This window comes from Marmota marmota, unplaced genomic scaffold, assembly GCF_001458135.2.
Source record: "Marmota marmota marmota unplaced genomic scaffold, marMar, whole genome shotgun sequence".
Classification (NCBI taxonomy): Eukaryota; Metazoa; Chordata; class Mammalia; order Rodentia; family Sciuridae; genus Marmota; species Marmota marmota.
The window spans coordinates 6,403,168-6,475,256 of NW_026000294.1; the positions used below are offsets into that span (position 1 = coordinate 6,403,168).

A 72,089-nucleotide genomic window follows, 5' to 3' on the forward strand; every position below is an offset into this window, starting at 1 on the left:
ATTATCTACAACTCGGAATTCATAGCTAAGTGCCTTTAGGTGGGGCTTCAGTTGAGTCACAAGGGTCCATATGTTATGCCCAGTAAAGGTCTCTGAAGGATTGCACTTTTCCCAGAGTCCAGTGCTCCCATCCCATGGCAATCATAAATTTATTAAATTGATCATCTGGGCAAGAATTGGTTGCAGAGGATGCTGGGTAAATACTTTCTCCCCTTTTTTCTCTGCTATACCCAGAGGCTCCCATTTGGAGGTATCTGCCAAGAAATAGAAGCTTCTGTGAGGGACTGCATTCCTTCTGCTGCTGCTGCCGCCACCACCAACAGAGGAAGAGGGACCCAGGAGGACAAAGGTTTGTTGCTGGGTTTTACTGTGGACATACAAATCCAGGAGTCATGTGGGTAACATTTTTAAGCTAGCAACTATTCAGTTTGTGTGAAGTACTCTATCTGTGTAAATTATGGACATTATGAGTTTGGTCCCCAAATACACTCTTTAGCCATTAATATCCAAACCATTCATACTTTGCCTCATGCACTTGTTCATTGTGTCTTCTCAGCTGTCACTAGAGCAGAACACAGCATACCTCCTGTGTTCCAGGTATCTTTCTCCATTGAACTTCATGAGTTAAAGTGAGGGGCATTTGTGGTGGGGGTGGGGTACAGGGAAATAAAAGACCTTCCTCCCTCCCAAGGAAAATATACCCAGCATAAATTAGGGCCCACACAGTGTTCCTAACTAGAGAAAAAACTTAATATTTGGTCTTCATTCTCCAAATATTTTATATATATATATATATATATATAAGCATTGAGGTCAATACTCAAAGGGAGCTACATTGTCCTCTGCATTTTACAGATGGAAACCTAAAGCCCAGAAAGAAGAGATTTTTTTTCAAAGTCTCAACACTACAATGGCAGAGTAGGGTGTAAATCTCATATTATCATTTTCTTCTTATTTGCACCACCATTCCCACCCATCCCCACACACAACTCTGAGGTAGCTCTAGTGTCGGACCCACTCATTCACACTGAAATATTAGCCTCCTAGTGTGTAACCCCTGAAGGTATATTTCCCCTTAAAAGAAGATCCCAGGATAGGATTATCCTAACCAAAGGAAAGAAACTACCAGATATTTAGGGGATCAATGATAGAGTGAGAGAAATTAGAGTGGAAAGAGTACAGTAAGAGGGCAGGATAGGAAAGGGCCTCAAGGGGAGGAAACATGGGTGATGTTTTCATGAGAATTTAGGTTTACAAAGCTTACCCAGCATAAGTATGACCCTCTATCCATATAGACCATTAGTTCTGCTTCTCCTGCAAAATCCTCCTCCTGAAGCCTGTCGTTAGAGCGGTACTCAGACAGGAGAGAAAAGATAAAAGGTCATGGTAATCACTCACCATTCGATAACCCCAGACCACCCTTGGTGATCCAAAGATTTTATTACAGAAGGTAGGGTGTTTTCTTTTTTTCTCAGTACTGGGGATTGAACCCGAGGGTGCTCTACCACTAAGCTACATCCCCAGACCTTTTTATATTATTTTATTTTTATTTTGAGACAGGGTGTTGCTAAGTTTCTGAGGCTGACCTCCAAATTGTGATCCTCCTGCCTCAGCCTCCTGAGTCACTGGGATTACAGGTGTGTAACACTGTGCCTGGCTAAGGTAGGGTTTTTAAGGAACCCCAATTCTGTTACTTCCCTTGACCTCTTGACTGCATTTTTCTCCATTAGTTCCTTTTCCTCTTGGGTAATTATACTGTGGACTAGCTACATATTCTTCTTCCCCATCCAGGTTTAGGAGCTGGACAAAGAAATAAGCAATAAAGCTTTGAACTTTCTAAGGTTTTTGTAGGGGGAGGGGGATGTTAGGGAGAGAATCTATTTTTAGGTACTGTTTTTTCAGAATCCCCTTCAGGCACTGAGTTCTGGCTTATTGTACATGTCATCTTGCCAATTCTCTACCTTGGGAAAAGGAATAGGAAGACAAATACTTTTCTTGCTGTAGTGTAACTTCTCTATAGGTTATGTATGTGAATGAGTGCAATCTGTGTTCGTGAATGTATCTGAGTATGATCAATTGCACAGGTCAGTCATACAGGTTTGTGTATACATATTTCAGTTAAAACAAGAAGAATTAACATTGCTGGTTAACTTTGGCATTAATAAAAGCAAACTTTTGAGGACAAAAGTGATAGAGACAACATACATGTGCATGCATATCTATCTTGGCAGACATACTCATGTACACACACACACACACACACACACACACGCATCATTAGTGGAGAGGATTTTTTTTTTTAGATAGCCTGTTGCCCAGGCTGACCTCGAACTCCTGCTCAAGCAATCCTCCTCTCTCAGTCTCCCAAGTAGCTGGGAGTAAACTATACACCACCATGCCCAGCAAGAGAATGTTTTTATAGGGACACTACAAGTGTTTAATTGACATTAGTGCCTCTTAGAGTAAAATGAATTTTCAGTTTCAAGATGAGGTCTTTGAAAATGCCTGGACCAACTCAGAGACTGGAGAGTTGATTTCTTCTCTTGGCTCTTATATCAATTTGCTGTGTAAGCTTGGGAAGTTCTCAATTTTCCAAGATCTGTTTTTGCTATCTGCAAACTTGAGCTGATTATACACTTTTCTTAGTTTTGGAAATTGGGGAGGCAAAGCATAAAACACAGTGCCAGACACAGTAGGGGCTCAATATATGGCTGCTGCTTTTTGTTGTTGTTGTTGTTATTGTTGTTTGTTTGTTTGTTTTGTTTTGTTTTATAAAATGCAGGCCCTATACCCTACTTGCATCCATGCCCCCTGATCAGCTTTCTACTTGGGAGAGCCAACTCTTTGGCTCCAGGAAATCTCTTATCAAAGTGACCAGGGTGGATGATAGGTAGGTAGTCTCTAAATGAGTTCAGAAACCACCAAGTCCAAAGCAGGAAGTATTGGCATCAACCCATTTGCGCTTGGACCTCTGGCCAAGTGCAGATGGAGTGGTGTTATTCCTTTCTGTTTGCTTCCTATGGTGAGAGCCCATTCCATGACTATATCCCCAGAGTTTCTGATCCCCCCAACTTCCCTCAACTATATCCATTCACCTGCTTGCAGATTTTTTTTTTTTTTGGTACCAAGGATTGAACCCACAGGTTTTTAACTGCTGAGCCACATCCTCAGCCCTTTTATTTTTATTTTATTTTTTAAATTTTGAGACAGGGTCTTACTAAGTTGCTTAGGGCCTCACTAAGTAGCCGAGGCTGGCTTTCAATTTGCAATCCTCCTGTCTCTGCCTCCTGAATTGCTGGGATTACAGGTGTGCATTACTGTGCCTAGTTCTTTTATTGGCTATATCAAAAGGCCAATGGCCAGGCCAATCCTTCATGTGGAAAAGGTCAGTGACTCTTTGCAGTTTCAGAGGTGCTAAGTGAGGTCCTGAGGCCTAAAAATTTATCCTCCTCGATATTCCATCTTAACTTTTTGAATTCTCATAACATCAGTGAGAATGAACTTATTAGGTGTGGTTTTAGCAGTACTGGGTACCTGAAAAAGGAGAACACTTAGCAATGACCTTAAGCAAAGTACTTCTGTTCAATTTCTTCATCGGCAAAATGGAGCTAATCATTTCTGTCTTGATTGCTTTACAAGGTCTCAGGAGGATCAAATGAAAATTCATGGTCTTTGTGAACCAAAAAAAAAAAAAGTCAAATATTCATTCTCAAATACAAGAAATAAAAATCAAAACAAATGAGGAATGGGGTTAAGGACAAGGACATAATTCACATATGAAATCCAGGAAAAGTACTATTTCTGTCGTCACCGAGAATGATAAAGGGAGGTCCAACTGAGGGATGAAAGTATGGACATCAGTAGAAGGTGTCTAACTTTCCTCCCTTAGTTTGATCATCACTGAAATTCAGCCAGATGCCCTGTTCTCCTGCATATTTTGATTTTTCATTTTTGTTTTTCTTTTCAGGTGATTTCAGCGTGGGAGAGATGGGGACTGGGGGAGTGGGGTGGGAGGTGGTGACAGCAAGGGCAAGGTCTTGACTGACAGTGGGCAGGTCTTTTTTCCCCAGGCCCAGTGTAGGAATGTGCTCTTTGTGTTTTTGGAAAAGACTTCTCTTGTGGTAAAAATGGTTTGGGGTCCTGCAACTTTGCCAGCCCAAAGCCATCCTGGCCTCCAACCTTGTGACCATGGACAAGAGACTCCAAAATCACGCTCTTTGTCCAGTCCACAAAGCTGGGAGCTGGCCACACAGGCTGCCTGGCTGCTGTCTGTTTTGGCAGAAGCCTTCCTACCTCGACCAAGAAGTTCTTAAGGCCAGGTGACTCCCAGGGACCAGTAGGCATTTGAAAGTGGCAGTGAAGGTATAAGTGGGAAAGATCATGCTTCTTTCTAGGTACAGAAGAACAATTGGGAAAGGGATTTGAACCAGTTTGCCTCTAAGCCTATCTATTTTTCCCCATCCCTTTTGAGAGAAGCATTGCCTTCTCCTTAGGGGTACGTCTGGGAGCTGATGAGACTGAATGGAGCCAGAAGGTACAGGCCCAGTCCTCTCTGATGCTGTTCTCAAGCCAAGTGACCTGAGTCCAGGGTCCCCAGCTGAGCTCTTGGCCCCTTCAACCTACCTCACAGGGTTGTTGTGAGGATGCCACAAGATAATGTGCCCAACACAGAGGAGGGCTCAATAAATATCTTTTGAATAGATCCATCCATGTGACAGTGCTTTACATACTATAAAGCTCCATAAGAAATGATAGGCACAATCAGGCCACTCTGTTATGTAGCCACACAAAGGAAGCCACCCTCCCCTACCCCGATCTGAAAGCTGAGGAATGGGAGGGAAGTGGAAAGAAGAAGAGAAGTTTAAAACAGTAAATAAAAGAGTAAGAGACCAAGGACTGGATGACTTTGCAAGGGCCTATAATAGGTATTTGAGAGGACACAAGAGAGGCTCAGACTCTAGGGACAGAAGAGCAGAGTTCTAAAAGATCTTAGATATTTATTTCAATAACTCAGTTCCTATTTGTATACCTCCAGTGAATCATTGAGGTAGTCTATTATAATCATAACCAACTTCAACAATTAGAAAATACTTCCTTTTATTCAGCTGATAATTTGTTTTCTTTGAGCTTCCAGTTCTACCCCTTGGTGCCACATAGAAAAAAAAAAAAGCTAATGCAGGTAGGCACAGGAACACATGCCTGTAATCCCAGTGTTTGAGGCCAGCTTGGAAACTTGGTTAGACCCTATGTCAATATAAAAATCAAAAGTGTTGGGGATATAGCTCAGTGGCAAATCACCCCTGGGTTCATTCCCCAGTACCAAAAAGAAAAAGAAAAACCTAATGCCTTGACACCAAGTGAGCAATAAGTGTTTATTGAGTGATATTCACTGATTTTAGAGAGAAATATCTAATTTCAGGAGCCAGTCAACACAACCTTGGATGTACAAAAGTTATAAAAGTATGTACTAGTACGTATTAGGGATTGAACTCAGAGGTGCACTGAGCCACATCCCAGATATATATATTTAACTGGGACAGGGTCTCACTAAGTTACTTAGGGCCTTCCTAAATTGGTGAAGCTGGCCTCGAACTTGGCAATTCTCCTGCATCAGTCTCCCAATCAGCTGGGATTATAGGTGTGTGCCACTTCCCTGGGCTTAGATCATAATTTTATAGCTGGAAGAAAATCCATTGATCCACCTTCATTCTTTTCCACATGCCCAGACTAATTAGAAAGGAAAATGCAATAGGAACTGACAGTCTAAAGTAAAAGACAACATTTAAATCCAATGTGTGACAAACACTCAGAGGATGTTATGAGAGTACAGAGGGAGGGGTGCTTTTGTCCCTCTGGCCAGGACAGGCTAGAGAACAGTATTCTAAAGCAGAATCTTGAAAGGTAAAGGAGCTTCATATGTATGAAAGTGAGGTGGGAGGAGTAGGTGGAAAGGGGATAGGCAATCTAAACAGAGGCCCTACATGAAGTCCTGAGAAATGACAGAAGATTGCAAAATGGCCAAGGCTTCCTACATAGGGTCCAGAAATAAGCAGGAACAGACTCCCAGTACTAATTCAGTTTAATTCTGGAGGTGACTAAGAATTTGGCAAGAAGTTGGACCATGATTAAGTAATCATCATAGCTCCTCTGATCGGCACCATTTATCTCCACCACTTTCATCTCACCTGTCACCATCACAATTGCTGCTGGCATCATCACCGCTGTCAGGACCGTCATCGCTGCTACCTGAGGTGTCACTCTAATTGCCACCATTCCAGTGTACCATCATCCCCACCATTATTTCACCCATCCACTTCAGCACTGACATCCACCATCCCTACTGCCACCGTCTAAGCCAGCGTATCTCAAATATTCCTGGAAAAAAATGTTCTATCCCTCTGGGGGTTTTGGACATGAAACACAAAGCAGCTATTAAGAGGTCAAAACTTATTTGAAAATTATATGTTTTGTATGAAATATTCATGGAAGTTTGTTTTCTTTTATACAGCCATACTTGTTTGAAGATAAAACAATGCTATTTTGAATTGCTTATTTTTTGTTTTAATTAACACATAATAACTATACATAATTATGGGGGATAGTGTGATGCTTTGATACATATATAACTTGTATGATGATCAAATAGAGATATTTAGGAAATTCATCACCACAAACATTTATCATTTGTAGTGAAAACATTCCAAATCTTTTCTAGTTATTTTGAAATATGTTACAGTATTAACTATAGTTACCCTATTGTACAATAGAACACCAGAAATTATACCACTTTTTTTCTGGTACTAGTGATTGAATCCAGGGGCACTTTATTATCAGTGAGCTATATCCCCAACCCTTTTTATTTTTTATTTTGAGACAGGGTCTGACTAAATTGCTGAGGGCCTTGCTAAGTTTATTCGCCTCTCCCCTCCCTACCAGGGATTGTACCCAGAGGTGCTTATCCCCTGAGTCACATCTGCATCCCTCATCCCTTTTTATTTTTTTATTTTTTATTTCAAGACAAGGCCTCATTAAGTTGCTTAGGAGCTCACAAAGTTGCTGAGGCTGGCTTTGAACTCACTATGCTCCTGCCTCAGTCTACCGAGTCACTGGGATTATAGTCATGTGCCCCCACACCTGGCCAACTCTTATCTAACTATGCTTGTAATATTTTTCTTAAGGAAGGGAGGATTATGTCAGATTATCATAAAGACTTGAAAGGATCTATAGAGTAATGGAGACCTGAGGTCTCATTAACTAATTATCTAACTAATTTTGTACCCATTGACCTGTCTCTCAGCATTTTCCCTCCCTCTCCCCTCTCCAGCCTCTGGTAACTAGTATTCTACTCTGTACTTCTGTAAGATAGACTTTCATAGATTCCATAAATATGTGAGAATATGCAGTATTTGTCTTCCTATGCCTGACTTATATTGTTTAACATAATATCCTCCAGGCTCATACGTATTTCCATAAATGACAGGATTCCATTACTTTTATGATTGAAAAGTGTGTGTGTGTGTGTATGATATATATATATATATATATAATATTATATACACACAATATATATGATATATGTAATTTATTTTCACTTCTTCAAATCTATAAGTAAAATTGATGCTTCATGAAAGTGTTTTATATTTATCCTGCACTTTGTATATCTTTTAGCATTTGACCATTTTCTCTACCACCCCCCCTAAATGTACACACTCCAATTTCCCTATTATTTATGGACAACAGGGCATAACAGTTATGAGGGTGTGTCCTGGCATCAAATAGTCCGAGTTTGAATCTTACTATAATGTGGTGTGACCCTGAGAAAATTTCTTAACTTCTTTCATCCTGCTTTCTCATCTATAAAATAGAACTAATAATAGTATCACATAGGATTGTTGTAAGAAACTGATAAGTCAATGCATGTAAAGACTTAACACAATGCCTAGCACATATTATGTGCTCAATAAATTATTTAGACCATGGCTGAGCCAACTCAGTCTTTACAGAGCACTAATTGTATGCTATACGCTGATAGCATAGAATTGATTCAGACAGGGAACTAATTTTTAAATTGTTCACACCCAGTAGGGGAGGAGCTCATTGCACATAAAACAAAATATAATTAATTAACTTTCATAGGAAAAGAATCAGCTGGACTTTATGATGTACTCCTATAATCCCAGTTACTCAGGAGCCTGAGAGAGGATTGAGAATCATAAGTTCAAGGTCTGCTTCAGTGATTATAGTGAGGCACTATCTCAATAAAGGACTGGGGATGTAGCTCAGTGGTACAACATCTTTGGGTTCAATTCCCAGTACCACCCCCCCACACACACACACAATAAGAAAAATGAAAAAAATAAAAATGCATAATGGTGATGTTGGCACTTGATAATGATTTTGAAAGGCAGGAAAATGCTAGGCACACAGCAGATTTAAGGAATCCCATGATCAAAAGTGGGGAAACCCAAGGCACACTGAAGAAATGAATGTTGTTGTTTGACTGGACATAAGATTTTTGGAATGGGGTGAGAAAAGATTAATTGTCCAACAAAGACCTATGTGTAGAAAGGAAATACAGACAAGGGAGTTCAGCAGAATATTAACAATTATTGTATTTCAGCATTGTGACTCTTAAGTGTTTTTTTTTTATTTTTTAGAATGAGCATATATCATCTTTATAGCAAGGAAATTATGCATGTAATATTTTTCTTAAGGAAGGGAGGATTATATCAGATTATCATAAAGACTTGAAAGGATCTATAGAGTAATGGAGACCTGAGGTCTCATTACCACCAGCCCTGCAATTCTGCAACTGTGTACACTTTTGTAAACCTATGCTTTAGTTGCCACATGTATGAAATTCATTCAAGAAATATTTATATTGAACATGTACTATGGGCCAGGTACTTGGAGGTCTCCAAGTACAGTGGCAGGGATATAGCAGTCAACAAAACAAAAATCCTGCCCTGCTCGTATTGTAATTTTTCTCATTTTTACCATATGATTCTTCAAGAAGAGCCCTCACTTTTCCCCATTCCATTAGACCTGTTCAGGTGCTTTATTCTTCATAGACTCTAATGAGGAACCTATGTGTAGGCCCCTATGTTTGTGTGCTCACTCCTAAAAATTCCTGTTAACACTTCCTCAGTTGCTCACACTTTCCATGATACATACCGTCTTCCTTCCCTCTGATGATCCCTTTGTAAACCAACCAACAAACACACTTTCCTTTCTCCAACTGTTCCCATGAGCTCAGACCATGAGGGAGGGGATCTAAGATCTACCTGCATCTATTCATTGCCCTTGGCACCCTGTCCCAAATGTAGCTTGGTACTATTCTGCAAACTTAGCTGAGCACACACACACATGGTGTTAAAATGCCTGGTAAAACCACTGCAAAGAGCTAGTCAGGGAAGGGCAGCTCTGCCCTTACTGTGGGCCCCCAAATTTTTGAGAAACAAGTTAACAGCAATGCCTGTCTCTCAATTAATATATAGCCTCTGAAAGAAATTTCTGGATCTGAGTTTTAATTCTTTCACTGTTTCCTTACTCAGGGTTCTGACAGCTGTAGACAAGGGAAGAAGTGAGAAATAGTGATGAGAACCAATATGGTTGTCAAGGGGCCACTTCCTGGGAATCTCTCATATATAAAGGCTGAAATTACCAGAAAATATACATGAGCACTCCCAGGCTGTTGTCTCAAAAACTAAGAGCAGAGTTTGGTATCCTTAAAACTATGGATAACCTCAGACACAGCCTCAACGTGATGATTGGAAATGGGATGGGGATCAGAGAAAGGAGAACTTCATGTTCAGCTGGACTGAATGATCCCCTGCTACTACGGAGGGTGGTGCGCCAAGCCTAATGGGTGAACCTCACCCTCAGACCTCTAGCTCCAAAAAAGTTAATAATCAAATAATCATTTAAATATTAAGCAAAGGCTTTCTTTCTTTCTTCCTTTTTTTTTTTTTTTTTTTTTTTTTTTTTTTTGGTACTAGAGATGGAACCCAGGGGTGCTTTACCACTGAACTACATCCCCAGACCGTTTTTACTTTTTTTTTCTTTTTCTTTTCTTTCTTTCTTTTTTTTTTTTTTGGCACTAGGGATTAAACCCAGGGGCACTTAACCACTGAGCGACATCCTCAGCCTATTTTTGTTTTATTAGAAACAGGGTCTTGCTGATTTCCTCAGGGCCTTGCTAAATTGCTGAGGCTGGGTTTGAACTCCAATCCTCCTGCCTCAGCCTCCCCAGTTGCTGGGATTATAGGTGTGCACCACTAGGACCAGCTCATTTTACTTATTTTTATTTTTTCAATTTTGAGGCAGGGACTCACTGAGTTGCTGGGATTAGCCTTGAACATGCAATCCTCCTGTCTCAGTCTGCTGGGTAGCTGGGATTACAGGCATACAACACCATACACAGCAGAAATGATGTTTTTAAAGCACCTACAATATGCTTGGTGGTCAATGTGGTTATGACTATTAATGGTCTCATTTTACAGAGGAAGAAATGGAGATTCTGAGGTAATGTTGATGTATCCAACAGCACACAATGACAAGTACCACAGCTGGTATTGATATCCACAGCTATCCGATTTTTCAGCGTCGAAAGGCAGTGATCAATATAGAAACTGGCATCATCACCAGTGGTCCATCTGACCACTAACTACATGTAACTGCATGTGTGACTTTGGTCAAGTCACTTCCCATCTTAGCTTCAGCTTCTTCTGTGTACTAGGGGTTCATTGGGGGAAAGGGGAAGGAAAGGTGTTGGACTGCATGATATAAAAAAATCTCCTGGAGCCCTGACATTTTCTAAATCTCAGGTTTTATGAATGTATTTGCTTTGTTCAGGTCCTTTGGGATGGTTGGTGTTGAAAGAGGTAGGTAATAATAAAGGTCATCTGCCAGGAAGACGGATGTTTTCTTTTCCCACAGATATCCAGGCTGAGAGCAGGGTATCAGTTAGATCAGAGAGTGAATATGGGGCTCTAGGCTAGGTGTCGGGTGTGGAGCTGCACAATAAGGGACATCTATCATGGAGCAGACAAGCTGTATGCATTTTCTCTCACAAATTGTCTTCCTTCTGGCAATGTTTTCAAAACTTGTCCAATTCTTGCAATCACTTGGAGTGAGAATTATTTAAATTATAGATTGGCAGGGATCTCCCTTGAATATTCCAAATCAGTGGATTTGGGGTGAGTTTGATCACCCCAACTCTATATGTTCTCCTATGTGCAACCCCACAGGGTATTCAGCTGGGACTCACATTCACCAAAAGGGATATTAATAAATCCCTAAAGAATAATAAAGAAATTAGCACAGAAACCACAAACAGGACAAAAATAGCAAAATTTCTTAAGTGTAGATTTGTGAACTTACAAATCTTTTTTTTTTTTTCCTTTTGGTACTAGGAATTGAAGCCAGGGGCATTTTACCTCTGAGCTACATCTCCAGCTCTTTTTATTATGAGACAAGATCTCACTAAATCACTTAGGGCCTTGCTAAATTGCTCAGGCTGGCCTTAAACTTGTGATCCTTCCTCAGCCTCATGAGTCACTTGGATTACAGGTGTGCCCCAAGGTGCCCAGCATCACAACCTCCTTTTATTTTTTTTATTTTGAGATAGGGTCTCCCTAAGTTGCTGAGGCTGACCTCAAACTTGTAATCCTTCCACCTCAGCCTACTGAGTCTCTGGGATCACAGGTGCGCACCACCACACCTAGCAAATACTAGTGTTTTTATGAAGTATTAGTTTATTCCTTGACTTATGATAGATTTGGGTTTCTCAGGCCTACAATCTTATTTTTTTCACTTCTCTTTTTATTTAACTCATAATGTACATACTTACAGAATACAGCATAATATTTCAAAACATGCATATAATATGTACTGATCATACCAGGTAACTGGCATTTTCATCTCTTTATCATTTTTTATGGTTGGAAACTTTGAGCTCCTCTTTCAGTTCTTCATAAAATATACAATAGGTTATCATGAACTATAGTCAACCTACTGTGCTGTACAATGCTAGAATTTATTCCTCTTATCTAAATGTGCTTAGGTATCCATCATCCAACCTTCCTCTAATCCCTCCTATCCTTTCCTTTCCTAGCCCTTAGTAATTACTCTTCTAATCTCTTCTGCTTTGAGATAAATTATTTTACCTTCCACATATGAGACAGAATATGTGGTATTTGTATTTCTGCATTTGGCTTATTTTACTTAACATAATGGCCTTCAGTTCCATCCATTTTGCTGCAAATGATAGGATTTTCATCCTATTTGCATCCTTTTTATGGCTGAATAATATTCCACTATATAGATATAGATATAGATATATAGATCAGAGAGTGAATATGGGGCCCTAGGCTAGGTGTCTCTACACACACACACACACACACACACACACACACCACATTTTATTTATCCATTCTTCTACCCATGGATTCCTGGTTTGATTCCCTATCTTGCTTTTGATGAATAATACTTTAAGAAACGTACAATGCAAATGTCTCTTTGATATGCTGGTTTAATTTTCCTTTGGAGAGCTGGGGATGTGGCTCAAGCGGTAGCGCGCTCGCCTGGCATGCATGCGGCCCGGGTTCGATCCTCAGCACCACATACAAACAAAGATGTTGTGTCTGCCGAAAATATTAAAAAATTCTCTCTATCTATCTTTCTCACTCTCTCTTTAAAAAAATTTCCTTTGGATACTGCTCAGAATTGGGATAGCTGAATCAAAAAGTAGTTCTATTATTAGTTTTGAAAGGAACCTCTATAATATTCTCTATAATGGGTGTATGAATTTGCCTTACCATCAACAAATGCATGAGTTCCTGTTTCTCTAGGTCTTAGCCAACGTTTATTACTTGTTACTTTTTATAATAGCCATTCTGCCAGGGCTGATATGATCTTCATTGTGGTTTTGCATTTATTTGATAGTTAACAATGTTGAACATCTTACCTTGTGCTGTTTGTATATGGTTTAGGGAGAAACATGTATTTGAATCATTTGTCCATTTTTTAATAGGTTGGGGTTTTTTTTGTTTTTCTGTTTGTTTGTTTGTTTTTTGGTATCGGGGATTGAAGCCAGGGGTGCTTAAACATTGAGCCACATTTCCAGCCCTGTTTATGTTTCATTTTGATACAGAGTCTCTCTAATTTTCTTAGGACTTCTGTAAGTTGCTGAGGCTACCTTTGAATTTGTAATCCTCCTGCCTCAGCCTCCAAGCCACTGGGATTACAGATGTGTACCACCATACCCGGCAAATAGGTTGTCTTTTTACTGTGAAGTTGAAAGTTATTTTTTATTCTGGATATCAATCCTATATCAGATTGTGATTTGTATCCTATTTCAGTCTTCTGACAGGGATATATTAAATCTCCAACTTTCAATTATTGATGTATCTATTTTTCCTTATAATTCTGTTAATTGCTTAGTGTATTTTAAACCAGTTTGTTCACAGACCCTATTTTAAAACTTCTCAGCTCCCCTTTAAACCTCTGGATCTACTTCTTTTCTCATCTCCAACAGATGGTTTTGCATCCTATATTGGAGAAGAAATAGGAGCTATTAGATAAGGAATTTTCTTACATCCAATATTTCTACAAGTCCATAAAAATTCACCTAATCTCCCTATCTCCCCTGTCATCATGAAAGAAGGGTCTTTTTTTCCATATAAGTTTTCACCTTCCACGTGGAATCTGGGTCCTAATCCCTCCCACCTTTTCATAAACCTCCCTCCAACAATTATGACTATCTTTCATATATATATATATANATCTCTTTCTCATCCCCCTCACTATATATATATATATATTCCTATACTCCATGTCTCTCTTTGCCTGTTGTCTTATTTTTCCTTCTGAATCAACCTCCCAAAGGAGTTTTCTACACTTACTCTTTCTATTTCATCTGCCTATCACTCCTCATTCCACTCTACTCAGTCATTGGCACATAATATGGTACTAAAACTGCTGCCACAAAGGTGACCAATACCTTACTTGATGCTAAATTCTTTTGAGACCTTTCATTACCATTACTTGACTTCTCTACAGCAATGAACATATTGACTTTTCCCTCATCTAAACATTCTCTTTCCTTGATGTGAGTCTTGTTGAACTGCTTTCTGGGTCCCAAGTATGAATATTTTTCACTTATACCCATCTAATCCTTCTCCCCACTCATCTTACATCTGTCTTTCAGGTCTCAGATTGGCCATCACCTTCTCTAGAAATTCAGGATAATTCATGCCCTATCTTTGGATTACTATAGAAACTTATACTTACCTTCTTCATAATTATTCTGCATGCATCATGCTAAACCCTGATCATCTTTCTTTTTTAATATTTTCTTAGTTGTAGATGGACACAATACCTTTATTTTTTTTTACCTTTATGTGGTGCTGAGGATCCAAGCCAGTGCCTCCCACATGGGAGGTGAGCACTCTACCACTGAGCTGCAACCCCAACTGAGCTGCAACCCCAGCCCCATGATCATTTTTTTAAAAAAAAACTGGAGATTGAACCCAGGGGAGCTTAACCACTGAGTCACATCCTCTACCATTTTTTAGTTGTAGTTATACACAATACCTTTATTTTATTTATTTATTTTTTATGTGGTGCTGAGGATCAAACCCAGCACCTTGCACATGCTAGGCGAGTGCTCTACCGCTGAGCCACAACCCCAGCCCCTGCCCTACCATTTTTTTAAAATACAAGTTCCGTTTTTTTAACAGTTATTTTTTAGTTATAGGTGGACACAATACCTTTATATACCTTTATTTTATTTGTATGTGGTGCTGAGGATCAAACCCAATGCCCCATACATGTTAGGTGAACGCTCTTCCTCTGAGCCACAACCCCAGCCCACCCCTACCATTTTTAATATTGTATTTAAACAGGGTCTTGCTGAGTTGTTGAGCCTGGCTTTGAAAATGTGATTCTCTTGCCTCAGCCTCCTGAGCCAATGGGATTACAGGCATGTGCTATTTCCACTAGTCTGTGGTCATCTTAGTTTGCTTCCCTTGAATAACAAGAGCTACTTGAGGGCAGGTTACTGTCTACCTTTTATGTGCAGCACTTAGCACAATGCCTAATACACAGTGAGTGTTCCACAAATAGCTCCTGATTGAAATAATGAATGCAGCAACCATAACGTTTACTCTGAAATACTAACTGATCAAATCTTGGGATAAAATATTTACTTTGAAAAGAACATTCAGGGCTGGGGATGTAGTTCAGTGATAGAGCACTTTTCTATCATGAGTGAGACTCTAGGTTCAGTTTGCCATCACTGTAAAAATAAGATATTGAAAAGAAGTCAGGCTGGAGGTGCATGCCTATCATCTTAGTGAGTCAGGATGCTGAATCAGGAGGATCCCAAGTTCCAGGCCAGCCTCAGCATTTTATCAAGGCCCTAAGAAACTTAGAGGGACCCTGTCTCAAAATAAAAAGGACTAGGGATATAGATCAGTGGTAAAGTACCCCTGCGTTCATTCCCCAGTACAAAAGAATAAACAAATAAACAAACAAATTAATTAATAGAAAAATTACATCATTAGGATTTTGCTAGTGTTTGCATTGGTTCTGTAGATTACTTCACTGTTACCAACTTAACAATGTGTTCCAACTCATGAACACAAAGTATCTTTCCATTTACTTGTGGTCATCATTAATGTACTTCAGCAACATTTTATAGTTATTAGTATATAGTCATCCTGAGTGTCCACAGTGATTGGTTCTATTGATGGTTATCTCTTAGATAAATGGGTGTAGTAATTGCATACAACATTCTCCTGTATACTTAAAAATCATCACTAGATGACTTATAATACCCAATACAATATAAATGTTATGCAAACACTTGTTGCAGTGAATTGTTTAGAGAATAATGATAAGAAGAAAAATCTGTACGTGAGCAGTACAAATGCAATTTCTTTTCCAAACACTTTATTTTTAAGTTGGTTCAATTTGTGGATGTAGAACCCACCAATATGGAGGGCTATGTATATAAGTCTTAGCCTTTTTATATAAACATTTTCATTATTTTGGAACTTTTGCACTTCTTACACTTTTCTTCCATCAAGTAGAATTATCATTTTTCACAGTATACACAGTTTATTCTACACATGTTTGACAATTCTGTTGTATTTCTGTTGTATTTCCCTTTTCTGTGAAGGGACAGGTGTTGTTCTCAATGTAACTCTTAGCGCTCAACCCACTTCTTCCATTGATAATGTATGTAGTATCAGGAAACCCCTTTCTGCTCTCTAGTCATCAGTTTCCCTATTTAAAATTAGAAGGTGAGGAGTGGATTAGAATGTGATTTTTAAAAAAATGTTTGCATACACTTTATTTTTATTTGTTCTAATTAGTTAATTTTTATTTGTTCTAATTAGTTATACATGACAGTAAAGTGCATTTTGACATGGAGTATAACTTCTCATTTTTTTGCCTGTACATGATGTAGAATCACACCAATCATGTAATCATACATGTACATAGGGTGATAATGTCCAATTCATTCTACTATCCTTCCTACCCCTATTGCCTCCCCTCCCTTCACTCCCCTCTGCCCAATCCAAAGTACCTCTATTTTTCCCTAGCCCTGCTTTACCATGAATTAACATCCGCATATCACAGAAAATATTCGGCCTTTGTTTGGGGGTGGGTATTGGCTATTTTCCTTAGCCTGGTATTCTCTAGCTCCATCCATTTACCTGCACATGCCATAATTCCACTCTTCTTTAAAGCTGAGTAATATTCCATTGTGTGTGTATGTGTGTGTGCGTGTGTGTGTGTATCTCACATTTTCTTTATCCATTCATCTGTTGAAGGGCATCTAGGTTGGTTCTATAGTTTGGCTATTGTGAGTTGAGCTGTGATAAACATTAATGTTGCTGCATCACTGTAGTATGCTGATTTTAAGTGCCTTGAGTATTAACCGAGGACTGGGATAGCTGGGTCAAATGGTGGTTCCATTCAAAGTTTTATGAGGAATCTCCATACTGATTTCCACAGTGGTTGCATCAATTTGCAGTCCCACCAGCAATGAATGAGTGTACCATTCTCCCACATCCTCGGCAACATTTATTGTTGCTTGTATTCTTTTTTAAAAAGTATTTATTTTTAAGTTGTAGTTGGACATAAGGCCTTTATTCTATTTATTTATTTGTTTGTTTGTTTGTTTATGTGGTGCTGAGGATCAAATTCAGGGCCTCACACTTGCTAGGCGAGTGCTCTATAGCTGAGCCAAAATCCCAGCCCACTTTGTATTCTTGATAATTGCCATAGAATGTGATTTTTTAAAATGTGTTTTCTGACAGGTGCTTCTGACAATATAGAAGCCAGAAAGAGAAAATGGGTATCTTTTACGTTTGACATACTGGGTTTATACATGTTCTTTTGTTTTAATAAATTATTTCTTTCAAAGTAGGAGGGTAATTTGAAAGGGCCCTTCTAGCTTTACAGTTCTATGTTCCTAAGTCAATATATATGATGAGATGCATGATGAGGGTGTTGTGAACTGGGTGAACGGCAGATACTTCTGTGGAAGAAAGAAGTGATTAAAGCAAGGGAAGAAAAAATCAAAGTAATACTCTTGCTTCCCCTCCACCACTTGAACACTCAAGAGAGTTCCCAAACCCTTGGAAGCCATTCCTTGGGCCAAAGGAACTTAACCTTAGCCCTTAGAAATTCCCATTAACCACTTCTTTTTTCCTAGAAAGCTCTACCTCTGTGGCATTTCCATTACCAGAAAATGCCCAGGTTCTTGGCTGAGGAGGTGGATCAGAGGGGCAAGCTACCACTAAACTCTTGTCCTTGACTGGTTTGAGGACTTGGACTGGGTGTCTCTCATTTCAGACATCCTCTTGCCTAAGGTGCATTTCAGATGCTGACTATAGGCCTAAGAAGGCTCTGAATGGGCCTTCAACACAATAAGCAAGACAAAAACCTAAATAAAAACAAAAACAAAAAAGAAATCAGCAGTACTAGTCTGAGGTTTTTCTTAAAGAGATGTTGCTTGTTAAATACACACAGAAAGGAACATAAAACGTGAGTAGTGTGTAATAATTATTTATGAAGTGAAAACCTCTCTTAATCACTACAAGGTCATTAAACTGAACAATGCTAACACCTCAAAATTGCCTCATGTGTCTCCTTCTCCATTCTTCCCCACTGGACATAAATTGTCTCCTAATTGTTACAGTAATAATTTTTCACTATACTTTATAATTTTGCCATGTAAGTAGGCAATATTTTCTCTTATTCCTCTTTCCCTTTGGCCAGTAGTCATTGAAAACCCAACCTCTGGAAGCAGATGGATAGCCTGGCTTGAAAGTCCATCTCTGCTAACCTATAAGCTCTGTAACCTCAGAAAAATTACTTCTGTTTGTATATTAGATCCATACCTAATAGGATAATAATATTATCTCTCTCATATGGCCCTAATGAGACTCTGATGAATAGGTCCAAATAAATTAGAAGAATACTACCACAAAGTTAGTAGTCATTAATGGATAGCTATTACTATTATGACAACAAAGTGAAAAGGAAAGTATATTCTGGTCAGAGAGGGCTGGTGGGGCAAGGAAAGCATCAAAGGAAGTGGGAATTCAGGAGGGCTATCAGGGCCGTGCCTAATGGCCTCCTTCTTCTACAGAAGATGAAACCAACTGTGAAACCCTTCCAAGGTGATAGAAATGTCATAAGAGATGATGATATTAGGAGTGACAGTAGCTCCAGAAATGGCAGTGACACCAGGAGTGTCCATAGTACAAACAGCACCAATGAGATCCTGAATGCTCGTGGAAACCGAATTGCCAGAGAAATCGCAACCACCGGCGGTAACACAAGCAGACTGAACATCAATGATGCTGGTGCAGATGGAAGCACCAACACAGACAGGAGGGAGGAAGTGGCTGCCCACGGAACTGAGACTGGAAGCAAGACTCCAAGTACTACTAGCACCACGATCTGTGGCGAACTTGCCAGTGTCAGTGATACCATGAGTGTCAGTGATGATTTGGACACCCTAAGGAGCTTGAGCCTGAGCACCCTGGGTAGCTTGAGCACCCTTGGGAGTCTGAGTTCAACTGGGAGTGGCAGACAGCGGTCCACTGTTTTGGCTCTCAGCCGGATCCTCAACCGATCACACTATATCTCCAGGTAAGCACCATACTTATTCCTATCTCTTGCATCCCAGCTTCCTAAATCACAGTCCTGTCCAAAAGGGCCCAAGAAATGAAAGCCTGGGTTAGTAGAAAAACATCATGGGAAAGACAGTGCCTTAATCAATGGATTTAGTATTTTCACAGCTAATCTGTAGAGCAAATAACCAAAATCCTCAGAAGGGGGAGTGCAAAGGGAGGCCTCTCTCTCTACCTGCCATTAGCACTGGGAAAGCCTCCCACATGAGGAAGATACTGAAGATCTCTTGCTCCCTTTTCTTCTCGCTCTGGGATCATGCAGTATGATAGAAGGAAAGGCCAATTTGGGAAGAAGGACAATTGTTTATAGGACCTCTCTCCCTCAGTGTCAGCTGACCTCCAGGATTCATGAAAGGGAAAATGGAAACCATGCCCCTTCCTCCTCTTTCACTGACAATGAATACAAAATTATTTCATATTATTTTTTATTTTCCATCTAAATTCTTTTGTGGTAGCGGGGCATACAGTGAGGAAAGAGACCATTGGCAGTACCCTTTACTGTACCCCTAACTATTTTCAGATCTGAAATAGGTGCCTGTATACATTATTTTTCTGATGATTTTTATCTTACTGGGCCCTGAGTCTGGATACTAGTGGTTCCTATCATTTCTGTGGTCTGAGAACCTTAATGTCAGGGACCCAAGAGTCTAAGGAAGGGAAAGAATTAAGTCATAGCTCAGCAGGAGAATAACTCCATGTTGAGAGAGAAAGGAGAAACTATTTTTACATAAGGTTACCAGAGATGTGGCACTTCAGCTGGGTCCTCAAAGGATAGTTATAGTTCACTAGGTGTGGTGAGGTTGGGACAGACACACCAGGAAGAGGAATTACCATGAGCAGTGGTCAAGGGGCATGAAGTAGCTTGTCATATTCAAAGAACAGTGAACAGTTCCAGTATATGGGACAAGGAAGGAAAGAGTAGGAAACAAATCAGGAAAGGCAAGATAGGGTGTAGCAAAAATGTTACACTACATCCCATAAACAACGGGGAGCTATTGAGGGCTTTTGAGCTGGAAACATAAATAATCAGAACTGAGGATTAGAAAGAAGGTGAAAACACATTTGAAACCATCAACATTGTGCTCCTCAGGTGAGGTTCTCTACAGAGTGTGTCTCACCAGATACAGAATATATATTTATATCCTTTCCCACCTCATTGCTCCTAGGGAACAACTCTGGGAGGCCAGCCAGCCAGGCACTGGGGCTCTGGTAGGAGCTCTCCATGGACCCAACTCCACCTTCCTCATGGATGACGAGGCGGAACTCAACAATGGTGCACAGATCCAGTTGAGACACCTTATCCTCTACAATGATACTCTCATCATTGCCAAGCCCAAGTAGGATATCCTACCCCCAAGGATGGTGGGATTGGACAAGAATGGGGGAGGCTGGAGTGGTTTCTTCTGGAGGCCTTTGGCATATGGCAAAACTGCATATGGGAGCCCTCCAATGGTTCAATAAGTCCAATTTTTTCTCTCTAATACCTAGAATAAAAACACCAGTTCCTTTTAGCTAGGGAAGATACAGAAGAGAGGCCTAACACCTAAGACAGGAGAAGAGACACATATTACAAACATTCACCAGGATGGGAGAGAGAACTTAACCTACAGAAAGTTACCCTTTAGCCTGAGTGCCCAAGGCCCACCTCAGGGTTGGTGTGAGGCAGGGAGCAGGCTCCTTCCTGAAGACCCAAACTGAGATTCCATTGGCATAAATTCTAGGTCCACCAACAGCCTGAAACTTAAGAAGCAGGTACGTCTGAGTGAGGTGTGGGTTGCCTCCTGCCTAGATGAAGTGACAGTGAAGGAATTCTGCGCAGACACCTCCTTCGTGATTGGTTGGCCTACAACCAACAGTGTGGTCACCTTCTGGTAAGGCAGTCATGGTGTCCCTTTTTCTTTTGCATTATCCATTTTTGCTTACCTTATGCCCTCTTATAAAATTCTTTTACCCAATTGTGAAATATAAGCACTGATAGAATAATGTATAAAGTTTCAATGTATAACTTAATATATTATTGTAAAATAATCACCTGTGGAACATTCTGTCCTGTATGCCTGGTTTTTAAGAATAGTAGGCAACAGCCAGCTGTGATTACACACGCTTATAAACCCAGTGACTCTGGAGGCTGAAGCAGGAAAATTGCAACTTCAAGGCCACTCAGCAATGTAGTAAGACCCTGACTCAAAATTAAAAAAAAAAAAATGGAAAGGACTTAGGATGTAACTCCAGTGGTAGATTGCCCCAGGGTTCAATACCCACTACTTCAAAAAATAAGAAAAGAAAAAATAAAGAATTGTAGGCATCAGAAAAGACATGGGGCTAAAGAAAAAAGAAGAAAAAGATCTGCATCAATAGCTGGCTTAAAGGGGCCGCATAGACCTTCTTCCTTCATGCATACACATCTGATTTATTGAATGGTCCTCAAGCTTATTTACAAAGGGCTGTTTAATAAATGTTTTAAAAAATTAAAAACAGAAATATAGCAATACACCAAGACCCAGGCATGCAGTCTCACAAGTGAACACACAGGCCTACCCTATATGCTGCTGCTTGACAAACCCATGAGAACACATCCACTCCAATAGCTTCTCATGCACACTTACATAGAACATATATCCATACTATACTCACATATATGCACCTGTAGATGCATAGGCCTTTGTTCCTACATACTTTTCCATACATACACATTACACCCATGCTCATGCATTATTCTCATAATGAATATCCCTACACATGTCATACTTCTACACCAACCCAAACATAAGCATCTCATATGCATCTTCAATGCTCATACACATATTCACCCTGATAGTATGTATAATCACACATACATATCTCTCAGTTCATATGTTCACAACATAACATAAATACACATATTTCACACACACACACACATTTTATACCTAAATGCATATCCACATACATGCTCACACACATATACCTGTATTCATAAGAACAACCACTCTCTAGCTTCTAGACATACTGATTCTCACATAACAATAATCTGTGATCACATCCCTAACATCTACACATACTCTCACACCTTAGTGTTCTCTCTCATACACATACACACACTTCCCCATGCATACTCACACAGTTACATCTACACACATGTTCCTGCTTAAGGCCTCCCTTTTCTTTTCTTGCTCATTAAGAAGAAACTGACTCAAAAAAATTGAGTCAAACTGGGCACAGTGGCACATGCTTATAATCTCAGTGACTCAGGAGGCTGAGGCAGAGGATCACAAATCTGAGGCCAATCTTAGCAACTTGGTGAGATCCTGTCTGAAATTTTTAAAAAATAATAATTAAAAATGGGGAAGTAGCTTGGTGGGAAAGCACCCTTGGGTTCAATCCCTATCACCACTCAAAAAAAGGAAAAAACTGAGCCATGTGAGTCACTCAAGACCCCAGACCCCTCCCTGTGCCCCTTCCTAGATAACCATTCTGGTGTGTGTGTGTGTGTGTGTGTGTGCGTGTGTGCGTGTGTGTGTGTGTGTGTGTGTGTGTGTGTATTTGTTTTGTCCTTAGTTCCCCAGAAACCAAGGAGCGTTGGTTTTCAGCTCTGCGCTGGTAAGTCTTTCCTTCTTCCCATTTTAACCTCTCCTTCAAGTTGACCCCAAAATGGAGTGGGCAAGGCTAATCCTCCAGAGCAGGCCTCTGGGTGACCCATTACTCCTCTGATCTGGGCAGGGTCATAGGATCTGCAATTTCAAAGCCAAAAGGTCCTTGTGATCCTTCCTTCTGCTCCAGTTAACCCTGGATTTACTATAAGAGAAGAGAAGTGGATACCTTTAGGGCCTATAGAAAAGATGATTCCACAGCCTCATAAAGAGTTCAGCAGCCCTTACTTCTAGGATGCAAACCCTCAAGTCTAATCCAAATCCTTATACATTAGCCAATGTCCCTTTTATTCTTAAACAGTATCTGTACAGAAGGAAACTAGCCACCACCCTCCCTTATATAAACAATGAATTAAAACATTGTTAATCTTTTGGCCTGGCTTTCACTGAGCAAATATTGGAAATAGCAGTTTTCCCAATATTTGTGGTGATTTGAGGGACCAGACATAACAACCTCAACCCCACAACTTAGCTTCCTTCAGCTCCCAACCCAATATGTGCCACTTATGTTTGCTGAAAGAGGTTTTGAAACTTGCTTTGAAACAAGCGAGACATATTCCTTCAATATATTTGCCCCAAAGATATGAATTTTCCAAGAAGAATCCACAGAAGTCAAGGTGTAATCCAAGAACAGATTTTCAGTTGTGATATGGGTAGGATTTAAGAGGCAACAGAAGTTCATTGTTCCCCACAAAGCCCTCTACCTTGACCAGCCTTATGTGTCCCTTTGTCTGCATTGCTGACTAATATCCTACTTTCTGCATTCCTATCCACCTCCCCTCACCCTTCACTCACCTCTCCATACAGTAACATCCAAGAACAGAAGCAGAATGTTTTTCCAAAGAACATGACTCTTAGGATTCTGCTGATGGAGGTCGATGAACTCACTTCAGTAAGTTCCACTGACTGCTTACCTGTGAGTGTCCCTGGAAAAGCAGGTTGGTGGGCAGGGAGATTAGAGGCTGTGGAGATGCCATCAGAAAATACGTGACTGGCTAACAATAGTTCTGACTCTTAATTCTCCCAGTTGGCCCTACATGTACACTGTCAGCCCCTCAACAGTCTCAATTTTGACCTTCATGAAGATTGACATTGGTATGACTTCTGGGATGGTAATATCTGCTTTTCATCTTGAGCCACGTCTCAACAGAGGAAGACCTCACTCAGGAGACGATTAGCTGCTTTAAGTCCATTATCAGCTCGTGATTTCTCCACCTTAGAAATTTCCCAGGCCTAGTTTCCCCCCTGTCCTATCCTAGTCCATTGGCCCTTATGTATGAGAAAGGTCAGTCAATGGCTTGTCTATGGGGGCCCAGGTATCTCAATTCATGCCACAATAGAGTCCTAGGGGGAACATGACAGTGGTGCTTGCTAACATGACTGACCTGGCACTTACCATTCTTTCTCTCATGAGTTTGTCTTAATCCTTCCATTCCTTCCATTTCTGTTTACTCAGACCACTCTAATAACTGTGACCAACACTGAGACCACCGAGAAAGTCATTGGGAGGGCAGTGTATCAGCTGGGACTTACTGTAAGTAAATAATGCTTTCAGTAAATTAGGCCCAATGATCAACAGGCACCTCTTATGTGCCAGGCATTGTGCCAGAGGCTGGGGTGGGTGGTGGATAGAGAAATCAGGGCTCAGTTCTGATCCTGGTCTGTGCTCTTTAGGACCTTTCTGGAGAGAGTGTGAGGAAAATAAACTATGTTCACACAGAATACAGAACAAAATCAAAATAGATCTGTCTACTAAGAGAGGCCCGGATAAACTGTTGTGGCAGGTTGAGAAAGGTAAAGCTCACTCAGCTGGGAGTCAGCAGCAGCAAGAGAGAGGGTAGGTCAGGGAGACTTCTTGGAACTGGTGACATTTGAGCAGAGCCTTGAACAATAGGGAGAATTTCTCAAGGAAGTAAGACAGGGAAGGGCATTCTGGGTAGAGAAAGCCACCCAAGAAGTGGGGTAGAATTGAGGAAGTATGGAAAGTAGAAATGGAGAACAACAAGTACATTAAAAGTATCGCTACATGCTCTAGAGTTGAGGGGCAAGGCCAGAGAGGGCAAGGTTTTATAACTAGACCAAGAAGGGCATCTGAATATCAAGGTCAAAGAATTTGGACTTGATCCTCCAGACAATAAAGAGCCACTGCTTTTTGAGCAGGAGAGTGACATGATTGGAGTTGCATCTTGGGAAAGGCCTGTAATGCGTGGAGTTGGCATCCAAAGCCAGTAAGAAAGGGATAGATTAAGTCCAAACCCTGTCTCTGAGGCTGCAATTTCCTCTATATTCTCATGGCCCAAAAGCAGTTTACAGACCCTGGTAGGAAGCTCTGGTGTGTGTATGTGTTTGAGGGGCGTGTGCATGTGCATGTGCCTACTTCTTTATGGATATATATGCATCCTTCCTAGTGCATGTGCATGTATGTATAAACAAGTATGCAGTTGCATGATCTTTGTGCTGGCCTGTCAGTGTAAATGCATGCATAATAGAATGCCTAACTGTGAATTTTTACATATGCATGCTTGCTTGTGTGCATGTTTATGTGTGTACTCACACGGGGGTATGTGGGAGGATTCATATAGGAAGTTAACATGTGTGTAGTTGTCTTACAAATTTCTGACTGCACATGCATGTCAGTATTTGCATTGTTTGCATATACTCGTGTGTATGTGAGTATGTATCTTGACATACAGTTAAGCTTTGATTGTCTGCAGAGTAGCCCCTTTCGGATTACACAGGATGGATTTTCAGTCCCAGGCTGGTCTTCCCCACACCACCCAGCACCCTCCTGACCCACTTCTGTCCACTGCCAGCTGCTGAGGGAATGTACATCCATTTTAGTATTTGCTTCCACAAAACAGAATTGGAAAGGTAAAACACCCTAGGGTCCACTCTTGAGGTCGGGGAGACCTTACTCTGGGACCTCCAAGCCCACTGGGGAAAAAGTCATCATTAAATTAAGTTAGCAGAAAGCACAAGACAAAGGTTGGGCCCAGTTAGTAGTAGTTAGGCCTGCTGATCCTATTAACCATGTGTATGGGGGCACAGGCTGGGAAGCCCTGGGAAAGGTGGGGAAAACCCAATGTGGTGTTCATTTCTGATTAAAGAGCCACAAGCTTCAGTCAGTATTTGACATATTATCTCCCCTGAACAATGGTAACTGTCCCCCACATACCACTGATCCCTAGCTGCCAGTACACAGACCCTAGTCTCATACCCTTGCCCTTTATTCCTTTAGATTCATCCCTCACCTCAACATTGTCACGCCCCTGACTCTCAGCATTGCATCAGGTTCTTCTCCTTGGCACTGCCACACCACCCCATGGTAAACAGAATAAGGCTTCCCTATGATATCTACATGCTAATCTCCAGAACCTGTGAAAATGTTAGCTTACATAGGAAAAAGGACTCTGAAAATGTGATTAAGTTAAGGATCATGAGATGGGGAGACTTTCCTGGATTATCTTGGTGGGCCAAATATAATCAGAAGGGACCTTATAGTAGGGAGGAAAGAGAGTCAAAGTCAGAAAAAAAAGTGATGTGAAGATGTAAACAGGTGGGGGAGGAAGAGAAGTAAACTAAAAGAAGCCACACTGCTGTCTTTGACGATTAAGGAAGGGACCTTCAATCAAGCAATTTAGGCATCCTCTAGAAGCTGAAAAAGGCAAGAAAATGGATTCTCCTCTGGAGTTTCCAGAAGGAACATAGCTCTGCTTCACCATTTCACACTTCTGACTTTGAAAGTTCCAAGAGAGTATACTTGTAGTATTTTAAGCCATCAAGCTTGTGGTTATTTGTTAGAGCAGCGTTAGGAAACTAAGACAACGTTCTTCAATATTGCCTGGACCCTCCCAGCTCAAAATTTTCTCAGACCATCTCCCCACTTAGCAAGCCTCCTCCCTCTCAGTATTGTTCTTGCCTGTACCTGCTCTTACCCTGGCCCCTCCCCTATCAGTACTATCCTACCTTGCCTTGGTTTCTTTAGTGGTACCTGGCCTCACCTCAAATCCCTGATTCCTAGCTCCTTTCCTTTTTGAAGACCCATGCAGTCTGCAGAGATTTGTTGGGAAGGATATGGGGAAAACATGACTGCTTTTCCCAAGCGCCACCAGGGCCTATGAAGGTTATGGAAGGTGAGGAGAGGGGAGTTCTGCCAGCCTGACATGTGTGTGCCAACCTCCTCTTCACATCATTGCTTTGCCCTTGTCTTTCCTCAGGGCCAAGCCAGTGATTTCCTGCTGTGGGTGAATTCATCAAAGGAAGCTCTGTCTTACCCACTCATTGGTAAGGTCCCTGAGTTCTAAGAGGGCATAAGCCAAGTTCAGTCCTGCTTTAAGGATCTTGGAAGCCTGGGGTCTGTGTTCAGTGTACTTCTAGCTGCAAGCCTCACTGGCTGAATCATAAGACAGGGACTCGGGAAGGTCAAAGGAGTTGTAGAGGGATCTGGAAATACACAGAAAATTGAGGTTCACTCATTGGGAATCTAAAAGAAACCAAGTTCAGGTGAAAGGTGAATGGGTTTACACTCTAGAAGAGGGATTGAAGAGAGACATCTGGAAGACTTCTTTACCAGTAGTGTTGTTTAATATATGTTTCAGTATCTGAGGATTTTGGAAGCCATGAATATGAATATGTGGGACAAGGGGACCAGTATAGAATGTACTGTTTCACAATTTATTTAACTGTGTTATCCTGGGGGCAACAACTGTTGCCATCTCCAGAAATAAAGATCTTCAGAACACAGGGTGTGGCTGTGAATGCCTGCATTCCCAATTCCTCTGGAGGATAATGGAGGAGGATCTCAAATTTTAGGCAGCCTCATCAACTTAGTGAGATTCTGTCTCAAAATAAAAAACAAAAAGGACTGGAGATATATGGGGTAGTAGCTCATTAGTAAAGCTCTCCTTGGTTCATTCCCTAGTACCAACACATACACACACACACACACACAGAGAGAGAGAGAGAGAGAGAGAGAGAGAGAGAGAGAGAGAGACAGAGAGAGAGCTTAGGGAATATGCTTTTAAATCTCTGGCAGAGTGATATAAGGAGGAACTAGACACTTCTTTCTTTATTCAAGAAGGGCAAAGTATAGATTTAGCAATAAATTCCTTGAATAAGCTACATGCTGGTCAATTGGAGCATTTCCAAGAGTCCAAGAAAGAGAGACCAAGGCAGGGCAGAAGAACGATAAACAAATTGTGTTAATTAGTTTTCTATCACTGTATTAAATATCTGAAATAATCAACTTATAAAGAGAAAAAAAGCTTATTTGGGCTCATGGTTTCAAAAGTTGCAAGCCATGTTCACTTTACTCCATTGCATTTTGGCTTGTGTTAGAATAGTACAACAGTGGTGAGAGCACGTAACAGAGGAGGTGTTCACAACATAGCAGCCAGGAAGCAACAACAGAGACAGGATGGGGCCAGGATCCCAATATCTGACCCAGGGGTACACCCTCAATGACCTAATTTTTTCCACTAGGCCCCATGACCTAAAGGTTTTTACTACTTCCTGATAACTCCATAGGCTGCCAACCAAGCTTTTAACACATGGGTCTTGGGCTGGGGTTATGACTCAGCGGTGGAGCACTTGTCTAGCATGTGCAAGGCCCTGGGTTTGATCCTCAGCATCACATAACAATAAATAAATAAAATAAAGGTATTGTGTCAAACTACAAATAAGAAATAAAATATTTTTTAAAAAACACATGGGTCTTTAGGGGACATTTAACATCCAAAATATAACACTGTTGCCTTAAAATTCTCTAAGCTAATAGTCCAAACTACTTTAGCTTCTTTATGGGACCCCATGAAAATGTCCTCAGTGCTCTCTCCTTGGCACCACCATAGCTTGGCCTACTCATTTATTTCTTAAGACTCAATACTTCTTGATTGATAACTCTAAAATTCTGGAAGGGAAACTTGGGCCCAGAAAGGTTAATACATATGCTTCTAGTTAAACAGGGAATTGGGGGTCAGGATAGCCTTCGTACCTCACTTTATAAAGATATTTTTTTAGGTCCTTAGATCCAGAATGGCAGCATGAGTTCCCAGGTCCCATGCCCATGACAGATACTACAAATTAGTCATAATACTGTTTCCCTATGAGTCTTTACACAACTTTGCAGTCCCCTACGTAGCTATCCAGGTAGCTGCTACTTATTCTTTTTTTAAAATTAATTAATTTATTTTTTATTATTTCTTACATACATCACAATAGAGGAGTGCATTACATTCATATTTTTTTTGCATTGCAATTCTTAATGCACCTTTATTCCACAATTTACCAAATCTCTGTTTGTATATAAGGTATGTTAACACCAAATTCACATCTTTATATATGAATTTTGTATAATGATAACCACCTCCTTCCACTATCCTTGCTATTCCCCTTCTCCCTCCCTTTCCCTCCCACCCCTATTCCCTATCTAGAGGTAATCTTCCTCCCTTGCTCTCCCTCCCAACCCCATTTTGAGTCACCCCCCACTTATATCAGAGAAGACATTTGGCATTTGTTTTTTTGGGATTGGCTAACTTCACTTAGCATAATCTTCTCTAATTCCGTCCATATCCCTGCAAATGCCATGATCTTATTATTTTTAGTGCTGCATAATATTCCATTGTGTATAAATGGCACATTTTTTTTTTATCCATCCACTGAAGGACATCTAGTTTGGCTCCACATTCTAGCTATTGTGAATTGTGCTGCTATGAACATCGATGTAGCAGTGTCCCTGTAGCATGCTCTTTTTAGGTCTTTAGGGAATAGTCCAAGAAGGGGAATAGCTGGGTCAAATGGTGGTTCCATTCCCAGCTTTCCAAGGAATCTCCATACTGCTTTCCATATTGGCTGCACTAATTCCAGTCCCACCAGCAGTGTATGAATGTGTGTTGCTCCTTACTCTTGATCAGAGCTGGCAAGAGAAAGGAAAACCCTCAAAACTTCTTCCCTAGAGAAAATTCTGTCACCAATATTTGAATAGGGTTGGGAAGACATTAGAAAGAGGAAGTGGGTTGCCAGGGACTTGGTACTCAGCTGCTGAAGCAAAATGCAAATGTCTCTCATTCCTTCCCTTCCAGGTCATGAGAGCTTGTACAGCATTGCCCAAACCAACCTGCGACATGTGCCCCAGCACTCCACCCTGAGGACTAATGTAGACTGCCCTGATCCCACGTCTCTGAGTCAGGTGCCTGAAAACAAGCAGTATAAATTTATCTTGAAGCACAAGAGTGAACTACCCAGTGTACTAGAGAGAGGTAAGGGCTGGGACTCTGGCGTCAGTCTCTGTATGGCCCCTAATAATCCAGAAACAATATGTGGACCCTTTGCTTCAGTCTCTCTCTGAAGGGAGAAAACAAACTTGCTGGTGAATGGGGCTGAAATTTCCAACACTCTTATCCTATATTCATATGGTCTATCTGGTGACTTGCTCCATCCTGAGGCATTTAGGGACTACATGGTAAGCAACCTCATTAGCATAAACAGAGGTATGATCTGAAAGGAGCTCACTGTGAACAATAAAAGATACTTATATCACACAGGAACTCCTAGGGGTTTTAGTAGCTTTATGGTAGCACTTTGAAGGCAAAGACCAAATAAATTTCATGTGAGACCACACCCTCCCTGTTCTTCTCTCCTTGGTGTTGCTATTCCTATATGTTCCCCTGCTCCCAATGTTCCTCTGACTGCCATACAAGAGCTCCAATGTCTTTTGGGGGAGTAACAAATTTTTGTGTCCTAACCATGCCTCTTGCCCACCTTCTCACATGTAGAACTTAGTGAGAAGAAAAGCTTGAAGAAAAGAAAGTCCCTCTTGTACTGGGCTCTGCAGAAAAACCCTACCCTAGCCTTAGAAAGCTCCATGGTTCAGTCACCAGAGGAAGAGAATGATCACAAGATCTTTGGCCTAGAGCTGTCTACACTCTGCCGAACAGGCCACCTGCCCAAGCCCATTATGGTAAGTCAGTTTCAGTTGCAGTTATAACAGTTGTGGCATAAGGGTAGATGACTTTTAAGATTTCAGAGTTATTTTAGACCAGGGGTCAGCCCCCTTACACGTATCTTCCCTAACAGTAAGTCTATCCCATCCTAACAGGGTACTCATAATCCCTGTACATCCAGTTTAAGGGCTTAGCTACTTGCCTAGACCTGGTAGAACATAAACATCTCCTCAGACAAGTGCTTAGACTTGGAAGATGACTGCTTTCAGGATGTGCTTTGAGTAGAATGTCATGCCCCCTGCCCACCACACAATCCTTTATCACAGTGGCTGACCTGTTACCATTTAGATCATGTGGTTAAGCTAAGACTAAGAAACCTGTGTAGGATGAATGAGATAGAGTTCTGAAGCAAATAAAAGACTGAGCTAGGGAACCCTAGAGGTAGAGGTGATGTATGGGACACTGGGTTATTTGGAGGCAAGTATATACTCCTGCCCCAAGAAATCTTAGGAAGTGGGTTAGAGGGCACTGAGAGGCATATATTGATATTTTGGGATCTTCTCAGGACATGTTGATGCTGTTATACAAGGAGGGCCCAACCACTGCTGGCATTTTCCGTCGCTCAGCCAACACCAAGACTTGCAAGGAAATAAAGGAGAAGCTGAATTCTGGGGCCCAGGTTTCCATGGCTGGAGAGTCAGTGTTCGTGGCTGCATCTGTCTTGAGCGTAAGTCTGCCTATGGACATGTGGTCAGCTCCAAAGTTCAAAGGAATGTCAGGAAAAAAGCAAAACACTCCCATGCCTACCCCAGGCACATGGCCCTGAACCTCCTCAAAGCCAACTTCATTGACTAAACCAAGCCTCAGATCCCCTGGTGGCAGAGGGTGGGGATGCTTAGCATTTGTAAGGAAAAAGCAGCTTGGGGGGGGCAGAAGGTTATCCATATATTCATCAGTTCTCTTAGTGGATATAGGCTTGGGTTCAGGAAATATGTCTGATATGAGTGAATTTCATGCAGGAATTCCTGCGCAACATTCCTGACAGCGTGCTGTCCTCAGGCATGCATAGCCAGTGGATGACAGCAATGCAAGGACGCACTAACCAGCAGAAAGTCCATTCTCTCCAGAGGTAAGACCCTGATTCCAAGACCATGCCTGAGACTTGAAGAAAGGGATGGAAACCATTGTCCAGATTAAGGAAGAATGGAAAATAGGTGAGGGAATATCAGTTATCAATACTTCATATATTCTTCAACCAGAGTTGTTTATGTAGCATATATGGTTCTATTTCAAGCTCTGTCCCAAACCAGCTCTGTGTCCTTACACAAGTGATTTCCCTTCTCTGGAGTTCAGTGCCCTCCTACTGCTGTATCCTATGGGAGGGCAAAAAGATTCTCCAAGTCTCCAGTTAGTGTTAGTACTCTTACAAAATTAACCAAACACTAAGGGAAGGGGAAAAGCCCTTACGTGGCTGTCTCTCCCAATCCCCACAGAGACCCACCCATATATTAAACTGACCTTTCTCTTTCCTGGGTTATTCCCCACCCATCCAGACTGGTAGCTCAGCTTCCTGAAGGCAACCGCCTGCTGCTAAAGTACCTCTTTGGAGTCCTGAGCCACATTGTGGCCAACTCTGAGGAGAACCAGATGACATCCTTCAACCTAGCCCTATGTGTTGCACCCAACTTGCTGTGGTTGCCCAACCCTAAAAGACCAGAGGATGAGAGCCAGAATATGAGCAAGGTAAGAGGTCCACTACTCTTCCTCACATTGGGCCCCACAAACAACCTCTCTTCTATCCATAGACACCCCCTACCCCATGTCATGTAAAGAGCCTAGGGTGAATCTTAGAAATGTCTGCTCACTGGTTGTTTGAATTCTAAGTTATATATGACCTCAATAAGCCTTAATTCCTTTACGTCTAAAATATGGTTTGTATTTGTGCCCATTGGAGGAGAAAGAGATGACAGATATAAAAAGACTTTTAAAGTCTAAAACAGTAGCCAAATAAAAGAGATATTTTTGTACCCCCACCAGACTATCAATTCCCTGAAGACAAGAACCTTTTCTTGTTTCTTTGAATTACTCAACCCTTACCTGTCACCAGGCACAGAGCAGGCACTTCTTGATGAATATTTGACAAAATGAAGAAATAAATGTTCTATAGCAATATGGGCCAATCACTGCACTGACTCGCTATAAGACCTTTGATAAGTCATTTTACTTCTGTTTTTATTTTCCTGTCACTCAAATGGGAATGAAAAAAAGTATCTGTAATGTCATGCATCTATTGAAAGCTCCTTTGGTGGTTCTTTTTGCCTGGGGTACAAGGCCCTCTAGGCTAAGAGGCTTGGATTTGATTGGTAGGAAGCAGAGAGTTACCAATTCTTAAGCAGCCCCTCACAACAGGACTCCCCATCCATGCCCATCTTTGATCATGTTCTTCCTCTCAGGTTACCAAGCTGGTTCAGTTCCTGATTGAAAATACTACTGAAATCTTTGGAGAAGATATCCCTGCACTGCTACTGAAAGCCCAGGCTCAAAGTGCCACCTGTTCTGAAGATAAACCTGGTAAGAGGGTGGCCCCCGAGCCTTCAGGGCCCAGGAAACTTTGTTTTCAATGTGTGGTATGATGGAAAAAAATACTAGACTAGGAGCTAGCAGGGTAGAACTGAGTTAACAGTCCCAGTTCTGTAGCTCTGTGATCTTCGGGGGAAAAAACCTTCTCTTTTCTGGGCCTTGGCTTCTCTTATGTGGGCAATTGGGGAAAATCACAACTACCACCAAAAAATGAGATCAAATGATGACTGGATATATAGAGGGAATGTCTGAAGTGGAGAAGATGTCCTACTTCATTCCTCCTAGTTTTGCTTCTTCACTGCCAAAGGAAATGAGGGGGAAAGACTGTGACCCAGGCAAAAAAGTTCAACTTTGCCAAAGGACACTGGCCCAACAAGAGGAGAAGCATAAACAGAAAATCTTGATGTGTTTCCATGGGGAGCCACAGGAGTAGTGAGATGCTGAAAGAGTAGTGAGAGTGGTATCAATAGCTGGTGTTCATCCGTGGGGCTTCACGAACAGCTCTCATTTCTTCACAGCTAGGTAGAGAATGTTAAGGAGCTCATCTTCTCAAACATATGTGTGCCCACACAAGCACACACCAACAGAGCACATATATCACAAGGTGTGATATATATATATATATATATATATATATATATATATATATATATATCCTGACCCACTAAGTCCCATGTCCATTTGACTCATTCCTAATAGAGTAGGGTTTGAAAATTTGTCTTCTTAAGTCACTGCCTCCCTTCTTTGTGGTCTCATCCTCACACTCTAATGCCAACTCCTGATATTTTTCCCTGATTGACAATCATTACCATGTTCCTTTCCAGAACATGGCCTGGGTTTGAATTCCAGCTCCGAAATTTTCTGCCAATGTTAACTTGGGAAAATGGCATGACCTCAGTGAAACTCAGTGTCCTTGTCTAGGAAATGGGGAAAATGAGACCCATGCTGATATATGAGTGAAGATTTTTAAATCGATGAGTGTAAAGTGGCCAGTCGAGTGCTGACTGCTAACAGGGGCTTAATATAATGAGAGCTATCTTTTTTCCCCTGCTTTCACACTGCCTCCTCAGAAGAGGCTACTCTGAATAAAAAAATGTGTTCTCATGATGTGGGAATTTGGGCTCCCATCTCCACTTCTACTTCTATCTTTGTGTATTCCGTATTCTCAGAACAAAGTTTTAGTCTTGCTGAAAAAGACACATCTACAAATTTGGGATACAAAAAGCCCTGCAAGGGGTTAAAGTCTACGTCTCATGACATACACTAAAAGGTTCCTTACAGTTCCTAGCTTACCCTCCCCACAGATACACACAGCTTTCAGCCTGAAGTCACATAGCAAATCAATGATAAATTTTGTTCCCAAGCCCAGGAAATGCTGTCTTGTAAGTCCCCAGTATATGTCCCACTGCCTCCTGAGAGAATATGCTCCTGTTCCACATGGTGTCTGTTATATCTTACCCCCTTCTACAGACCTGGACCACATTATTTTTCAAGATTTATGAGACACAGTTAGCTCTAAGAGGCAGGTCTAGGCCACAAAGCAGAGGTTGTTACAGGTGGGAGGACACATATAGAACCTCAGCAAAGACAGAGATGATGGTGGTATTAGGGGCTTGCTAAGTTATCTGGGCAGGACCTGAAACCTCCTTTAGTACAGCCATACCCTCTGGGCCACTGAGCAAGGTATACCTGATTCTGACAAAATTCTATGATCTACTCCTCCAGCTCTGATTGCCACTCTCACACACCTTCCATATGGTCGCTTCTGTGGCTCCTGTTTTAGCAACAAAAGCCCCTAGGCAAGAGCCTGGATATCAGCTCTTTCTATAAGTGGCCCATCCTAGAGCCTAGACAAGCTCAGAGATGGCCAGATTACCTGCAATGCCCTCAACTCCTTTTTCATTCTTCATTAACCCCTTGGAGAGCACCTTTCTTTAATGATCTCAGGCACCTTACTTCATACTTCTGACAGTGCTCACCCTTTCCTTCGAGTTGGACATATCTATGACACTTTGTATCATAGCTCTTCAATATTGTCAAGCTCACCATTTCATCTGAGAGAAGCCAGTGATCACTACTGACCACAGGACATAACTGCCTGTGAATCTAGAACTGTGTCCTGAGGAAGTTGAACATGGCAGTAATGATGACAAAGAAAAGACTATAGCAGACTAGAAGATGCTGAACACCCCAAAAGCATTCACTAAATAGAAGCAGTAAGGAAATTAAAGAATGTCCTTGAAGGGATTTCTGTAAGCAGGGTACCTCACCATACCTGATTAGCCACTTCTTGAGCCAAGATGAACTCCTAGAAAATAGCAGAAAATTATCTAGAGATGCTTAAGAAATGAACCAAAACAGAATTGTTTGAAATAGGAAACCAGACAACATGCTATATGATACCCAGGAAAGAGAAGGTCAAGACTACATCTCAGAGTCCCTGAACAACTAAGTACTCACTCCCAAGTGGGTTAGTGTTAGTGTTCTTATGGGCAAGCCAGGACTCTGAAGCCTGCAATACCACTCCCTCAACAAAGTCACAAACTTCTGAGAAAACAGTTGAACCCCAAGTGATCAATGACAACATTTGTCACATTACCATCTATATAAACTAGGTCAATAGTACTTTCAACATTTATGCCTTTTTTTAATGCTGGGGACCAAATACAGATACCATACTTGCTAGACAAGTGGTCTACCACTGAGTTATAGTTCCCTCAGCCCCAATTTGCTGTTTTTGCCTTCTTTTGAGGTGATAGGAATCAAACCCATGCCTCACACATGCTAGACATTGCTCTACCATTAAGCCACATCCCCAGTCCTTATGCCTTTTCTTATTTAAGCCTATCCCTCCTCCCAACCCTGTCAGGAGACAGTTGTTATTTGACCCAGTCCAGTACAAGTGAGATCCTAAGTTATCAGGTGGCCAAAATCTTTCATTGATCCTGAGGTTCTTATCAAGGAAATTTTTGTCTGACAGGAAAGAAGATGAGCAGGGTCATGGAAGGAAGGATCAAGGAGATATATGGTTGATGTGAAATGCTGCCTCAGTTGGGACCTTAACCCCAGAGATAGAGCTCCCCCTTTGGTGTATTTCAGAAGTTGATGAGTTCCCACTGCTTTCCTTCTAGTTTCTGGGGCTAGAATCACATAGCAACAACAAAGTGACCTCTTCTGCAGCTGGAAATTTCTGACAGAGAGGGCAATAGATTCTCCAGGGGTACTTGAACTTAGTGGGATGGAAGGAAAACGATTTTTAATTTTTGTTCTGCTGGTAGAAGGGAAGGCCAGAAGGGCATTTGCAAAAGCAAAACTAAGGAGTGTTCAGGGATTTGGATAAGTAAATGCGGAGACAGAAAAGCTGATGAAGAAGTGATCCTTATAGTATGGGAGAGTAATAGAAGAAAAGACATAAGACCTATTGAATCTCTTCACATAAAACTTTCTTGTAAGGGGTGCCTTGGGCCCAATCAAGTGTGAGAACACGAAAAAGGAGACTAGGGCATCCATTTATTTTCTAGGAACATGAGGCTGAGCTATTGCGATATATAGGAATATTAGGTAAGAGTCCAGCAGTGGAAAGGAGACCCAGAATGAAGATGCAGAGGGCTGGAGAGATTGAGGAGATAGGCCTAGGAGAAACATTGTTCACACACTGTATTAGTTTGGTTTTCATCTGAAAAAAAACACCTGAGAAAATCATATTTATTTTGGCTCATGGCTTCAGAGCTTTCAGTCCACAGTTGGTTGGCTCCATAATTTCTGGGCCTCTGGTGAGGCAGTACATTATGGTGAAAGGAAATGATGGAACAAAGCTTCTCACCTCATAGTGGCCTTGGGTGGGGGAGGGGCCAAGGAAAACATACCCTTCCAGGATATTCTCCCCAGTGACTTACAATTTCCAACTATGCCCTACCTTATAAAGTTTCCACCACCTCCTAATAATGCCATCACCTATGAACCCATCAAAGTTTTAATCCATTTCTGAGGTCAGAGTTCTCATGGTCCAATCTCTTCCCAAGAGTCGATCCTCTGAATATTGCTGCATTGCAGACCAAGCCTATAACACATGAGCCTTTAGGGTGCAATTGAGATCCAAAGTATAAGACACACTATCAAAACGATAAGTGGGTAGAGATATAAGGCTAGAATTCTAGTAATTAAATGTGCTATGTTTCCTAAAAACAAAGAATCCTTGCCTTCTCTGGGCCTAAAAGAAAACAAATAAGCCCCTGTAAGCCCTTCTTCCTTCCCCTCCAAGGAAGAAGTCATTCTTTCTATGACATATATTCCTGAAGAACAGCTAAAAATTACTGGAAGAATAGTTTTAAACCCTCAGGCCATCTGTCCCCATTGGTCACCTTGTCCCCAATTGTCACCCTAAGGTAAGTATTCAACTGGATCCAAACTACCCTCCACCCCATTTCTATGGGTTATTGCAAGAGTTAATAATACAAAGAGCCATCTGGGCTCTAGGTGGTTCTGTATCTGCTGAACCATTCATTGTGCTCTTGCCATTCATCTTTTTGGGACAAGCATGTTCTGCAAAGTTCTTGTCAGTCTCACATCACATAGTAGGTACACTAGCAAGGTACCTACTATGTGATGTGAGACTGACAAGAGGGCATGAGGACACACACAGTACAAACATAGCCTCGGGCTTCAGAACAGGGCCTTTCCAACTGTACCCATTCTTCCCCTACAGCCATGCCCATACTAAAATTGAGCTTCAATCCCCTTTCCCAAAGCTCCATTACTTCTGCACTTTTATTATTTTCTCTTCCCATTGTATCCTGGCCTTGTCCCCTGGTTCCTAGAAATCCCTCAGGCTTAACTAATATCCTGTGAGAAGACCAGTGTTATCTGGAGAGTAGAATATAGACAACATCCTAAATTTACTGTGTGTCCTAAGTCTCTTTCCTCTCTTTGAATTGAAGTTCACTCCTTAGGGAGTCTGAGGTAATAATCTCCATTGTGACCACTGTATATGGGTAACGAGAATTGAGTTCAAGATAGGAATCATGTATTAAGACCTATGTATAGGACTGGCAATGTAGCTCAGTGGTATAGCCCTGGGTTCTATCCTCAACATACACACACACACACACACACACACACATACACACACACACACACACACACACAAGGCCTATTTATGTGTCAGCTATCAGGGATGTAGAAATGAAACATTTCCCTACCCTCAGGAAGCTCATAGTTGGAGGATTACTGAAAGAGAGTCACAAAGGCAGAACACCATCTGGGGACAGGGCTGCATGCCTGTAATCCCAGTAGTTCGTGAGGCTGAGGCAGGAGAATCATGCATTCAAAGCCAGCCTTAGCAATTCAGTGAAGCCCTGTCTCAAAATAAAATATAAAAAAAATGGCTGGGGATATGGCTTAGTGTTTAAGCACCTAGTCGCAATAGTAAAAAAAAAAAAAAAGTAAGAACACCATGGAGATTAGGTGGGTGAGGCTTCTGAATGCTTCAGAAATTTCTGGTAAGTGGCAAGAGACAGAGTAGAAGCTGCACTAGGAAGTGTTATTGTTGTTTTTCACTTTCTGCCTCCGGGGCAACTTTGAAAAGGTTACCTTTTCTCTATGCCTTCTCATTGTGGGAAGATTAGGAGGTGAACAATCACACCCTGGTAGCATCTAAGATCCACTATTTAGCTGTCCAAGTTTGGTCTGTCCATTGGGGATCCGCAAAGTCAGATTGCCTATGGCCTTGGTCTCATTCTGGTGAGATATGGTCTATAGAGAAAAGCAGTGGGATGGAAGAGATAAACTACTGACCTGAGGAGATAGACACCTGAGTTCTAGTAGCTTGGTCCCTAGCATGGAATGACTATCTCTAGGATTTAGGAGTCTATCTAGTCTTATCATCAGGGAGGCCAGATTGAACTGGGGTTAATGCTCTTTAAACTATGCTCTCAGAACCTTGGAGATATTCAGAGATACCTTAGGCAGAGTGAGGGATTGAAGGAGGTAAGCAGGTGGCTCCCTGAGTTAGGGTCTTCAATTTCAATAATCTGCTTTGAGTTGCTATAATAGGCACCCATGTATAATGTCAATGGAAAAAAATTCTGAAGCTGTACTGTACAAGTTGAAAATCACTGGACTGGGGTTGGGGATTAGCTCAGTGTCAGAGTACCTGCCTAGAATGCACAAGGGCCTGAGTTAAGTCCTTAGCCCTGGAGGGAAAAATAAGAAAATCACTGGCTATGAATGACTTATGACAATGCTTGTTTGGGGCTTTACTGTGCCGTGAGCCTAACTCTCTGGGTACACTTAAGCACATTCCATAACCATTCCAGTCCTTGTTCGCTATCATTTTCTCCTTACAATGGGGAGGGTTTGGCTTACACATGTGGACCCCAACCTCTCCACCAACCAGAACCCTATCATCATTTTTCCTCCACTGGGACTCATGTTTGGGAAGACTGTCTGCCAAACAGGCTGTATTTATTAATAATCCAATTTCCTACTTTTTCATTACTCAAAGACACATAACTGCCAGTCAGAGCCTCTGATCAGCATGAGATAACCTGTGCTACTGAGCCAAAAAAGAATCAATATTTGAGTGAAGTTTGCAGTGCAGCCTTATTGTGGGCAAATGTGCAATTTCCGCTTGTCCTATTGCAATATTGGAAATTGCTTCCCGCCCCCTGACTGATCTCTTAAAGGGTCTGGGGTTGGGATCCACCAAGGAGTATTTTTCAGATACTTTTCCAGCTTTGATATACCTTGGGGTGCTAAGTTAATAATGTCTGAAAGTCTAGGGGGAAGCATTTATTGCTTCCAGCATGAGGATAATAGTGGCAAAGATTATGGGGCTAAGGTAGGGTCTTCCTTCAGCTTGTTTGGTATGGAATGGCCAAGTCAATGTGGCTTCACTGTTCCTTCCCATCTGCTACTTGTTCCTTGCCACTAACTCATCCTGTCTGAATCTCCATTTGCAGTGCTAAGGACCATCAAAGGATTTTATGAACTTCAGCTTCAAGAAGATGAAGACAAAGAAGCAGAGACCCAGAAGATCCAAAAGGAGGCTGAAATGGAAGCCTTACCCACCTGGGTAGAGACACAGGACAAGCCAGCTCAGGAGATAATCAAGACACAGGCCAGGCCAACAGAGGCACAGATTGAGCTTACCCAGGAGAAGGCCAGTGCACAAACCCAGTCTTTGGAAGCACAGGTTGAACAAGTTGATGCAAAGGCCATGCTGGCCCAAGTTCAGGCAAAACTTGCCCAGTCAAAGACCCAGCCAGCCAAGGCAAAGGCCAAGGTAAAAGCCAAGATGGCCCTGGCACTAGCTGAACCAGTTGAAGTACAGGCCAAGTCACCTAAAGCAAAAGTCAGGCTGGCTGTGGCACTCCCTGAACTGCCTGAGGTACAGGCCAAATCACCCAAGGCAAAGGTCAAACTGGCCTTGGCACTGGCAGAACCAGTTAAGGTACAGGCACAGACACCCAAATCAAAGACCAAGAAAGCTCTGGCACTGACTGAACCAGCTGAGACACAAGCCAAGCCAGCCAGTGTGCAGGCTGAACCCACTAAGTTATGGTCCGAACCACTGAAGGTGCAAGCTGAGGCACAGGCTGTAGCAGCTGAGGAGCAGGCCAGAGTAGCTGAGAAGCAAACCCAGCTGGCTGAGGAACAGTCTGAGGCACAGGCCAAACCAGCTGAGGAGCAGGCCAAGGGGCAGGCTGAGACACAGGTAGAACCTACTGAGAAGCTAGTCGAACCTTCTGAGAAGCAAGCAGAACCTACAGGGGGGCAGGCTGAATCAATTCAGGAACCAGCTAAGGAACAGGTCATGCTGCAGGCTGAACTAGCTGAGAAGCATGCTGAACCAGCTGAGGAGCATGCTGAACCAGCCCAGGAGCAATCCGAAACTGCCAGCAATGAACAGGAAGAACCACAAGATGAGCCATCCGAAGTGAAAACCAAACTCACTGAGGTGCAGTCCCTACCATCTCAGGTGGAGGCTGAGGCACAGGCTGAAGCAGTGAATGAACAAACTGAAGAACAGACCAAACCAGCTAAAGGGCAGGATCAGTTAGCCAAGGAGAAGGCCAAGCCAGATGAAGAGCAGGCTGAGATACAGGCTGAACTACATGAGGAGCAGATTGAGCCACAGGAGGAACAGACCAACCCAGCAAAGGAGCAGACCCAACCAGGCAGAGAGGAAGCAGATGAGGAACAAGCCAAGGGAGAGCTGACTGATGACCAGGCAAAGGAGCAAGTGGAGCCATCCAATATTCAGGGTGAGCTAGATGAGGTACAGACCCTGCTGGGCCAGGCAGAAGCCAAGTTAGCTGAAGAGCAAGCTGGAGAGCATGCTGAGCTACATGCTGAAGTGGCTCAGGCACCAGCTGAGCTGATTGAGGCTCAGGCCAAGGCAGCTGAGGAGCAGGATGAGGAACAGTATGAACTGGGTGAGCAAACCAAGCCACAGTCCAAGCCAACTGAGGAGCAGCCTGAAGTGGCCGATGTGCAGGCTGTGGTAGGCACCACTGTCCTCTCACCATCCATAACTATTGTTCGCCCCAAAGAATCAAGCCAGCCGGCACTAAAACGTAAACAGCTATATTGTTCTTACCCCTCAGGTCAGGCCGAGCATGTCCTTGGAGATGGGTCCAAGACACCAGAAAGTTCCACTTTCCAAGATGAGGTGGGACATGGAACAGGCCAGGGAGACCCCTCAGGTGCCTGTTCGGTGAGCAGAGCAAGAGAGAACACAAATCGATGCCTGCAAGCAGGGTTTGCTCTGTTCCGCTCTGCTACCCGATGGTGGCCTTCTAAGCGATCCAAAGCCCCCACTGACCCGAAGAATCCTTAGAGGGGACAAAAGCCTATTCTTAAAATAAGTAGATTGGGGGTGAACTCCACCATACTCTGCTGACCACTGCCTAAATAACTCCCCATCATCCCACTTCAATCTTCTTAGACCCTCAGACTTTTCCTTCCAGACTGCTTCTGCCCAAATTGCCCCACCTACATCCTCATTCACATTTTCCATCCACCTGCTCACTTACCCCTCACCTACTCAAGCCAGAAAAGTTGAGATTATGCTTCGTGATCACCTGGAATGTGCTCTGGCCTTTTCTATGATCCTCTTCCCCAAGTGGTTGATCGCCTTCAATGTTTTGGCTAAACTAATGCAGGGAATGAGAATTGAAAAGACACAAAAGCATCCCCTTTAGAGAGGACCCCCTTCTCTAAAAACCCATCAGTCACCTCAATATCACTTTTAACTCAGAACACGCCTCCCTCCCATGTATGCACCCTGGACTTCAGTGTAATCTACTCTGATTTACATTCATTTGCATGACTTTTAGTTTCTATTCTTAAAAAAAATCAACTCCTCCTAACCCCAAATCCAAGTACCCTTTCCTATTAGTTAGCTCAGGTTCCAAGGTTAGCTCAGGAACCCTACAGGTGCACCTCTTCACAAATGGGACCTCATACTGCCCCCAAATGAGCCTGACTAGTGCTGTCAAGGGTTTTGATATATTGGCACTCCTTTTGACAATTTTAACAGCAGGGGTCCCCACCAGTTGCCCTTATTAAACAAATGGTTGATGCTACCTCCAAAATAACTCATATTAATCCTTTCCTCCCTGACTTCATAGTCTTCTTTCTGGTCCTCATTATCTCTCCTCTAACTAATTGCCACAGCCTATTTGCTAGCTGACCAGACCCTTCTCTGTTATCATTGTCTCCATTGACATCAGACAATCTCTAAATCATCCTTAGACTTGTAATTGGCTGAAGCAAATTTCATACTCCTTTATAATTCCATTTTAAATTTACCTCTACCTCATTTCAAATTTCTAAGATACCAGATCTTTTATCCATACACATCTCCACTTATCCAGTTCCTGACTACTACCCTTCCATTTCTCCTCTTCTAAAAACAAACAAACAAAAAAAAACATAAATCTTCCCTTTTTCAGATGCTATCTCCACTGTGAAGCTTTTATCTACCCACTCAAATAGAGTTAACCACTACCACCCTAACTTTCCACTGTGTCCCAACCCCATAGTAGATGTTGTTAATATGGTATCAAATGAGTTGTATGTGTATTGCTCTATTGAACCTTATTTATTGTGACCACCTTGTGCATCTGTGAAATCCCAGTACCCGTTCCTGAGAATGTAGAATAATTCAATAAAGAATACAGAGAATTAAGGACTCTTTGTCAATCTTTAAGACTAACAGAGGTGGACAGAAGAGGGTTCCTAGGAAATAGATTATCTGAGGAGTGGGGAAGATGTTTTATAGTACACTCTCTAGTGGATCCTGAGTATCATTTGTTATCTTTCTGTATAGGTAAAAAAATTGCTGCCTTCCCCCGTGTGCTCCAATTTCAGGCCCACCAGCCCACCTCTAACCAAAGAGAAGCCCTCCAAAATGGAATGTGAACAAGGATAGGATAAATTGTTTCTTTTCTACCAGTGCTGAAGGCCATAGCTAAGATACAGTTATAACTACAGTGGGAGAATGGGGAATGGAAAAAAAAAAACTTATCTTCATAGGATGATCCCAGGCCTTGAATAGACCTTCATCTCAGAAAGATTGATAACCCAGTCTCCTTCCCACTCCTGACCTCTGCTTTAACTCCTCAAACTCCTTCCAACTTTGCTGTCATTGGGGTACCCTACCAAGTCCTCCATTGTGTGGAAAATTCTCACAGATTCAGAAAGAGATCTGATCAAAGAGCATCTTTAACATTTGCTAAACAATAACACAATTTAGCATTCTATAAATAGAACTTGTCTTAGAGTCAGGTTTCCAGGTCACTCGCTCACTTCCTGTAAAGCTGGAACAATTCTTTGGCCTTTAATGAGCCTCCCTTTCACCAACTTTTAGACAGGGACAAAAAATTCCATGCCTCTTATATCATGTGACTACTACAATTAGCATTATATAACAGCCCCCACACTAAAAAGTTATATGGACCTGTCTACTAAGGTCTTCTAAAGTTTGACTGAGTCTAAGCATAAAGGTATTCTGCAATCTCCACAGACTCCACTCAAGGTACTGAGATTCCTTCATCTAATATTAGAAGAGACTCATAGCATTGCCCACAAGACCTGGGGCTCAACTACACAATGATCTTTGAGGCTTCATTAAGTGGTCAGAGGAAGTATCCCGTACACTCTAAATCCAGAGATTGCTTCTGTTACTGCTGGATGCTGGCAAAGAGTCTCTCCAGTTGCACTTGGTTGGGAAGATGGGCCACACAGGGCCTCAGGGCTTGAGAATGGGCTAGAGTACCATAGAACATCATCCTGATAGAACTGGCTTGCCTATCTAGATTCTGCTTTCCTTTTATGACAGAGGATGACTGTCTTCCTAGCAGATCTCTGCTTACTCTAGAGGGGTAAGATTGTCCCATTTCATCCCTCTAGGGATTGAGACTAGAAGTATGCATGACTAGAGAGTGGAAGAGGGAAAGAACAATGCTAAGATTAGAATAACTGTGCCAGGTCAAATGTTCCCCCATGAGTCTGCAGACTACAACCATTTCCAGAATACTGTTCCCACAGATTTAAGAATGCTGCTTTGGTTTCAAGTGGAAATTAGCCATTATCTAATTCAGTCCGTCAGCAAGCTAGTTGCTGGAATGTACCTTAGAATTCAGTTAATCCAAGATCTCCATTTCACAGAAGAAGGTGTCCCAGAGTGAAAAGGTAATTCTAGTGGAAAGGTAATTCTAGAGGTAATTCAACCTGGTCTGAAAACCAGACTTGTATTCCAGAACTTTTTCTTTAAGAAAAGAAGGTGGAATATAATCAATGCAACCCTGAGAGGTGGTATTGTGTAGTAGTTTAAGACAGTCTCCAGAGTAACCTTACTTCTATTTGAATCTCAGTTCTTGTCATTTTGAAGCTGTGTAAGTTGGAGCAAGCTAACTTATTCTGAGCTTGTTTCCTTATCTTGTAAATGAGAATAATATTCCCATCTACCACCTGAGAACTGTTATAAGGATCAAATGAGTTACCTTTAAGCACTATTAAAAGAGCCTCTAAACCAGGTGTAGTTGTGCAGGCTTACAATCACAGCGACTTAGGAGCTGAGGCAAGAGGATCACAAGTTTGAGGTCGGCCTCTTCAATTTAGCAAGACCTTGTTTCAAAATTTTTAAAAAAATGAAAAAGGATGGAGATATAGCTCAGTGGTAGAGTAACCCTGGGTTCAATCCCTAGTGCCAGGGGAGGGGAGAATTGAGAAGAACTGCTGACACAGAGTAGGCACTCAATGACTTATCAGCCAATATATTTTGACCAATATAATGATGTACATTTCATTTCAATGGGTACATTCAGCTGGAAGGTGGCTGAAGATTCAACATAATCACAGATGTGCTGTGAGATCTTGGGTAACCTACTTAATTTTTCTGTGCTTCCACTCCTTATCTGTAAAATGAGGATAATTACTGATAAGAAATAATAGTGAGGTGCTGTGTATGATGGATAGAACTCTGGAAAATAGAAAGAAGTGCACAAAGGTGAAGTGAGGATAACACTGTCATATATAACAGGGTTATTGATTGAAAGAGGGAAACTCATTTAGCTCAGAAAATAAGAAAAAAACAACATATTTTCCTTTTCCAAAGAGTGGGGAACTATAAGATACAGAGAGTAAACCTAGGATTCCCAGCTCCCAATGATGTAACTAAGATGTAGATGACTCAAAACATTTCTACCCCCCTGGGCTAGACATAAATGTATGTTCAAAGGCTTCACAGGGCCCCTTCTGTCCTTGTAATTGGCCCTTCTTTTAGGCTTCTGTTTTTTCAAACAGTCCTCTCAAACACTCAGTAGCCTTTATAAAGCCAAACCCTCTCCTTTCCTCTATAACCCCCTACTCCACTGTCAACTCTATGCATTCTTAACCTTCCCTACCACTACCCACTGGCAGACCCTCATCATCTCTTATCTAGACCTAGTATACCAGCATCCTACACTCCTATCCTCCCTAATGCCTCAGAAAGATCTTCCCAGATAATGGGAGTCTTAAAATAAGAGGTGAAAAAAAGAGGAAATTTTTGAATATATAACGAGGAAAAAAATTCCCAGATTTAAGAAGAGACCTCAGATGAGTAGGGGTCAGAGGACTGAAAAGAGGAAAAAAGGGAAACACATATAAACATGTTAGAGTAAGATTTGAGTACAATTTTATCAAAGAGAAAAATCTAAATGCTATCTGAGGAAAGGGAAACTGTCTCTAAAGGAAAAAAAATAAATCAAACTCAAATTTCTGAACAGTAATACTGGATGCAAGAATCAAACTTATGTGACCCTTTTCTAAGTACTTTATACGTTAACTCAATCTACCAGCAAGTCTATAAAGTATATTTTAGCATTATTCCTTTTATAAATGGGAAAACAAAGGAAGAGAGAGGTCAAATAACTTAACAAAGATTACACATCTAGCAAGTGACAGAACCAGGATTTAAATTAAAACATTCCGGCTCTAGAATCCATGTTCTTTTTTTTTTTTTTTTTTTTAAAGAGAGAGAGAGAGAATTTTAATATTTATTTTTCAGTTTTTGGCGGACACAACATCTTTGTTTGTATGTGGTGCTGAGAATCGAATCCGGGCCGCACGCATGCCAGGCGAGCGCGCTACCGCGTGAGCCACATCCCCAGCCCGAATCCATGTTCTTAATCACTATACTACATCGTCTAATATTGAAGTAACATTTGGGGATTTTTTTTAAAATAAAAATTTGAGCTTTTGGCTTTGACCAAAATAACAAGAGGCTCACATTTCTGATCCTCCTTGCAAGTAGACCTAAAAATTCTGGAAGTAAGTCAACAAACATTCATATAAGAAGTCTCAAAGTTGTAAAGAGGAAAGCAAACTGACTAAAGGATTCAGGTCTTGATGAATGACAATGCAACGTATTTCCTAGAGTTAAAACATCTCCTAATATAATATAAACAGGGCGTTTTAACCAATAATTGCCAACAGGAATGGACAATTTAAAAAAATGACTGAAAAAAATACAGTTCTCTCTGGCCAAAGGAAAGGGAAAAGGGCAGTTAGTGTGCCACTTTGTTTATTTGTCTTGCCATATTAGGCTTCCAACAGCCTAACACATTGGACAAGCCCTTTCCTGGCAGTGCCAGCAGCTACCTAGTAGAAAGTCCCATTTCCCACTCTCTATCCATTGTCAGATGGCAAGCCAGGGTAAGATCTTTCTACCCCCACCTGTGGTATCAGTAGACACAAAGCAGAGGGTCCTAGCTCCTGTTCCCTACACAGTGACAGTAAGTACTTTCAAGTAAGTGCTTTCCTCCAATGCAAGCAGTGCTAATAGACAAGGAGCTGAGGCAAGAGGATCACAAGTTTGAGGCCAGCCTCTGCAACTTAGCAAGACCACATCCTGCCCCTCCACTCAGCAGCCGTAGAGACTTAGGATTATGCTTGCCATTTTTACTGAGAGTCCTAGAGGAGACATAGTGGTGAATTTGGACTCTCACCCCTCCTCAGTGGTGACAGGGCAGTGGCCTTCACTCTTATAATTACAGAGTAAAATGAAATGTAGGACTCTAGGAAAAGAGCAAGATGGAGAAAGGGATTCTTTAAACCTACATAGGAAGTACTGGGCAGACACATAACAGGTCCCAACATGAAACTGACCAGAAGAAACATCCAAAAGTTTGAGAATTTAAAGTATAGGAATTCGCCCATACTTTCTAAGGGTCCTCTGTGTGGCATATAAACTAAGCAGACCCAAATAGAACTACAATGGCTCTGAAATCAAAATTATCATTGAAACCACAGCCTGGAAAAATAGGCCTGACCCTATGTTCTATAAGTCTAAGCAAATTAACTGCCTAGTTAGTAGAAAATTTAAATAAAACTGAGTCTTTTGACATAGCATCCAAAATGTCAAAGATATGGTAGAAAATCCTTAATGATACCAAGAGCCAGAGAAACTACTACTTGAATGAGAAAAGAAAATCAACAGATGTCAATACCATGATGTTGGAATGATTTAATGACTTTAAAGAAGCCATCATTAAAATACTTTAACAAATAATTATGAATTCTCTTGAAATAAATGAAAACAATAAACCTCAGAAAAGAAACTAATATCAAGTAAGTAGACTGAATAAGTAATAAAGTCTTTCCATCAAAGAAAATCTCAGAACCTGATGGTTTCACTGCTGAATTTTATCAAACACTTAAAGAACTAATACCAATGCTTCTCAATCTCTTTCAAAACACTGAAGAGAAAGGAATTTGTCTAAAGTAATTTTTACAAGGACAGCATTATTACCCTGATACTAAAAACAGACAAGAACACTGCAAGAAAAGTACAGGCCAATATCCATGGTGAGTATACTTGCAAAAATCCTCAACAAAAATACTTAGCAGAAAAAAAATGGTCATTCATCATCAGGCAGGATTTTCCCCTGGAAGGAAAGGATGCATCATTCAAGGACTCAAATCAGTACATGTGATATACCACATTAACAGAATAAAAAAAAAGCATATGAACATGATCATATCAATAGATTCAGGAAAAGCCTTTGACAAAATTCAACATCTCTTCCTGATTAAAAAAAAAAAACAAAACTCAATGAACTAGGTACAGAGGAATGTACCTCACCACAATAAAGACCATATATGAGAAAACCACAGCTAACATCATTCTCAGTGGTGAAAAGTCCAATGCTCTTCCTCTAAGATTAGGAACAATACAAAAATGTCCTCTTTCACCACTTCTATTCAACATGGTACTAGATGCCCTAGTCAGGGCAATTAGGCAAAAGTAACAAATTAAATGCATCCATGTTCAAAAGGAAGAAGTTAAATCTTCTCTGCTTGTAGGTGATATGATCTTACACATAGAAAACCCAAAGGTGTCACCAAAAAAGTTAGAATTAATAAACAAATTTAGTAAATCTACAGATACAAAATCAACATACAAAAATCAATAGTGTTTCCATACAATGACAATGAGCTATCTGAATGAAAAACCTTTAAATCCCACTTATAATAGCTACAAAAAATTAACTACAAAGAAACACATTCAGTCAAGGAAGTGAAAGATATCTACACAGAAAAATATCCATTAATTAACATGATTAAAATAGCCATACTACCCAAATCAATCAATATATTCAATGAAATCCCAAACACATTCCAATGACGGTTTTTATAGAAATAGAAAAAAAAATCCTAAAATTTATAGGAAACCATAAATCTTGAACAAAAAGAACAAAGCTGAAGATAGCATGCTACCTGATTCAAAATTATACTATAAAATTATATTAATCCAATTAACATGATACTGGCATAAAAACAAATACATAGACCAAAGGGACCACATACCTGATAGGGGATTGATTTCCAAAAAAATAAGGAACTACAATTAAATAGCAATAAATCAAATTACCCAATTGACAAATGGGAAAAGAACTTAAACAAACTTTTCTTCAATAAAGACAAATAAATGAACAAGCATAAGAAAAAAATATTTATTATCACTAATTATTAAGGAAATGCAAATCAAAACAACAGTGAGATATCACCTCATACTTATTAGGAGAACTACTATCTGAAAAATAAAAGATAAAAAATATTGGTGAGAATGAGAAAAATTGGAACTTGTACACCATTGATGGGAATGTAAAATGATAAAGCAGCTGTGGAAAATAGCAAGGAGGTTCCTCAAAAAAAAATTAAAACAAAACTACCATATGTTCTATAAATCCCACTGCTGAGTATATATACAAAGTAATTAAAATAACAATTGAAGAGAGATCTGCATGTTCATTGCAGCATTAGTCACCATAGCTATGATTAGGAAAATAACTCAAGTGCCTGGAATAGAGACATGGCAAAATAAAATGTGGTATATAAATGCAATGGAATACTATTCTGCCTTTTAAAAGAAGAAAAACATTCCATTTCCAACAGCATGGATGAACCTGAGGACAATATGCTAAGTGAAATAAAGCACTCATAAAGGGCAAATTCTTCATGATTTCATTTATATGAGTAATTAAAATGGTCATATTCAAAGAAGTAGAAAATATAATAATGGTTGTAAGGGATTTAGAGAAGAGGAGAAAAGGAAATTTTTTTCAGTAAGTATCAATTTTAATTTATGTTAGATGAATAAGTTCTAGACATCAACTATACAAATTAATACCTATAGTTGTCAATGCAGCATTATAAGTTTCAAATTTTGTTAAGAATATTCGTATAACAAAAATAAAACAAAGAAACACAAGAAAAATATGAGAGGCACTGGATACTTTCTTAACACCTCAGTTGTGGTGATGTATCATGAGTGTTTGCATATGTCCAAATTCAGAAAATTGAACCAATTAAACATGTGCAGATCTTTGTGATAAACAGTCATATCTCAGTAAAACTGCTTTTTAAAAAGAAAATTTAAAAGAATTTAAAATTTAAAAAGAAATTAATTATGGAGGGTGCATGAGGGCAGGAAAGATGGTAGAATGAGATGGACATCATTACCCTACATACATGTATGACTGCACATATTGTGTGACACTACATTGTGTATAACCATAGAAATGTAAAGTTGTGCTGCAATTGTGTACAGTGAATCAAAATGCATTCTGCTGTCATATACACCTAATTAAAATGAATCCATTAATTTAAAAATTTTAAATAAATAATTATATATATATCATATATATATGATATATGGGCTGTGGTTGTAACTCAGTGATAGAGCACTTGTGTAACATATGAGTTGCATTTGAGCCTCATCACTTCATAAAAATAAATTAAGTAAAGGTATTGTGTCCATCTACAATAAAAAATAATAATAATAAAAAGAAATTAATGAAAACTAAATAAATGGGCAGTCATTCCATGTTCATGAGTTAGAAGACATAATACTGTTAAACTGGCAATAGTCCTTAATTTGATCTAAATATGCAAAGCAATTCCTATCAGAATCCCAGAAGACTTTTCTGCTTCAGTTGGAAAGCTGATCCTAAAATTCATATGGAAATAATATGGAACCAGAATAACCCCAAAAAAATCCTTTTAAAAGAAGAATAATATTGGATAACTCATTTCTTCTGAATTTCAGAACGTATTACAAAGCTAAAGTAATTTTCATGATTAATCTGGACTGTCAACCTGATTGGATTAAAATGCCTAAAATTAAAGGACTCTGGGTGTGTCAATGAGGATGTTTCCAGAAATGATTGTAATGGAAGACAACAAATTGAGGGGGAGGGGGACACCACCTACTGAGAATGTGCCAGAAATAGTCTGAGAGACTGAGGACTCCATTTTTGAGAAACCAACATCTACCTCAAGGCCTGTCCAGAGGGAGGGGGCATAACCCCTGTCCTTGGAAAAACCCACAGAGCGCTGCTAGGCACATAGCCACCCTGCTGAGTTGTTTTTAAATAACAGGAGAGATCTGTGGTGCCAGGTGTCCCTGACTCAGTTACTCTAGGTGAGGACCCATAGCAACCCCCTAGCACCACCAATCAGCATGAGACAGGGAAAATATCTGAAATGCCAGGTGACCCTCCCAGTAGTTTTAGTGATTGATATCATGTTAGGAAGCCATGTAGTTTAGCAGTATAGCCCTCACAGCCTAAACCAATCAGTTCAAATGAATCCAACACTTGAACTACCCAATCATCCTTACCTGACTTGTTCCCGCCAATGAATGTGCTAATCAATGTTAAGAGTTGTTGTTTGACTTTCCCGCTGTGTGAAATGATTTGCTGTGTGATGTGTGATGCATAGAGTATCCCCCAAAAACCTATAAATCCTCACTGAACTCACTCCTTGGGACCATTGCATCGGAAACGATTGAGTCCAGGCTCAAGCTTGCAATAAAGACTCTTGTGTGATTGCATTGGATTCAGCTCCTGGAGGTCTACTGGGGTCCCAGGAACCTGGCATTACAAGTCTAATAGGTTGTTAATATCCAAAACAAAAAGGAAAGAAGGAATAAGCTGATGCAAATGCAAGTTCCATTCTTCTTGAGCTGGTTCTTAGATGCTGCTGTGATCACCTGAGGACACTGGCCCAAGCTTCTTGGACTGAGCAGTTACTGTTTTCTCCAGCTCTCCAGTCTGTAGACAACCATTGTGGGACTATCCAGCATCTGATCCTGTAAGCCAATTTGAGAAATCTATTTTTTATAATCATTTAAATTCTGTTAGTTCTTGTAGATAACCCTGACAATACAGTAATTAAGACTGTGTGGAATTGGCATAAGGCTAGAAAAGAGGAATGATAAAACTCTGACATTTATGATTAGTTGATGAACTTCAAAGACAAAGGTGCCAAGGTGATTCAAAGGAGAAAAGTATCTTTTTTTTTTTTTTTGGTACCAGGGTTTGAATCCAGGGGTGCTTACCCACTGAGCCACATCTCCAGCCCTTTTTAAAAATATTTTTCATTGCTGAGGCTGGCTTTGAACTCGTGATCCTCCTGCCTCAGCCTCCCCAGCAGCTGTGATTACAGGCATGGGCCACCCCACTGGGGAAAGTGTCTTTTTAACAAAGGGTACTGGGACAACTGGACACCCACATGCTAAAGGATGAATTTAGACCCTCTACCCCACAAAATACACAAAACTTAAAATGGATCAAAAGACTAAATATAATGGCTAAAACTATAAAAATTTAGAAGAACATATAGGGGGAAATATCTTGACACTGGATTAGGTTACTTAGATATAACACATAAGTCATACATGAGAAATAAAAATTGAATAAATTTAACTTCATCAAAGTTAAACCCTTTTGTCTTTCAGACAATACTGTCAAGAAAGTGAAAGAAGGGGAAGTGGAGAGATAATGGAGGCAGGAGTGAAGTCTCGCGATAAGAGGCAGTTGCCATAGTGGAGCCTTCAGACGTGCGTGCATGCGTGCGTGCATGCGTGCGTGCATGCGTGCGTGCGTGCGTGCGTGCGTGCGTGCGTGCGTCCATCTGTGTCTGAGGAGCAGCCATCAACGGTTCGCTGAGCGGTTTCTGCCACTGGTAGAAATTAGCACCGTCGTTATGTCCCGCTACCAGCGCCCCCCCAACACTTCTCTTTTCGTGAGAAATGTGACTGACTACATTAGATCTGAAGATTTATGGCGTGAATTTGGTCGTTATGGCCCTATAGTCGATGTGTATGTTCCACTTGACTTTTATACTCGACGGCCAAGGGGATTTGCTTATGTTCAATTTGAGTTTGTCCGCGATGCTGAAGATGCTTTACAAAATTTGGACAGAAAATGGATTTGTGGTCGTCAAGTCGAAATACAGTTTGCGCAGGGGGATCGAAAAACACCAAATCAAATGAAAGCCAAGGAAGGGAGGAATGTGTACCGTTCTTCACGCTATGATGATTATGACAGATACAGACGTTCTAGAAGCCGAAGTTATGAAAGGAGGCGATCAAGAAATCGGTCTTTTGATTACAACTATAGAAGATCTTATAGCCCTAGAAACAGTAGACCTATTCGAAGACGACGGCGTAGCAGAAGCCATTCCGACAGCGATAGATTCAAACACCGAAATCGATCTTCTTCAACATCTACATCCAATTCAAGATCACGGTCCAAGTCCAAGCCCAAGAGAGAAACGAAGGCTAAATCACGTTCCAGGTCTGCATCTCGCACCAAAACTAGAGGCACCTCTAAAACTTATTCCAAAACAAAGTCTGGCGCAAGATATGAAAAGGAATCAAGGAAGAAAGAAAGACTTAGATCCAAATCTCAGTCAAGATCACAGTCTAGATCTAGGTCAAAATCTAGATCAAGGTCTTAGACTATTCCTAAGTCCATTGGCCACTGATGGTATAAACCATGATAAATTTTAGGCATGTATCATTTATTTACTCATAGTTTGGTATACTTAAAACATTGGGAACATAATGTTGCAATGATGCATAAAAATACGTGTTAGTTTTCCCTGTACCTGGCAATGGTTATAATTAAAATGATGTGCTGTTGAGAAGCCACTCTTAAGAGTCCAGTTTGTTTAATGTTATGGGCAGCTACCAAATTTGTGTTGTTGATATTTTTTGTAAAGATTCTCAAATTTTATGCTTGAAATTTTGGTGAAAAGATGTTGGTTGACCATAGTTTGCAGCATTGTTTTATTAAGAATAAACTTTCAATATCCATATTTGGTTAAACACAACATAGAAATATAGCTTGTTAATAAGATGGAATGATACAAAAGTGAAGTTGTAGCCACAGTGCAACACTGACTGCTCAGATACATTTAGGTCCATGGTGGACCTTTTTGTCTTATCAAAATGTCTATGCCTATGATAATAGTTTACTTATGATACAGTGTGTAATAATACTTTTGTTAACCCCACTGTCTTGGGGAATGATGCCCACTTGGTTAAGTAGTATTTTCAGGGTAATAATTTTTGAATGAAACATGAAGCTTTCACTGCTTTTTTTTTCTGGTTTCTATGAAGGTTTGGAATATAATAATATCAGAAAAGCTCCCCTTAAAATTTGAGAAGGTCAATGATTACAAATATTTTTTAGGGGGAAAAGAATGTTCTTAATGTAGTTATTCTAAAATTTAAGGAGCACTGTTGCTTGGATTTCTTATTTCTGTTAGGAGCAAGTAAATTGTTTCAAAGTAGGGGTGTTTGTGGGTATGTGTGTGCGTGTGCACGCATATTGTAAAAGAACTGAATTTTGATGCTTACAGCACTCAGTGCATACATTTTTATCACAATTTCCCTACCTCTTTATGAGGGAGATTTTCTCTTCACATGTCAGTTTATTTAACATGAGGCAAGTTGAAAGACAACACTCCCATTCTAAGTGAATGATTCTGTGGTGCCATGGAATTTTAAATAATTTGGGGAAAATGGTTAGTTTTAAGCAATGTCATACCTGACTAAAAGTGGGGAAGTAATACAGTTAACTATAATTTCTAGTATTTCTCTGAATGGTCATTTGGAGGCAATAAAAAGTGACTTGAAAAGTCCAGTCTCATTTCAGAGTAAAAAGCTAGCATCTTTTGAAACCTAAGATTACATATATATGTGCTTACTTGCAGATATAAGTAAAAAGTATTGTGGGGAAACGATTCCTTTTTTCAATTTTGATTTTAGAAATCTAGGTATAGCCTGTAAAGAACAAAAAGATAGTTTTTAAATACCATTTGTGTGTTTAAAAGATTGATTCTACAACCTTTGTATATTTGATACTATTTCTTTCATTTCTTTACTATTTGAAGTTAATATAAAGTTCATGTTCTGCTATGCAATCATTTATATGCACGTTTCTTTATTTTTTTTTAGATTTTCCTGAATGTATATTTTAAACAATAAAAAGTCTATTTAAAACTGTAGCAGTATTTGTAGTTCTAGCAAAGAGAAACGTTGTGGGGTTAAACTCTGTATTTTCTTTCTTATAGAAGTTTCTGAAAAGATATTTTTATATGTTCTTTTAACAATTATTGTATACAACCTTTGAAAACATCAAAGTTTGCATCAAAACAAGACACAGGTTATTTTATGCTTGTTGTAAATTCAGCAAATGTGCTATAATAAAAACAAAAGGAAGGAAAAAAAGTGAAAAGAAAATGGGAGAAAATAATTGCAAATCAAAAAGCTGGCATAGATATGCTTTATATCTAGAATAAAGTCATTTTTCAACAATAAAAGGACATATGAGTGAAATTTTTATTTATTTTTATTTTTAAAAATATTTTTAGTTGTTTATGAACCTTTATTTTATTTATTTGTACGTGGTGCTGAGAATCTAACCAAGTGCCTCACACATGCTAGGCAAGTGCGCGACCACTGAGCCACAACCCCCAGCTCCATGAGTGAAATTTTTAAATGGGCAAATAATTTACCCAAAAAAGATTCATAAAAGGTCAGTAAGTGCATGAAAAGTGTTCAACATTGTTTGAAAAGTTAGTTTGTAAATTAGTAACAAAATGTCTTCCAATATATAGCAACCCAAAACCAAATTTCATCACTGCTTAATTCAACAAAGTTTTTAAGAAGACAATAAATCAAAACTACAATTTTGAGGTAGGGTATAAAACAAAAGGAGACAAACAGAAGGAAAATAGAAATTTAAATTTAATCTGAAAGCATTGTGTTAGGTTTCTCATAACTTCACTCCCCAAGCCAGTTCTTTCTTCTAGTCCTATAGCTTTCAAATTTCTGGGAAATTTTACAATCTTTGCTCATAATCTTTTATTTTTTTTTTTAAATCAGTGCTAGGGATTGAACCCCGGGCCTTGTACATGCTAGGCACATTCTCAACCACTGAGCTATATCCCTAGCTAAATTCACCCACTTATGAAAATTTCCTGTGTGGTTAATTAGCCCACTAATACATGAATAGTTAGAATATATTGAACAAAGGGAGATTTAAAAATCCCTATAATTTAGTATATTTTCCCAGAAACCTATCATATAGGGTATTTTCTCAATATTATCAGTTAATGAAGAAGATGTTACCATAAGGATCCAGAGAATTGCCAGGCCACCATAACCGTCTTGGGATCACTGGACTGATAGCATCCCCACATACCTTTGTATACCCACCCCTTTATTAAGTCTCCTTTAAAAGAGTCTGAGCTGGGTGTAGTGGATCACACCTATAATCCAAGGAACTTGGGAGGTGAAGGCAGAAGAATTGCAAGCTCCAAGCCAGTCTCAGCAACTTAACAAGACCTTATCTAAAAAAAAAAAAAAATTAAAAGGTCTGGGGATGTAGCTTAGTGGTAAAGCACCCCTGGGCTCAATCCCCAGTACCCAAAACAATAACGATAATAAATTAAGGAAGAGCCTGAGAAACCTGGAAGCATCTCTTACTCTAGAGATGGCCCACATTCTCCCTTGAATTCCTTGTTTTCTTAAATAAATCCTCACACCTCAATAGCTAATGTGTGCTGAAATTCTTTTTTTAATTTTTATTATTAGTTGTTCAAAACATTACATAGTTCTTGACATATCATATTTCATACATTTGATTCAAGTGGGTTATGAACTCCCATTTTTACCCCATATACAGATTGCAGAATCACATGGGTTACACATCCACTTTTTTACATACTGCCATACTAGTGTCTGTTGTGTTCTGTTGCCTTCCCTACCATCATGTATATTAAGGACCCTGGTTTCCTTAGTCAGTGGTCCCCCTCTACAGGACCTCCTTGGCCAATTTCTGGTGATGTCACAACTTCACACCCAAAGGAATGGCTATAATATAAAGAAATGGAAAATCAAAAGTAATGTTGAGAAGGTGGAGAAATTGAAACTCTCATACATTGGCAATATAAAATATTACAGATACTTTGGAAAACAGCTTGATGGTTCTTCAAAAAGTGAGCTATGAACCAGCAATTCTACTCATAGTCATAAAGAGAATTGAAAGTATATGTCTACACAAAAACTTGTACAAGAATGCTCATGATAAGACTATTCATAATATTCTCAAGTTGGAGAGAACACAAATGCTTATTAGCTGATTAATGAATAAATAAACTGTGATATATTCATGTAATGGAATATTTTATTAGTAATAAAAATGAAGTATTGATACATGCTATAGCATATATGGACCTTGAAAACGTTATCCTAAGTGACAGGATTCAAATAGAAAGAATTCAGACATATTAAAGGATTCTATTTTTATGAAAAGTTCAAGATAGACAAATCTGGAGAGACAGAAAATAAATTACTGGCTGTCAGAGGCTGAGAGAAGGAAATGGGGAATGGGATTTAATGCTTAATGGGTATGGGGTTTTTTATTGAGGTGATAAAATGTGCTGAAATTAGAGAGTGGTGTTGGTTCCACAAATATGCTCATATACTAAAAACCACTAAATTATTTACTTAAAAATAAATTAACAGCTGGGCAGGATGGTGCATGCCTGAAATCCTAGCAAATCAGGAGGCTGAAGCAGGATGATCACAAGTTAGAGGCCAGCCTCAGTAATTTAATGAGGTTCTAAGCAACTTAGCACTGTCTCCAAATTTAAAAAAATAAAAATTAAAATGGCTGAGGATGTAGCTTAGTGGTAGAGCACTCCTGTGTTCAATCCTCAGTACCTAAAATTAAATTAAATTTAAAAAGAAAATAAATTGGGTGTGGTAGAGCACTCCTATAATCCCAGTAGCTCAGGAGGCTGAGGAAGGAGGGTTGCAAGTTCAATATCAGCCTCAATACCTAATCAATTTAGTGAGAACTGTCTCAAAATTAAATAAATAAATAGATATACAGATAGATAATCCTGGGGATGTGGCTTAGTGGTTAAGCATCCCTGGGTTCAATCCCTAGTACCAAAATAAATAAATAAATAATAAGACAACCCCAGCATGCATACCTTACTGGAATCCCAATTAGAAGATTTATGTGAAAAAATTCATCATATTTATGCAAAAGTTGGAAATTTGAACAATGACTATAAATTTGATTATATTAAAAAATTACTTTATTTTCTATGGGTTATGTTTGCACCATTGTAATGCTTTTAATTATTCATATTTTCCTTTTTATGCTTTTCTTTAGTTGTAGATGGATGCAATACCTTTATTTTGTTTATTTATCTTTTTTATGTGGTGCTGAGGATCAAACCTAGTGCCTCACATGAGCTAGGCGAGCATTGTGCCACTGAGCCACAGACACAGCCCCTAATTATTCATTTTTTATATATATGTGCTGAAATATAGATTAAAAGTGGAATTTGTTTCAAATGATATGGGAAGACCAGTGTGATTCTACATCATGTACAACCAGAAGAATGAGAAGTTAAACTCCATTTATTTATGATGTGTCAAAATGCATTCTATTGTCATGTATAACTAATTAGAACAAATATAAAAATTAAAAAAAATGTGACCAATATCTGTATCAAACAAAAGTGGCAATAATCTTTCAAAAAGAAAAAATTGATATGGGAAGAGAAAGGAGTAGAAGCATGGTTTGGGCCTGGGTTGCTATGGGTTGATGAAAGTTGGGTCTCTGTCATAGGTAGGTATATCAGGGTTTTTAAATTTTTATTTTACATCCTATTTTTGTGTGTGTTCTGAAATTCTGTCTGAAATTATCTTATGACAAAATAAAAGCCCATTTCCTTAAATTGCTACGTTGTTGTGTGTGAGGGAAGAGGAGGACAAGGTGCTTTTTTAACAAAAAGTAAAATTATAGGTATTCAAACCAGCAGGTCTTTTCAGTGCTATGGGCAGAACCTAAACCACAAATATCATGAGTGAGATATCTGAACTGCCATGTGGAACACTAAAGTTTAAGAGAAAAGGAAAAAAGTATATCTTCAATGATCAGAAGGCAGCAACTTTCCTATTTTTTGGCCTCCGGGGAAACTGATAAATATACCTGTAAAAGGACTTTATTTGGTCTTTTGGTCTCTACTGTAGGTTGTTTCTGGACCACCACCTTTGGACCTTCTCTAATTCATGTTTATTTTCTCTCTCTCATTCTCTTTAATTTTTTCAAGAATCCATGATATACATTTGTTTCTGCAACTTCCAGTTTCCACTTATCAGTGGATCTTTAACATCTTCAATATCATTGTTTTGTTTATATAATAGCATTTCAAGGTAGAGGATAGGAATCACATCACCAAAAAGATGAACCTTCCTTCCCTCCAATGTTCATCTTTCCTTTCTTCAAGCTATCTGAACTAAACACAGAATTTAAGTCAATACAGATGTACTTGCTTACACAATTGCAGCCTCCAGACAATTCCCCCGTATACAACCATTCTAACTAGATTGTTGCTTTTAAGTCTTTTTCACAATAGAAATTCTAAAGTTACCAATAAAATAGGTTAGGTGGGCTGGAAAATTATCATCACATTTACCTATGACTCACATTGTCCTAATCCAAACACTTATGAGCATATCATACTATCTCCTGACAGTCAAATTTTCAATTAGTGACCTTTTGGCTTGCTATTTAGTAACTCTGGCTTCCACAGAATACATCAACGGGTTTCTTGCTAATAAGGTTAAATTATCCTACATCTTTCCTGGGGATAAAATTACTCCTTAACTTTTGTGTTTTTCCATTTTAACATAAAATTATTTTTAAGAGAATGGTTGTGATTTTTAAGTATTAATGGAATTAGTGTTTGGGCATTAGTCATAACAATATAAAGTCTTCCCAAGAACACCAGTGTAATTTTTACTTATTATCCATGTGTTTTTGTATCCTTAGAAGCAAAATGTACACTCAACCAACATTATTACAGTCTTCAACTACTAATGGGATCATTATTTTTGTTTGTTTGGATCATAAACCCATAGTAATAATTGGATTGCAAATTTAGTGACAATAGTTCTAGAGTTATTAAGTATGTCCTTTAAGCTTATTTTGAATAACAAACATAATCACAGAATACCTATAAACATACTAATACTCTTTTCAGAAAAGAAGTCTGTCCTTGTAGGATCCAGGCTTTTGGACAAAGTGATTGTCAAAATAAAGTTGGGAGTCATGATCTGAAGCTGAAAGTCCATTTATCTTGGCCTGGAAGAAGCAGGGACCAACCTCAGGCCTGCTCTTTCACACAGATATATGACCTCTGATCTTCACCATGAAGGCAGGTAGATTCCACTGAGTTAGAGCAGAAACAAAGTATGGAAAGCTAACACTATGGCCAAGCCCTCAGTGGAGTCCCCCATCAAGTACAGCAGGATCAGAAACAAGAGCTGATTCTAGCCACAGAATGCTCTGGAATTCTTTTTAGCAAGACTCCCAACTCCATAGAAATGAGGAAACTCAACCAGGAAGACTGCAACTCACAGAGGAGAGTTCCTAGTAAAGAGGGTTGGGAACATGGTCCCACCTCTACTCTAGTTCCTTTGGAAGCCATTGAAAATTGCTTTGGGTCATTAACCACTTCTCAAACGACGATCACAAAGATGGGAGGCCAAATTTGTGGAAGTAAAGGATGAGCTCTCTTTCTATATTCTGGTGTTCCTTTTATCTCCTAAAACAGGGGCTTTTATGGGGAATTGAAAAGGAAAGTTGGAGAAAAAGTGATCGCTTTAACCTAGCTCCTTATTCCTATCTCTTTATTAAACTGTACCTGGCTGATGCTAATTAGTTCTCTGCCTGAGTCTAGTAAACTGCCTAGTATATGAGTCCATCTAATATTACCAAACTACTATTTGTAAAGCAACTCCTATGTACCCTAGTACCATCTACATTCTTTACAAGCATTGTCTCATCTAAATATGATTTTCATAGCAACCCTGTGAAGAGTTTATGTTTATCTAAGCTTCATTTTAAAAAGGAAGAAACCAAGGATAAGGAATTTGCTCAAGGACAAATAAACTTGAATTTGAATCAAGACATGACTTATCTGCTATAATGTCTCTAGGACTGAAGTCCTAAATTTTTCTTTGCCAATCCTATCCCCCTCGTTTCCAACTATTCCTTATTGTACTTCCAATTATCACTTATTCATATTGCAATCACCTATCAAACTTTTCAATCTCAAATAGAGATTTTTGTCTACTTGTTTTGCAAGCTACTAGAAGATGTGTAATTTATCTCTTATTAGCCATTTTTTCTGCAATATCTAATTTGTTATAGATGGTTTATGAACCATTTCTTCTATAATATCTAACTTGATATTGAACCTCTCTGTTGAGCTATTTCAGTTTTTATAATTTTCCTTTTCTAAAATTCCCATCTGCGTTTAATTTTTTTTTTCAGAACTGAGGATTGAACCTAGGGTCTTGCACATGCTAGGCAAGTGCTCTACCACTGAGCTATATTCACAACCCACCTCATCTGCATTTTATGATTTTTTAACTTGTTATTTTTAGATATACATGAAAATAGAGTGTATTTTGACACATTATTCAAACATGGAGTGTAACTTATTCCCATGCTTGTAGTTGTACATAATGTGGCGTTTCACTGGTCGTGTACTTATATATGAACATAAGAAAATTATGTCTGATTCATTCTGCTGTCTTTCCTAGTCTTATCTGCATTTTTAAATAGATTTCAGCTATCTTGAATTTTCCCTCAGTTTATCTATAATTTTTCTTTTTCTTATTCTCTCAAGCCACAAGACACTACCCAAAACTTCGTTGGTTTCTTTACAACCCACAGCAGCCCTCTGACTTGGGTCTATTTTCAGACTCTTCCAAACCCCGAAGCAGCAAATATTCCCAGAGAAAAAGTGGATATAAAAATATTAGTTCACCTCCCTGTAATTTATTTTTTTCACCACAATATTGGCTTGTATCATTTCAGATGTTTTAGCATCTATCCAATACCTTTAAACATATTTGTTTGTCACCATTTTTACTTTTAGGTGGCTTTTCTTGTTATTCTTGGTAGCATCATTTGTCTACTCTAAGTTATATTGAAAAGTGTAAAGAAGGCAGTAAAAAGACCATCGAAGTCCTGCCAAAAATTTTGGGATAGAAGGTTACTGAATTCTATTTGATTGCTTTTCAATGTATTGTTTTTAAAAACAAAAGTTCAAAATATTATTTTTTTCATTTTGAAAAGAAGAAGTGACTTACTTCTTTTGGACATGATAAAGTATGGAATAACTTACAGCTCACTGGCTCAATCTCTTTCTCTCTCTTTCTCTCCCCCATCTCTCATCTCTTTCTTTTCTCTCTTTTTCTCTTTCTCTTCTCTCTCCTCTCTTTTCTCTTCTCTTCTCTTCTTCTCTTCTCTTCTCTTCTCTTCTCTTCTCTTCTCTTCTCTCTCTCTCTCTCTCTCTCTCTCTCTCTCTCTCTCTCCCATGTAAGGGCATAAACAGAAGGCAGTCATCTGTCCCCAAGCCAAGAAAAGAGCCTTCATCAGAACCCACCATGCTGGCACCCTGATCTCAGAATTCTCACTGTCAAGAACTGCAAGAAATAAGTGTCTTACTGTTTAAATCTCCCAGTTTATGGTATTTTGTTATAGCAGCCAAACACACAAAAACAACCCCTCCACAGAATTGCCAGAAGAAGACTTATATCATAATTTAAAACTTTTTTGATAAACTAAAGATTGCCTTGTGGATAAACTGGTAAAATATGAAACTACAAGGTCACTCAAGTGCCTATGTAATTGGTTAAATAAGGTACCCAAAGGAGGCAACCGACTTATGGCAATTTTTACAGTCTTTGTATTTAGCCATTTGTGAGGAATATGTTTACATAAGACTTGAATAAAGACAAGAAAGAAATATTTAGCCAGGTGTGGTGGTGCATGCCTGTAATTCCAAAGACTCGGGGGGCTCAGGCAGGAGGATCTCAAGCTTAAATCCAGACTCAGCAACTTAGCAAGACCCTGAGCAACTTAGTGAGACCCTGTCTCAAAATAAAATATAAAAAGGGCTGGGAATGTTGCTCAGTGGTTAAGCACCCCTGGGTTCAATCCCTGGTACCAAAAAAAAAAAAAAAAAAAAAAAAAAAGAAAGTCCAGAATATCTAGAATATCTGCATGTGACATGAATTTGAGACAAGAAACTGGAATAGACATCAGAAAACATTTTCCAAACAGTGGAAAGAAGACTGGTTTACACCTTTTTTGAAATGAGCACATTTAACATAGATAAATGTCAAGCCTGGCAACTAGATTCATATCCAGAAAAGGGAAGCCTAGAAGCCTAGAAAAGATCATTAGTACATATGCAAGCAGCGTGGGAGCCTCCTTGCTCTTTTGTGAACATGTCAAGCATAGTTCTTAAGGCTTTTGTACGTGATATTTCTTCTGCCTAGAATGTTCTTCCCCTACATAACATCATAGGTCAACCGTTAATTTTTCTCATGCTTCAAATAAATCACAACTACCTCAGAGAGGCTTTCCCTGACCACCTCATATAAAACAGCATAGCCTATAAAAGTAGTTTAGCCCTTCCTCTGTGTCCTCTTATCCATTATTATATTTCTTTATTTCACTTCTCACAACTAGATTTAATATATATGCATTATAAATATAAAGATATAAATATATAAATGTTTATTGTCTAGATCCCCAATAAAATGTGAGTTCCATGACAACAGAGACTTTGTTTTGCTCATTAATGAATTCCTAGTACCTGGAACATAAGAGAAGTTCAATATGCATCAAAACAGTTAATGTTTTCACTGACTATACAGAAAACACCAACTTATGAAATAGGAATATAGTAACTAAAAAGACAATGGTGACAGTTCTTTCATATTCTGTTAATCTTAATGCACTGTACTCCATGCTCTATTTGGGCTTAGATACCCCAGGGCATATTCAGAGAGTAGTGAGTACTTAGAGAGGAAGCTAAAGACCAGGTGGAACAGTTGATCACTTCTTAGTCTTTTGGCTAAGATCAAGTGTAGTATCATGAGGAACTATTAAAGGAGTTGGCACTCTTAGGCCTGGAGAAGACTCAGTGGGAATGTTTCTGTTTTATGCTTCTATCACAGAACTCAGGAAGCATACAATGGTCTATGTAGACCCTGGGACAGAAGTAAGATCATAAGATGGAGTGATTTTAACTCAACAGAAGTAAAAACTTCATGATGTCTACGAATGGACTGAATTGGAATAAATTACATTCTACACCTGTATAATTATGTCAAAATGAACCCCAGTATTATATATAACTTTAGGGGCTGGGGCTGTGGCTCAGTGGTAGAGTGCTTGCCTAGCATGGGTGAGGCACTGGGTTCGATTATCAGCACCACATATAAATAAATAAAATAAAGGTCCATTGACAACTAAAAATTTATTTTAAAAATATTATATATAACTATAATAAACAAAAAATTAAATTAAAAAGAGAATTGGCTATGAATCAAATACATTGTCTTCAAAGAGTGAGAATCCCATTACTTGAAGTGTAAAGGCCAAAGACAATTTTTGTGATATTGGGATGGAACCCAGTGGTGCTCTACCACTGAGCTACATTTCAATTCTTTGTTTGAAATTTTGAGACAAGGTTTTGCCATGTTGCCCAGGCTAGCCTCAAACTTGCTATCCTCCTGTCTCTACAGTCACTGGGATTGCAGTCCATGCCCAACCTGAAGTCAAATGTTAAAGATGAAGTTAGTTGTCCCCAGGAATTCATTCTCCTCCTTTTCCTTTAGTAACTGTTATGGTTCGAATATGAGGTATCCCCCCAAATCTCCTGTTTTAATGCAGGGATGCTTGGAGGTGAAATGATTAGATTGTGAGAACTGTAAACTAATCAGTCTATTGTAGTTTGAATGGACTGACTGACTGGTAACTGTAGGCAGATGGAGTATGGCTAAAGGAGGTGGGTCACTGGAGGTGCTTGTCCTAGAAAATTTTATCTGCTCTGCAACCTCTTCCCCCCTCCCTTTCCCAGCTTCCTAGCCATAATGAGGTGAGCTATTTTCCTCTGCCCTGCCCTTCCACCATGATGTTCTGCCTCACCTTGAGCCCAGAGTAATGGACTTGGCACTCTATGAACTGAGACCTCTGAAATTGTGAACTCCAAATAAACTTTCCCTCTTCCAAATTGTTTTTGTCAGGTATTTTTGTCACATTGATGCAAAGCTACCTAAAACAGTAACATAACCATCTGGACTTGAGCCTGGTACATATATGGATGCACAGCTGCTTACTGTATTTCCAAGTCTCCTTTTCAGCCATATGCATCCAGAAAAACAAGTTCAAGCTGCTGAAATGAGGGTACAATTGATGTGAACATCTTCCAGATTACTTCCTAGTACAGAATCTATCTGCCTTAGCTGCACATATGACCATGTGTCTCTTCCAGCTCTGAAATTCTGTACATGTCTGATTTCTCACATTCATACAGTAGATTAATAATAATAGTAATAATATGTACCAGGTTTGCAGTGCTTATAATATTTAAGATATTCTAAATATTTTCTATCACATCTAATAAGTCATTCAATTATTAGAGAAACCTTAAAGGTGGATATTTTTATCATTTTCATTTGATGATTGAGGAAAACAAGACATATAGAAGTTAATTCACTTGTTTATGGTCACTCAATTAATATGAAGAAGGGCCAAGATTTCACAGCAGGCCAATGTCCATATTCCATCTGTAATAGCTACCCAGCCCAGTGTCCATATCCCTTCTGTAATATCACTGTCAAGAGGATTTACAGGAAAAGATAGAGGCTAATATTGTAATAATCTAGTGGATATCAGTTCAAGTTCAGGATTCAAATTGCCTTGGTGTGAGATCCAATTTTTATCCTGTCCCTTGAAATTAAATATGGTAATGTATCTATTCTCACATGACTGGCTCCATGTGGTCATTTAAGCCTCAACTCAAAGTCATATCTTTAGACACCTTGCACTGATTATTCTACATAAGGTAATCCGTAACCCCTCTATACACTCAATCACTTTCCTGATAGCACTTATGGCTATTTAATAGTTACTTATTATCATCTGTCTTTCTCACCTAGACTTTATATTTCAAGAGGGCATGGACCTTGTAGTAGTATACAAAAGCAGTACTAAGAGGAAATTTTATAGCATGCAATATCCACAACAAAAAAGTAGATAGAGGGCTAGGGTTGTGGCTCAGCACCTAGCACATGCAAGATGCTGGGTTCAATCCTCAGCACCACATAAAAATAAATAAAAATAAAATAAAGGTATTGTGTCCAACTACAACTGAAAAAATAAGAATATTAAAACAAATAGTAGATAGAGCCGGGCGCAGTGGTGCATGCCTGTAATCCCAGCGGCTTGAGAGGCTGAGGCAGGAGGATCGCAGGTTCATAGCCAGACTCAGCAAAAGCGAGGCACTAAGCAACTCAGTGAGACCCTGTCTCTAAATAAAATACAAAATAGGGGCTGGGGATGTGGCTCAGAGGTCAAGTACCCCTGAGTTCAATCCCCAGTACCAAACAACAACAACAAAAAATTAGATAGAGCTCATGTAAAAAACCTATTACTGCAGCTCAAGGAACTATAAAACCAAGAACAAATTAAATGCAAAATTGGTAGAAGAAAAGAAATAACAAAGAGTAGAAAAAATTAAATAAAGCCTAAACATCAACAACAACAATAATAATAATATCAATGAAACAGCCAGATTCTGTCACACACACTTGTAATCCTAGGTATTTTGTAGGCTGAGGCCAAAGGATTATAAGTTCAAGGATAGTTTAGGCCAACTTAGTGATATTCTATCTAAAAAATAATAAAATGGGGCTGGGAATATATATCAGTGGTAGAACACCTCTGGGTTTAGTTCACAGTATAAATAAATAAATAAATAGAAATAAATAGGAACGTTTGAGGATGTAACTCAGTACCCCTGGGTTTATTTATTCCCCAATACTTCTGGAGGGAAGAAAAAAAAAGACCAATGAAACAAAGAGCTGACTCTTTAAAAAGATAAACAAACAAACAAAAAACTTAGCTAGATTAACTAAGAAAACCTCAAATAAATAAAATCAGAGATGAAAAGGGAAATGTTACCACTGATAACACGGAAATACAAAAGATCATTAGACGTAATTATGAACAACTACATACCAAAAAACTTGATAATACAGAAGAAATGGGCAAATTCCAAGACATATAAATCTTGCCAAAATTGAATCATGAACACATAGAAAATTTGAAAAGACCAGTAACAAGTAATGAAATTGAATCAGTAATGAAAAGCGTCCCATCAATGGAAAGCCCAGCATTAGCTGGTTTCACTGTTGAATTCTACCAACATTTAAAAGAAGAAATAATGTGAATTCTCCTTAAGTTATTCCCCCCCAAAAAAATGAGGAACAAATTCTTCCCCAAGCACATTGTAAGAAGTCAGCATTACCTTGATACCAAGATCAGATAAGGAAATAACAATAAAAAAAAAACCTCCAAGCTAATCTGAACACAGACTCAAAAATCCTCATCAAAATACTATCAGTCTGACTCCAACAGAATATTTAAAAGATTATTCACAAGGGTCACAGTGGTGCATGCCTGTAATCCTAGCAGCTCAGGAGGCTGAGGCAGAAGGATTGCGAGTTCACACCCAGCCTCAGCAACTTAGTGAGGCCCTCAGCAACTTAGTGACACCATGTCTCTAAATTAAAAAAAAAAAAATTAGAAGGGCTGGGGATGTGGCTGGGGTTGTAGCTCAGTGGTAGAGCATTTGCCTAGTATGTGTGAGGCACTGGGTTTGATCCTCAGCACCACATAAAAATAAATAAATAAAATAAAGGCAGGTAGTTGTGTCCATATACAACTAAAAATAAATATTTTGAGACTCCATCTCAAAATAAAAGGGGCTGGGGTTGTAGCTCAGTAATAAAGTGCCCCTGGGTTCAATAACAAATACTGAGATGAAGAAGGAGAAGGAAAAGGAGAAACAGACAATTTTAACATACCTAAAGTAAAACAATCTAATCAGTAATCAAATACTGACCTTTGTTTGCTGACCCCTAGTAATACATTAGATCTTATTTAAATCTCACCAACTACCATGGATGTCTTTTATAAAAAAGAAAAATATCCCTCTCAATGCATTTAAGCCTCCATATCTCCTCTCTCTGCTGACATGAGACAAGGATCTCTGCTTTACCATGCCATTTCTGTCATGATGTTCTGTCTCACCATAGGCCCACAGCAATGCAACCATTGGCATGGACTGAAACCTCTGAAATACATTTTGCCTCATCTAACTTAATTTCTTTCTGCCATTTTGTCATAGCAATGAAAATCTGACCTAATGTATCACACTACTGAGAGATTCATAGCTGAATGTACTATTTAGAGATGGTGGAACCTCACTGGAAGGAGTAGGTTTGGGGGACATGTCTTTGGGGACTTTATCTTGTTTTGGGACCCATTCTCTATATGAAATATTAGCATGATTTGAAAATCTTTACTTCTACCCTGTTCTCATTCCCCATCTTTTCCGCTTCATTTCCACCCACTCACATAAGTAAACCATTCATTAATTTCTGATTGATCCTTGTGGTATTTTATTTTGCACAAATAAAGAGATGCATATATATTTTCTTATTCCACCCTTTTGCTTCTTAAACAAAAGATAGCATACCTAAATGTAGAGCACAAACTTATATAAGTGCAGCAAGTGTTTTGAAGTGTTTCATAGAAATGAAAACATAGGTAAAAACACAAGGAATCTCCCTTGCAAAATTTTTCAATCAAATATTACTTCTGCTCCTTCATATATAGTACCATACTTGCCTTCAAAAATAGTGGGCTTTGCGGAAGAAATACCAGATTTGGAAAAAGTTGTAACCAAGCTTCTAAATGTGAAGTCCAAGGTGTTACCAATAAAGTTTGCTTGTTTTTCCCATTCAGCTCAATTCATTTGGTGGAAAATTCAGATGAGTGCATTGACTGTGCATTGTAGCAACAACAGAAAATTAAATTTTAAAATGAGCCATTTTTCTGCATTGACATTCCTTCTAGCTAATGAAATGCTAGAATTAAAAAAAAAATAGTTGTAGATGGACACAATATCTCTATTTTATTTATTATTAATGCAGTGCTTTGGATCAAACTCAGGGCCTCACACGTGTTAGGCAAATGTTCTACCACTGAGCTACCACCCTATCCTAAAATGCTAGAAAAATTTAATAAATTAAAACCACATTAGCCTGAATAATTCAGCAAAGTTACTGATTATTTTTAAAGTAACTATATCCCTAGTAGGATAGGAAGACACACAATGGCACTGAGTTTGAAAAATCAGAAATATACAAGAATGTACCAAATCTGCCAAAGCTGTGGTCTATATTTGCTGCATACCCAAAGAACACAGAAGAATGGCACAGAAGATGGAAATTTTTAATAAGGAATACTCATGTTGATGTATAACAACCATAAAAGAATTTCTGAAAGAGAGGTACCATGTAGAAAAGGAATGTGAGGGTATTCTCCAAGGAAAGCCATGCCTTAAAATAAAAAAGTTATTCATCACACTGCAAGACTTCAAAATATAGTTAATGATCTTGAAAGTCAGCCAGCTCTTATAGATTACCTCCACAAAATTGTCCATAATCTCTTCCTGTAGCAAACTTGTTCATGTCAAGTTTTCTTTTTAAGTTTTTTTTTGTGTTTGTTTTTGGTACTGGGGATTTAACCCAGGGGTTTTACCACTGAGCCACATACACAGTCCTTTTTATTTTTTGAGACATTATCTTGCTAAGTTGCTGAGGCTAGTCGAATTTGCAATGCTCCTGTCTCAGTCTCTGAAGTCTCTCAGATTATAGAAGTGTGCCACTGCACCTGGCTTTAGTTTTTTTTTTCCTCCACTATTTAAAGTTATCTGTATTACTTTTTAAATATGTTGCACTATGTTTTTCTTCTTCATGAAATTTCCAATGCTTTATGTATAAATTGTGTAAAGACTTTATTCTATGCATTTATTTTATTAATTTATTTTAAGCATTTTTCCCCCAAGTATGACTTCACAAAAGTGCATCATCACCATATTCACTTTTTAGTTTTTTTTTCAGTTCTAGGGATTGAACACAGGGTTTTACACATGCTAGGAAAGCACTCTATCACTGAACTATGTCCACAGCCCCACCACATTCACTTTGTGTGTAAGCTGTGTATGTATGTAAAAACATCAAGACTTTTTTAGTGAATGAAAAGATTTTCTTTTTATACATGTGCGTTTGTGAAAGAAAAAATTCTTGAGATCTTAGCTCTTTGGGCAACTGCTTTTTGCTTGATCTCACAATAAAATTTAGGCTGTTTGTCACAGTATTTCAAATGACCTCAGTTATAAAGCCAAGTGCACATAATTACCAACCAAAGTCACATGTGTTTATACATTTGACTTTTTCACCTTTTTCTTTATAAATATGGTTCATTTGACATAACTGTTATAGATGTGTGACTGTCACTAGTACACCTGAGTGTGTATACTTGTAAAAATAATAATATAATGTATATTATCATTGTCTATTTTATTTTGTACAGTAGCCTATGAAGTGTTCTTTCCTATTTTCATGTTTTTCAAATAAAATCCCTTTAAAATGTAAATAAGTGACTTTTAAAGAATTTTTATTACTTTTCCCAGAATTAGGTTTTGGAATTTTGATCTTTTATGACTTTAGATTTTTAAGGATTTTGATCTTATAGGATTTTTAACATTGGTATTATGATGTTCAGGATCGTGTCATTCAGGATTATGGCTCAAATTCAGAAAGAGGATTCGAAAATTACCTTGGTTTAAGCAGTGGTTTCTTAGATAAATTGGTCCAGGGTTTCTTTTGAGACTAATGAAAATGTTAAAATTGATTGTAGTCATGGATGCACAATATATACTAAAAGCCATTAAACTGTACAACTCAAGTGGGTGATTTGTGAAATATGAATTATATTTCAATAAAGCTGTTTTTTAAACTAAATATGCAACTACTGTAGATACAGCAAATGCATTCTTGGGCATTTATCCAGAGAAGTGAAACATATTCTCAAAAGACCCCGAAACAAATGTGAATAGTCACTATGTAATATCCAAAAATTGGACTCAGTCCAGATATCCTTCAATGAGTGAATGGTTAATCAGACTGTGGTATATCTGTATCATGGAATATTTCCCAACAATTGAAGCAAAAGAACAATTAACATTTGAATGAATAAATCTACAAAGAACTATATCAAATTTTAAAAGTCAAGCTCAAAATCTTCACATTTTATGATTCCATTCATCTAACATTTTTTGAAAAGACAAATGAGATGACAGTCTATTAACTGTTGCCAGATGTTTTAGGATAGGGACTCAAGGGAGGTAAGTAGGTTATTAAA

At 39.4% G+C, this 72,089-nt stretch overlaps 3 protein-coding genes across 3 annotated transcripts; all 3 read left to right on the top strand.

Annotated features, from left to right (window-relative positions):
- The first annotated feature begins 27,006 nt into the window (after positions 1-27,006).
- On the top strand, positions 27,007-31,609 carry LOC125614438 (rho GTPase-activating protein 20-like). Its single transcript, XM_048797234.1, has 4 exons — positions 27,007-27,127; positions 29,923-30,099; positions 30,616-30,800; positions 31,349-31,609. The coding sequence occupies exons 1-4, from the start codon at positions 27,007-27,009 to the stop codon at positions 31,607-31,609; spliced, it is 744 nt and encodes a 247-aa protein (XP_048653191.1).
- A 993-nt stretch (positions 31,610-32,602) lies between these two features.
- On the top strand, positions 32,603-43,338 carry LOC125614439 (neurofilament heavy polypeptide-like). The gene is made up of 3 exons (XM_048797235.1): positions 32,603-32,623; positions 33,237-33,354; positions 40,323-43,338. Exons 1-3 carry the CDS (start codon positions 32,603-32,605, stop codon positions 42,200-42,202), a joined length of 2,019 nt encoding a protein of 672 aa, XP_048653192.1. The 3' UTR covers positions 42,203-43,338.
- Positions 43,339-53,324: 9,986 nt separating this feature from the next.
- Positions 53,325-56,025, top strand: LOC107155659 (serine/arginine-rich splicing factor 10-like). Its single transcript, XM_048797238.1, has one exon. It carries the CDS (start codon positions 53,401-53,403, stop codon positions 54,154-54,156), a length of 756 nt encoding a protein of 251 aa, XP_048653195.1. The 5' UTR covers positions 53,325-53,400; the 3' UTR covers positions 54,157-56,025.
- Positions 56,026-72,089: the final 16,064 nt, after the last annotated feature.

What these genes read in the sequence shown, in the direction of transcription:
- LOC125614438 (XM_048797234.1), top strand. Translation starts at nt 27,007, where the DNA reads ATGTGTGTGCCAACCTCCTCTTCACATCATTGCTTTGCCCTTGTCTTT. An exon ending in TCTGTCTTACCCACTCATTG is followed by an intron (nt 27,128 to 29,922) that starts GTAAGGTCCCTG and finishes CTTCCCTTCCAG; the next exon opens with GTCATGAGAGCTTGTACAGC. An exon ending in ACCCAGTGTACTAGAGAGAG is followed by an intron (nt 30,100 to 30,615) that starts GTAAGGGCTGGG and finishes TCTCACATGTAG; the next exon opens with AACTTAGTGAGAAGAAAAGC.
- LOC125614439 (XM_048797235.1), top strand. Translation starts at nt 32,603, where the DNA reads ATGTCATGTAAAGAGCCTAGG. An exon ending in TGTCATGTAAAGAGCCTAGG is followed by an intron (nt 32,624 to 33,236) that starts GTGAATCTTAGA and finishes TCTTCCTCTCAG; the next exon opens with GTTACCAAGCTGGTTCAGTT. An exon ending in CTGTTCTGAAGATAAACCTG is followed by an intron (nt 33,355 to 40,322) that starts GTAAGAGGGTGG and finishes CTCCATTTGCAG; the next exon opens with TGCTAAGGACCATCAAAGGA.
- LOC107155659 (XM_048797238.1), top strand. Translation starts at nt 53,401, where the DNA reads ATGTCCCGCTACCAGCGCCCCCCCAACACTTCTCTTTTCGTGAGAAAT.